Genomic DNA, 72,089 nt, shown 5'->3' with positions numbered 1-72,089 from the left:
GAATCATATCTCCCCTATCTCTCCTTTCCTCTATGGTATACATATTCAGGGCTTCCAGTCTCTCCTCATACGTCTTCTGGCGCAAGCCTCCTATCATTTTCGTTGCCCTCCTCTGGACCGCTTCAAGTCTTCTTACGTCCTTCGCCAGATACGGTCTCCAAAACTGAACACAATACTCCAAGTGGGGCATTAGCAATGACCTGTACAGGGACATCAACACCTTCTTCCTTCTACTGGCTATGCCTCTCTTTATACAGCCCAGCATCCTTCTAGCAGCAGCCACTGACTTGTCACACTGTTTTTTCACCTTTAGATATTTGGACACTTTCACTCCAAGTTCCCTCTTCCCATCCGTGCATATCAGCTTCTCTCCTCCTAGCATATATAGTTCCTTCCGATTATTAATCCCCAAGTGCATTTTTTTGCATTGAATTTTAGTTGCCAGGCATTAGACTATTCCTCTAACTTTTGCAGATCCTTTTTCATATTTTCCACTCCTTCTTCGGTGTCTACTCTGTTACAAATCTTGGTATCATCTGCAAAAAGGCACACTTTTCCTTCTAACCTTTCAGCAATGTCACTCACAAACATATTGAACAGGATTGTCCTCAGCACCGAACCCTGAGGGACTCTACTACTCAACTTTCCTTCCTCTGAGCGACTTCCATTAACCACCACCCTTTGGCACTTGTTCGACAGCCAATTTTTAACCCAGTTCACCACTTTGGGTCCTAACTTCAGCCCTTCAAGTTTGTTTAACAGCCTCCTATGAGGAACTTTATCAAAGGCTTTGCTGAAATCTAAGTAAATTACATCTAGCATATGTCCTTGATCCAGCTCTCTGGTCACCCAATCAAAAAATTCAATCAGATTCGTTTGGCACGATTTACCTTTTGTAAAGCCATGTTGCCTCGGATCCTGTAACCCATTAGATTCAAGGAAATACACCATCCTTTTTTCAGCAACACTTCCATTATTTTCCCAACAACTGAAGTGAGGCTCACCGGCCTGTAGTTTCCTGCTTCATCCCTGTGACCACTTTTATGAATAGGGACCACATCCGCTGTCCTCCAATCCCCAGGAATCACTCCCGTCTCCAGAGATTTGTTGAACAAGTCTTTAATAGGACTCGTCAGAACCTTAGTATCCTGGGATGGATCCCGTCTGGTCCCATCGCTTTGTCCACCTTCAGTTTTTCAAGTTGCTCATAAACACCCTCCTCCTTGAACGGTGCAGAATCTACTCCATTTTCTCATGCAACTTTGCCAGACAATCTTGGTCCTTCTCCAGGATTTTCTTGTATGAACACAGAACAGAAGTATTTGTTTAGCACATTTGCTTTTTCCTCATCTCTCTCCACATATCGGTTCTCAGCATCTTTTAGTTTAGCAATTCCATTTTTCATCTTCCTCCTTTCACTAATATATCTGAAACAATTTTTGTCTCCCTTTTTTACATTTTTAGCCATTTGTTTTTCCACCTGCGCTTTTGCCAGACGTATCCCTCTCTTGGCTTCTTTCAGTTTCACCCTGTAGTCCTTTCTGCACTCCTCTTCTTGCGTTTTTTTATATTTCACGAACACCAATTCTTTAGCCTTTATTTTCTCCGCCACTAGTTTGGAAAACCATATTGGCTTCCTTTTTCTCTTGTTTTTATTGATTTTCTTCACATAAAGGTCCGTAGCCATTTTTATCGCTCCTTTCAGCTTAGACCACTGTCTTTCCACTTCTCTTATGTCCTCCCATCCTAACAGCTCTTTCTTCAGGTACTCTCCCATTGCATTAAAGTCCGTACGTTTGAAATCTAGGACTTTAAGTAACATGCGGCCGCTCTCCACTTTAGCCATTATATCAAGCCAAACCATTTGATGATCGCTACTTCCCAGGTAAGCACCCACTTGAACATTAGAGATACTCTCTCCATTTGTGAGGACCAGATCCAATATCGCTATTTCCCTTGTAGGTTCTGTCACCATTTGTCTGAGGAGAGCCTCTTGAAAGGCATCCACAATCTCTCTACTTCTTTCCGATTCCGCTGATGGAACATTCTAGTCCGCATCTGGCAGGTTGAAATCTCCAACAGCAGAACCTCCTCTTTCCTTCCAAACTTTTGCATATCCACAATCAGATCCTTATCAATTTGCTTCGATTGAGTTGGTGGTCTGTAGACTACACACACGTAGATAGAAGTTCCATCTGCTAAGTCTATTCCCTTCAGTGTTTTGAATGTTTTGATCATGTCCCCTCTCAGTCTCCTCTTTTCAAGGGAAAAGTGGCCCAGTTTCTTCAATCTCTCACTGTACGGCAACTCCTCCAACCCCTTAACAATTTTAGTCGCTCTTCTCTGTACCCTTTCGAGGAGTACCGTGTCCTTCTTCATGTACAGCAACCAGTGCTAGATGCAGTACTCCCAATGTGGGCATACAGCGGCATGATAACCTTCTCCGATCTGTTCGTAATCCCCTTCTTAATCATTCCTACCATTCTGTTTGCCCTTTTCGCCGCCAATGCACATTGCGCGGACAACTTCATCAACTTGTCAATCAGAACTCCAAAGTCTCTTTCTTGGGAGGTCTCTCCAAGTACCGCCGCAGACATCCTGTATTCATGCATGAGATTTTTGTTACTGACATGCATCACTTTACACTTATCCACGCTGAACCTCATTTGCCATGTCGATGCCCATTTCTCAAGCTTAATTATGTCACATTGCAGATCTTTGCAGTTCCCCTGTGTCTGAATAACTTTGTATAGTCCGCAAATTTAATCACTTCACTCGTCGTACTAATGTCCAAATCATTTATAAAGATGTTGAAGGACACGGGTCCAAGCACCAAGCCCTGCAGCACCCCACTGGTGATGATCTTCCAGTCCAAGTATTGTCCATTTACTCCCACACTCTGTTTCCTATGCTCCAATCAGTTTTTAATCCATGAATTTCACCCTCGATTCCATGGTTCACAATTTTCCGAAGTAGTCGTTCATGTGGAACCTTGATGAACGCCTTCTGAAAATCCAGATATACAATGTCGACAGGGTTGCTCTTGTCTATCTGCCTGTTTACTCCCTCAAAGAAGTACAGCAAGTTTGTCAAACAAGATCTGTCTTTGCTGAAACCGTGCTGGCTGGTCCTCATCAGACCATGTTCGTTAAGGTGATCAATGATGTGGTCCTTTATCAGCACATCTACCATCTTTCCTGGTACTGAGGTCAAACTCACCAGTCTGTAGTTTCCCGGATCTGCCCTCGAACCTTTTTTGAAGATTGGTTTAACATCTGCCATTTTCCAGTCTTCTGGAATCTTTCCCAATTTGATCAGCAGATTGGCTATTAGTTGAAGCAGTTAAGCTATAGTCCCTTTCAGTTTCTTGATGACCCTAGGATGGATGTCATCCGGTCCCGTGGATTTTTCATTTTTAAGCCTATCGACCTGTCTGCATACCTCTTCTAGACTGATCATCAACCCTGGAGGTTGTTGGTGGCGGGTGGTTGGGGTTTTTGTGTGATTGTGTGTGTGATCAGCATTGCAAGGGCCATTGGGGATGGAGCTGGTCTCCCATACTCAGAAAACTCCTGCACTTGCTTGCTGCAGTCAGGCTTGGGTTGGAGCAGCTCCTGATCCAAGTGGAGCTACCCTGAGGAGAAAAATCTTTTTTTAAGAAAAAAAGCACCAAAAGGGCCATTGGGGGTAGATCTGGTCTCCCATACCTGACCAACTCCTTCCCTTGTGGTTGCTGCAGTCAGGCTGGGTTGGGGCAGGTCCCGATTCAAGTGGAGCTGCCCTGCAGAAGACAATCTTTTTGAAAAAGGAGCACCGCAAGGGCCATTGGGGGTGGAGCTGGTCTCCCACACCTGACTAACTCCTTCCCTTGCAGCTGCTGCAGTCAGGCTGGGTTGGGGCAGCTCCTGTCTGTATATATTTAAACCCAGCTTTTCTTCCCTGTGTTGATAACTTTCTATTTCTTCCAATTATATCAACTGTCTCTAATCATATTTTTCCTTGAAATTTTTTAAAAAAATTTTCTATATCTATTTCTTCTTTTCCTTTCACTCTTTTCATCTTACTCTAATTTTGACTGTTTCCTTTTTTTTCAACCCCTAGTATTCATTACATCTTTCTCATACTGACAAAGTCAGTGCAAGATTGTTGAGCACACTAGGCAGAACCTCAGACTTACCTCCCCTCTTAAATAGCTTTCATGCTCCTTACTTTTATGGGGAATCCTTTCGGTTATTGGTACAATCTTTGGTACTATCAATATTAGACTATTGCAATATAGTTTACCGTATTTTCATGCATATAACGCGCGCGTTATATGTGGTTTTTACAAACCGCGCATAACCTTGTGCGTTATACGCGTGAGCACGTTGTACAAAATTTTTTTTACATAGTTCCCCCCCAGACGTACGGTTCACCCCCCCCGCAGGACCGCTCGCACCCCCACCCCGAAGGACCGCTCGCACGCACCCACACCCGCACCCGCACCCCCACCCCGAAGGACCGCTCGCACGCACTCCCACCCGCACTCGCACCCCCACCCTGAAGGACCGCTCGCACCCCCACAGCCTCCCGACCCCTCCCCCCCATCATGTAGAAGCTCCTACCGGTGTCCTGCTGCTTCCTCTTGGCTGTCCCGGCCCTTCTGTGAGCCCTGCGCCTAAGCTGCTTCTTCCGGCGGTCCCTCCCTTTCTCTGACGTCAAGCCCTCTTGCCCCACCGACTCCCCGACTCCCCGACATGATCGGGGCAAGAGGGAGCTCAAGCCCTCTTGCCCCAGCCAACCACGGCACCCCCGACACGATCGGGGCAAGAGGGAGCTAAAGCCCTCTTGCCCCCCCGACTCCCCGACACGATCAGGGCAAAAGGGAGCCCAAGCCCTCTTGCCCCGCCGACTCACCAACTCCCCGACAATATCGGGCCAGGAGGGAACCCAAGTCCTCCTGGCCCTGGTGACCCCCCCCCCCCGCTAGTTGTTCGGGCCAGGAGGGAGCCCAAACCCTCCTGGCCACGACGACCCCCTAACCCCACCCTGCACTACATTACGGGCAGGAGGGATCCCAGGCCCTCCTGCCCTCGACGCAAACCCCCCTCCCCCCAACGACCGCCCCCCCCAAGAACCTCCAACCGCCCCCCCAGCCGACCCGCGACCCCCCTGGCTGACCCCCACGACACCCCCACCCCCCTTCCCCGTACCTTTGTGTAGTTGGCCGGACAGACGGGAGCCAAACCCGCCTGTCCGGCAGGCAGCCAACGACGGAATGAGGCCGGATTAGCCCATCCATCCCAAAGCTCCGCCTACTGGTGGGGCCTAAGGCGCCTGGGCCAATCAGAATAGGCCCGGGAGCCTTAGGTCCCTTCTGGGGGTGGGGCCTTGGGCACATGGTCGGGTTGGGCCCATGTGCAAAATTTTTTTTTACATATATTGCGGTTTCCCGCGCGCTATACCCGTGTGTGCATTTTACACGGGTGCGCGTTATCTACGTGAAAATACGGTACTTGGGGTTACCAAAAAAAACTTTACAAAGACTTTGATTGGTCCAGAATGCTGCTGTGCGCCTGATTTTCGGACTTAAAAAATATGATCATGTCAGCCCTTACTATGCTAAACAACACTGGCTACCATTGATCGCTCAAACTTATTCTTATACTACATTTAGGAAAGATTTAAAAACATATTTATTTGATAAATTTAGATTGATGTTTTTTAATTCTGATGGGTTCAATTACTAGTTGATCAGTTTTTAGAAGAAATCTGCTGTAGGCCTTTTTTTTATATATTATATGTTTCTCTTCATTAGACTTTTTAATATTTTAAATTGTATAATAGTCTCTGCTGCATTTGATTGCTTATGATGTATTGTTTTTTTTTAATTATTAAATTATATCCTCTTTGCTGAATTGTTCAGATTTATTCCTTGTTGTGAACTGCCCAGAACTGTTGGTAGGGCGGTATATAAGAAAATAAATTATTATTATTATTATTACATCCCACTCCCATGATTTTGATAATTTTTTTTAAAAAAATCATAACCATTGCACAACTTATGAAAAGCAGGTTAAAGTATGTGCAGAGGATTCTTTTGAGTTATTGTTTTCATTAAGATTTGTTGTTTTTCTTTTAACTGCAGCTGCTTTTGCTACCTCCACAAAGCTGCGGCTCTAGGTGGCTGCCTAGGCTTGCTTAATTGTTGGGTTGGCCCTGCATACTGTATTTTTGCATATATAGTATCTTCAGGCAATCCTCTGATCCTAGGTAGAATAAAACTTTATTCTGTGGGAGGTGATTATTTTATTAATATAAATAGAACAAAATTGGAAAGGAAGAAATACAAAAAGTAAACATGGTAACATAATTGTCTTATTTTCATCTATAAAATATTTTGTTTATTTCATTACTGTATATTATTTTTTTTTTTCTTTTGTTCTCTGTATTATATCACTCGTGTGTCAACTTCCAATTTTCTTGGTGAAGGATTTATAAAGTGCTATAAGAAAGATTTTTTTTCCTGATCTTCAAGCGATGAAAAATGTGCCCATTATCTTTTTATAGAATACTGCCCTGAAATTCTGAAAAGTGATAAAACTGTCAAGTTGTGGTGTTGTTGAAAGTAACATAAGGGTTTCATTGGGTGGTAGTGCTATTGCTAAAATGAGACTGCTGAATTTAATTCAAGAAAGGTTTTGGTAAAAAGAAGTAATTTGGCAATGCAAGATGAATTACATTGCTCTAACTAATATTAAAGAGAGTGTCTTGTTTCATGCTAAATTAGAAAAAATGGAGAACTATATGAGAGAAATGGAAAACTATGGGCTCCTTATATGAAGGTGCGTTAGGGCCTTAACACACGTAATAACGCACTCTATAATGCAGTGGGCGCTAACCACTTTTCACTTCCTCTTCAGTAGCGCACCTTCGTAAAAGGAGCCCTATATGAGAGTTAGGAATCTTTGTTTCCTAAATTTCCTGATTACGCATTTCCTTTCCCCTCTAGAGCTAGTAAGAATGCATATGAGGGAGATTTTGCAATACCCTGATGTGGCTTCTAGGGAGGAGGGAGCGGAAGGGGAAATTGATTAGCTAGTCTCTCCAGATAGCTTAGATCTACCTCAGTTTCTTGAATCATCTAAAGACACAATTACAAAACGTGCTATACTTTTGGTAATTTTTAAAACAGAGTTAGAAAAACAGACCATTTTGAAATTATATTTTACCAAAAAACAGGCTCTGTTTTGTTGTCATCGAATTCTTATATTTCCAGATGTTTCTAAACAGACCCAAATGAAGAGGAAGCAGTTCCTGGCAATTAGGCCCAAAGCCTTAGCGGTGGGTGCGACCTTCATCTTAAAATTTCCATGTAAATGCCTTAGAAGGTTTTCTGAAGGATAAACCGGTTCAAACAGTATCCTAGAATTAATTTCTTTTTTTGGTTTTAATTTCCAACTAGGGAGGATAAATGAAGAAATACATAGATGCAGATGCCATATTCTGCCTACTTAGCTGTTTTCCTTATATTAAATGTATTAAATGCTAAAGGGAAAGTACTGTTGGCCAGATAATGTGGACTAGATCACTGAATGATTCTATTTTCTTTTTAAATGTTTATGTTGATGGTTGTAACTGGATATTCCTGAATTTGTTATATAATTTGTTATTTGTAACAAATGAATAATTAAAAAAAAAAATCTTAATGAAATCTAAAATCCTGTTTTCATAAAATTATTATCCAGGACTTGCAAAAAATTAATGCATGAGTACTTATTATCTCCTATTTAGGAGGTGCCAAGTGCTCCCACATTATGGGCCATATTCTATAAACAGTGTCCTGATTATAGGCAGTGGTAGGTGTCTTACCGCTGTCTAACAGCCAATCAGGATGCACATTTTCTTAAAAAAAGACAACCTGAGGCAGGCTGCCTACACTGTAGGCATCTGTTGTGGTTGAGGGAGATGCATAGGAAAGCTTAAGGTTGCCCAACGCTAAGCATGGGTATGATTTTGCCTGGAACTGGCCTTAGGTAAGCTTAAACAGCCCTAGGCATCTCCCTATGGCCACAATAAGTGCCTGAAATGGAGGCCATTGTTATGCTGGCCTACATTTCAATTAGACATGGCTGCTAAACTGATAGCGGCAAGTAAATCTCCCTGCTGTGATCAGCTGAGCAGTTGTGGCAGGGAACCCCCAAGCCCCACCACAAGTGGGTTGGCAGGATAGATGCCCACTCTCTCTTGCAGACACCACCAACCCCACCCTCACTGTCTGTGCCAGGAGGGATGCCTAATTCCTCCTGCCACAAACCACAAAACAATCCCCGGCAGGAGGGATGCCCAATCCCTCCTGCTGGGACTCCCTGCCACAACATCCCTAACAGGAGGGATGCCCACTCCCTCCAGCTTGCACCCCTCCCACAACATTCCTGGCAGGAGGGATGTCTAATCCTTCCTGTGGAAAACCCCTAAACCAGAGGTGCCCAAAAGCTCGATTGCGATCAACCAGTAGATTGCAAAGGCAATGCGAGTCGAAAGCGGAGCCCATCCCGGGAATATATTTGTCTATTTTTGTATAGCTATTACTGAGGTGACATTGCATATTTTAAAAGTCATCTGCCTTGATTTCTTTGAAAAGAAATCCCGAGTATAAATGATAATAAACATTTTCTCTGCGTACAGTGTGCTTTATGTTTTTAAAAATTTTATTGTTGGTAGATCTTTTTGAATTGGTCATTTTTTAAAGTCAATCATTTTTATTGAAAAAGAACAAAACAAAAGTCAACAGAACAGAGCATCCTGGTATGACAAAGGCAGCAGCAGTAACAACAAGGAAGGCAGAAGCAGCTAAACATATACTGTGATAGTATGTAAGTAAGCCATGGCAGAAACAAACATAGTCTCAATACAAAAGGAATGAGAAAATAAGGAGCACTGTACAGTTAATCAGCAAGTACAATCACAATATTGCATCAATGGAGACCAAATACGATAGAAAGCCAATTGGGATCCTCTGCATTCAGCCAAACGAAGCTCATATTTATAGGTCAAAAGAACCATGTTCCACCAACGAGATGTAGACACTGGATTTTGCTGTTTCCAATGAAGCAACACAGTCTTGATGGCCAGTCCAAGAAGAATGTCAAAAAGAACTGAGTGTTGATGAGAAAGTGGTGGTTCCAGAATGGCAGAGCGCAGTATGACCAGGCAATACGTCAGAGAAACTGGAAAGGGGAGAATATGGCTCACAATATCTCCTACCTCCGCCTAAAAGCCTGAGACGAAGGAGCAGTCAAAGAGTAAGTGTTGGAAGGTGCCAATAGACACCATGCATCTCCAGCATCCAGTGGATGAAGTCGGTGAAACTCATTGTTGTTTAACAGGAGTCCAGAGTGATTTATGAAGAACAAAGAACAAGGATTGTCTAATTGAGGCCGAATGCAGGGGTCGATTACAATAGCACTATAGCTGAGACCATTGATGCGCAGAAATGGTACAGTGAAGATCATACATCCACAACCTTTGAATAGGAAGGAAACATTCCTGACCTGAATCCAGTAGGATATCATAAATCTTAGACATTATGTGGGGTTTGATGCTCCAAGAGGCCAACAGTGGTGCCAAATAAGGAGAACCCCGGTGGAGATTCTCTAGAGCAGGGCCAAAGGCAGCATGATTACTGTGACAGAGTTGGAGATAACGATAGACCTGATGAGAGGGCATCTCGTACGCTGATTGTAACTGAGCAAATGTCATCAGAGTGTGATCTAACATTACATCCCAGAGATGCCAAATACCACAAGCAATCCATTTAGGCCAATACACCATATGGGAACCAACAGTGGTATTGGGATTACCCCAAATAGGAGAATGGATACTAGTATATATGGGACGTTTTAAAGTCCGCCCAAGACCGATTAGCGCCTGCTGAGTAGAAGAAAGCACCGCCCAGTCTCTGAAGCAAGGAGCTGTACTGGAAAAGCAGACTTTATCCAAAGGATATGGTGTCACCAAGACTCGATATAGCATACCCCAATAGGGCATAGTACTACTCGCCTGGGGCAAAAACCATTTACTGGCACCTCACAGTATGGCTGCTGTGGCATAATGAGAGTACTGAGGGAAATTAACCCCACCCTGTTGCCATGGTTTCTTGAGGGTAGACAATGCTATGCGGGAAGGCTTCCCATTCCAAAGAAATTTGGTCAAAATTCTATCAATTTGTTTGAACAGGGTATGAGGAAGGGGTAATGGCAACATTTGCAAAACATATAGAATTTGGGGGGTCAGCATCATACGAATGGTCTCTAATCTGCCCCACCACGTTAAATGCAATGGGGACCACTGAGAACAGAATGTTTGGAGCTTAGTAAGCAGTAACTTGATATTCAGGACCACCGTATCTTGCCAAGTGTTACAGAAGTGAATCCCCAAATATTTAATAACAGTGGAGCACCAAGTAGGACCATACGGAGCAACCATAGCTTGAGTGCAGTAGACATTCAAAGGTAGGACCTCAGTCTTATCCCAATTAATGGTATAACCAGATAGCCGACCAAAAGTTGAGAGAAGAGTAAGGATAGCCGGAAGACTATCCACTGGCCTGGAGATATAGAGGAGCACATCATCTGCAAAAGCTGATACACGCACCTCAATTGGGCCCACCCGTATACCCTAAATGTCAGGAGAAGAGTCTAATCGTCTTAGCAAGGGTTCCAGGGCCATATTGAACAGGAGGGGCGACAAGGGACAACCCTGTCTGGTTCCTCGAGACAGGGAAAAGTAAGGGGACAAATGACCATCCACATTCAATCTGGCCCTAGGATTAGCATATAAAAGGGGAACCATATCAATAAAGGCATCCCCCAATTGGAACCACCGCAAAGTATAGAATAAATATTTCCATTCCACATAGTCAAAGGCCTTCTCTGCATCCAATGACATCACACAAGTTGGGATGGAAATAGTTTGGGTGGCCTGTAACACATGACAAAAGACTCTGGAATTATCTGCTATCAATCGCCCCTTCACAAACCCAGATTGAGTAGGATGAATGAGCAATGGGAGAGCTTTAGCGAGTCTCTCTGCAAGAAGTTTTGCAAAAATTTTACAATCATAGTTTAGTAGAGAGATGAGTCTGTAATTTTTAGGTAATAGGGGATCCCGACCGGGTTTGGGAAAGACCATAATATCTGCTTCGGCAAAGGTGCCCCCACTGGTCCCTCTATCCAGAAAGTCAGCATAGAGCCAAAGTAGTTGGGGAAGCAAGAGCTTCTGAAAAGTTTTGTAAAAGCCCAAGGAGAACCCATCTCCCCCTGGAGCCTTGCCAGACTTCAGTCCATCTATGGCCGCACCATTTTCCATCTCGGTGAGGGGTTCTATTAAGATCCGCAAGGAGGCTGGGGTGGATGTGTAGGGGGGTCATGTCCTTGAAGAAATCTTCAATGTTTGCTACGGAAGGATTAAACTCCCGAAGTATATAAGTGTTCATAAAGGATCGAAAATGGTCAGCAATGGCAGTGGGGTTAGTAATGATAGATCCGGATGGTTTAAGAGCTTTGATATGACTAGCTCTTTTTTTCTGCTTGAGGTAGTTGGCCAGCATTGTGCCCGCTTTGTTACGATGTTCGTAATATAAAGTCTCCTCGTGCAGCAATAAGATACCAGCTCTCTCAGACAGAATAGAATTTATATGGAATTTAAGTTTGCGAAGCTGCATTAAATCTGAGGCAGTGGGTGAAACATAGATACCGGACTTCCAAGATTTAATCTGATTATCCAACTCAGTAAGTAGCCGTTTACGCTCTTTATTAAGATGAGCAGAGTATGCTATGATTTTGCCTCTCAAGTATGCCTTATAAGCACCCAAAGAGTTTGATAGGCCATACCCAGGGTGTCATTATGGATAAGGTATTCTGTGGTCCATTCCTCAATGTGGGCCAGAAATTTAGTGTCAGCTAAGAGAGCAGCATTCAAGCGCCAAGTAGAGGCAGGGGACGATGAGGCAGAGAGGCTGAAAGAAACTGAAATAGCTGAATGATCTGTGAGAGGACAGGGAAGAATAGAGGAAGATTGTACACACTGTAGGAGGGATTGAGACAGAAGAAAATAGTCCAAGCGCATGGCAGACGCGTGGGGCGCGGACCAAAAGGTCTTTAGGGTGAAAAAGACGCCAAATCCTCAGCCAGGCCATAGGACTGGATTAATATGTATCAGAATTGGAAGCGTGTTCGGGGAAACGATAGGAGGATTGGGGATCTAGGTCCAGATGTGCATACTAGGACCAGATTCCAATCACTACCCACTATAAAATAGTCAGTGGAGTTAGAAGCCAGCTCCTTAACTAAGGCTCGAAAAAACCCTGGGTCAGCAATATTGTGGCCATAGAGCATAAAGAAGGTATAGCGTTGGGAAGCGATGTCCAGTGTGACCGTAACCCAGCGACCCTGAGAGTCATGGGAGGAGTGCACAATGATGTATTGAAGGTGTTTAGCAAGTAAGATAGCCACGCTGCCCTTTGAGAAACAGCGGGAGAGAAAAAACAATGAGAGGACCCAGTCCCGCTTTAATTTAGCAGACTCAAGCGTATTCAATTGGTTTCTTGCAAAAAGACCACTTGAGCGGAATGATGTTTACAAAACAGCAGCATTTTCTTCCTTTTGATGGGGTGATTTAAGCTTCTGATATTCAAAAGATAACACAATTGCACAAGATCATCAGCAACCGGTAAAAGGTATAATGACACAAAGAGAAACTATACAGCACATACATACACATCTCACTGCCTTGCAATTCCAAAACAAGAAAATATCTGCCTAGCTCTGAACAAAGAGAGAAAAACCCAAACATACACACATACATACATCCCCCCACCCACCCTACAGCCATCCAAACTCCCTCCCACCCACAAGACAGAAGCCTTGTAACCATCCTGCCCAAAAGGCAACACAAAGGCCTACGGAGGAGGAGAGACGCCACAACATGGAGGCTCAGAGCCAACTCCCTCCCCCAACAGCCCCACAGAAATCAATGTTGGGAAAATACAGGAAATACAACTTGTATAGCAAATCACTCACACCCCGAATAGAGGCATGTCAACAGTAGCAGCCAAAGCCGCTCAGCACAATGTGCAACGTATAGAAAGAAAAGGAAACAGAACAAAGTCAGAGATGCATTTAGGTGTCCATATGTTGCAGCTCTTCGTGCTCCTTCAGGAAGCGATCCACTTCGTCAGGGTCAGTATAAGTTTTTGTTCTGTTTTGATAGGTGATTTTGAAACGTGACGGCGATAAAAGACCAAACTGGGCCTCAAGAGCACATAGACGAGGGCGCAAGGCCAGGAACTTATGTCGCTTTTCCGCTGTGGCTTTCGTATAATCAGCCGAAATGTAGATGGTTTGACCTTGCCCAATCAATCTTATGAAGTTTCTCATTTTGTCCAAAATCAGGACCACATGAGGGAAGAGCAAACAATTTCATCATCACCGGTCTCGCACGCTGAGAGCCAGACGGTGCTTTAGATCGGCAACCCTGTGGGCCCTCCTCCACCTCCAGGGCCTGGTCGAATTTGAGAGAGAGCACTTTGGGAAACCAATCTTCAAAGAATTTGCAGGCATCAGGTCCCTCGACCCCCTCATTCAAGCCGCTGATTACGTAAGTTATGCCGACGCCGCGGTTACCAAGATCATCCAGCTAGGACTCCAGCGCGTGCAGGGCTCTCCGATCCATTTTTTGGTTCGTGGCAATCTCATCTACGAATTGAGTCTTCCGTTCCAAAACAATCATCTTGGCATCCATCGCCGACAGCTTTTCCGTAAGATTCATAATCTCATGTTTAATGTCTTTAATATCATCTTTGCTCTCTGACATCATATTAGAGATCTGCTGCAGTTGATCCGAGATCGTGAGCTCAGGATCAACACGTGGTCTATCCGCATCACTCTTTGTAGGCGTCAGGGGATCCTGTTTTGGCCACTTAGCACCAGAAGTACCAGCAAAGGCAGCCTCAATTTTACCCTGCTTAGGAAGAGGCATCGTTGCAGTAAAAAATAGCGTGAGTATTTCCAGGGATAGTGAGCGATAAGTGGGAATTAGCGGAGCCATTGGCGGGAGCTCATGACTCAAGCCTCCATATTAAACGGGCTCTCTAGCACCCCCCCTGAATTGGTCATTTTAAAAGTAGCTCATAAGCCAAAAAAGTGTGGACACCCCTGCCCTAAATAATCCCTGGCAGGAGGGATGCCCACTCCCTCCTGCTGTCACCCCACCTCTGAACACCTACACCCCAAAGCATACCCAGAGGCCCCCCATACCTTTAACAGGAAGGCCAGCTGGAGGGTTGCCTACTCCCTCCAGCCGCCAGGCCTGCCTCTTCAAAATGGTGGGCCTTCCCCTTCCCAGTGCATTCTGGGATGCACTGGGGAGAAGCCTAAGTCCTTGATTGGTCCAGGTACCTATGGCCCCACCCATATGAGAGGCTTTAGGCACTTGGGCCAACCAAAGTCTTAGGCCTCCTTTCCAGTACATTCTGGGATGCACTGGGAGTGGCTTAAGACTCCAATTGGCCAGATCCCTAAGGGCCCTCCCATGGGAGTAGATTTAGGTATATAGCTAATCAAAGTCTTAGGCCACTCCCAGTATATTCCAGAATACACTGGGAAGGAGGCCTAAGACTCCAGTTGGCCCAGGTGCCTAAAGTCCCCCCTATGGGAGGGGCCTTAGGTACTTGGGCCAATCAGGGACTTATGCCCCTTCACGGTGCATCCCAGGATACACTGGGAAGGGGAAAGCCCACCATTCTGAAGAGGCAAGCTAGCAGATGGAGGGAGTAGACATCCCCTGGACCGACCTTCCTGTTAAAGGTATGGGGGGGGGCCAGTGTAATTAATAATAATAATAACTTTATTTTTTTCTATACCGCTACAATCTTGTGACTTCTAGGCGATTTACAGTGAAGAGAGCTGGACAATCAGCGAATCACAGAATACAAATAGAGAAGATGTCACTGAACAGTCAGTGATTACAGAGTACAATTAGTGAGAAACATAATATCAACATGTTACAATGAAGAGGGCTGGACAACAGCAAATTCCAGAATACAAATGGCGAAGATGTCACTGAACAGTCAGTGAATACAGAACACAATTAGTGAGAATACACAATATCAACATGTTGTTAATAGTTTTAAAAGGAGTATCTGACTAGGAGATAAATCTATTGAACAGAGCTGTCTTAATTTTGAAATGCGCCGTAGGTCGACCTGGCTCTATTGATGTAATTGCCTAGCCAGGTCTGCTGTTTGCTAGCTTGAAACTTAAAGGTTTTGTCCAGAAAGGACCTTTATTTGCAATCAGTGATCTTTGGATAGGCAAAAAGATTGCGATTTCTGGTTGTCCTCATGGGGATGTGTAGCTCAGTAAGCTTTGGGGGAGGGGGAATTGGCGGCGGGTTGGCTTGGGGGAAGGGAGTGGGTGGGACAAAGACTGGAAGGCAGTAAGGGGGACATAGGAAGGAGGAACATAGGAACTCGGGACATAGGAAGGAGGGAGGAAGGGGGCACTTACTTGGGAAAAAAGAAGGAGGAGGGAATAGGAAGGGACAATTGTTGTAAAGAAAAAAAGAAATTGCAACCAGAGACTCATAAAATCACCAGACAACAAAGGTAGCTACGAAAAACTATTATATTTTCAATTTAGTGATCAAAATGTGTCAGTTTTGAGAATTTATATCTGCTGTCTATATTTTGCACTATATTTTTTTCTATATTTGTTACTGAGGTGATATTGTATATTTTAAAGTCATCTGCCTTGACATCTTTGAAAAAAACTCAAATATAAATGATAATTAACATTTTCTCTGCATACAGTGTACTTTGTGTTTTTTAAATTTTGTGGTTGCCATTATGTATTAATAAGATTATATTCAAGTTTCAAGTTTTATTAGTTTTTGATAAATCGCTTATTAAATATCTAAGCGATGTACAATTCAAGTAAAATAGAAATACAAATACACTGACTTTAAATAAAAACGTACTGAGGTAACATACATGAACTGTGAGGATTAGGGGGGAGAGTTACAATAAGTTTGTAGAAGAAGAAATACATTAAAGGGAAGATAACTCAAGGAAGGGGAAGAAAAAAAAAAATTTGTATGATGTCAAGCCCATGGAAAAAAAAAATTAAAAAAATCTAAGTATGGGGGTCATATATTAAAAGCATCCTTGAAAAGATAAGTTTTTAGAGCTCTTTTAAAAGAGAAGAGGTCCTTTATGTCTCTAATATACTGGGGCATAGAGTTCCACAACATAGGGGCAATGACTGAAAACATGTCTTGTCTTCTAGTTCCAATTATTTTCAGAGATGGAACTATTAATAGATTGTTTGAGGCTGATCGGAGGGTCCGTGAAACGTTGTATGGAACAAGCATTCTAGTAATGAACTGGGGTTCATTTTAGGTCATAGATTTAAAAACTAGCAATAATATTTTGAATGAAATTCGATGTGTAATAGGAAGCCAATGGGAGTCTATCAGCAGAGGGGTGAAGTGGTCAAATTTTTTTGCATTGTAAATTGTGTGTTTGTATGAAAAATGGATGGAAGAAATTGCATTACAATTAAACTAAACTAAACTAAATCTTAAGTTTATATACCGCATCATCTCCACGGAAGTAGAGCTCGGCACGGTTTATAAGAACTTAAAAATGAGAAAGGGTAGGAAAAGGTTTACATAAGTTTATAGATCGAGTGGTAAAGTAAGGGAAAAAAGAAATTACATGTTAGAGAAGAGCCAGGTTTTTAGTTGCTTGCGGAATAAGTGGAGGGAGCTCAGGTTCCGCAGCGGGATAGTAAGGTCATTCCAGAGACCTGTGATTTTGAATAGAAGTGATTTTCCCAGTTTACCTGCGTGGAGAATACCATGTAGGGAGGGGAAGGATAGTTTTCATTTATGGGCGGTCCTGGTGGAATCAGGGCACGAGGAGTTGAAGGAAAGTGGGATTAGGGAAGGAAGGATGCCGTGAATAATCTTAAAAGCCAGGCAAGAGCATTTGAATTGGATTCAGGAAATCACTGGGAGCCAGTGAAGATTGGTCAGGAGTGGGGAGACGTGGTCAGATTTACGTTTTGCAAAGATCAGCTTGGCTGCCGTGTTCTGAATAAGCTGTTGTCTTTGGAGGCTTTTTTTGTTAAGCATAGGTAAATGGCATTACAATAGTCAAGTTTGGAGAGGATGATGGATTGGACAAGGACGGCAAAATGTTTTTGGCGGAAGCAAGGTCTTGCTTTCCTTAGCATGTGGAGGCTGAAAAAGCATGATTTTGTTAAGGAGTTGAGGTGGTCGTTGAGAGAGAGAGAGGAATCGATAATGATGCCAAGGACCTTGCTTGAGAACTCAAGGTGTAAGGCAGTGCCTGAGGGTAGTGCGAAGAGGGTGGGCAGGTGTTCTAACTTTGGGCCGAGCCAGAGTAATTTTGTTTTTGATTCATTTAGTTTCATCTGTACCGAGAGGGACCAGGAGTGGAGTCTCATTATGCAGGATGTTATGTTATCGTGGAGGTTGGTGAGGTTCGGGTCTGTTTCAAGAAGGACAAGGATATCATCGGAGTATGTGTAGATAGTTTCAAGGGGGAAAAGCTGGAAGAGCTTCAGTGAGGACATACAGATATTAAAAAGGATAGGGGATAGGGGTGATCCCTGAGGGACACCGCAAGAAGGAGACCAAGGAGTGGACATGGTGCCTTTAGAGTTGACAGTGTAGGAGCGAGAGCGAAGGAAGTTAGAGAACCAATTAAGAACAGTGGAATCAATTCCTACCTCGGAAAGTTGATAAAGTAGTATGTCGTGGTGGACGACATCAAAAGTAGCAGAGAGGTCAAATTGTAACAGAGCAGCGAATTTGTTTTGAAAATGTAGTTGTTGCACCTTTGATATTAGGGAGACAAGGAGGGACTCGGTGCTGAAGCTGGATCTAAAGCCATGTTGATACGGGGAGAGAATGGAGAATCTCTCTAGATAAGAAGATAGCTGGGCAGTTTGGTTAGGAGGGGGATATTTGCTATGGGGCGGTAGTTCGATGGTGAGGAAGGGTCGAGGTCAGCTTTTTTCAAAAGAGGGGATAAGGCAATGTGTCCCATTTCTGTAGAGAACAGGCCAGATAGTAGGGCAGTGTTTACAAGATTGGTGAGGGAGAAGATGGCCTGCGCAGGAATGTTATCGTAAAGGTAGGATGGGAAAGGATCTAGGATACATTTGCAGGATTTCAATTTGAGACAAAGTTTAGAGATCTGGGATTCAGAGGCTATTTCAAAGGCAGTCCAGGATCTATCAGCAGGGATAGGGTTGGAGTCTTTGGGAGGTAGAGAATTGTAGGAGATAGTTGCGGGGAAAGAGCTTCTTATGGTAATGATCTTATCGTTGAAAAATTTGGCTAGGTCGTTAGTTTTATTTTTATGGGGGTGGAGTCAGGGGTGGAGGTTGGGTAGTTCTAGGGTTGAATTTCGGTGAGTTTGGGGAGGAGTTTGGGCAGGTGCACTCGATTGGTATTTGTTAGGCTTAGGGGATACTTGGCTTGAAAAGGTTGAGAAACACTGTTCTATCACACACAAGTCCCGTTCCTCTTTCATGCATAAAAGGGTAGCAAATTATTTAAATTGGTCTGGGGCCCGTTGACATCCTTTGTTAATTCAACATAATTGTCTGTTTATTTTATACATATCAAGGATGGGGTGGGTGGGTGGGAGGGGAGGGATATTTATTATCTGCATTGTTATTGATGGAATTTAAGTGCTTATTTTGTTATTAATGTACATATAATTTGTGGCACTTTGTATTAGTTTTGAAAATGAATAAAGATTTAAAAAAAAAAAATTCTTCACCCCTTAAACTGTACTGTTCCCTTGGGTTTTTGCAGCCCAAATATATGACCTTGTATTTCTTAGCATTAAATCTTAGCTACCAAATTTGAGACCATTCATCAAGGTTCTCTAGGTCCTTCCTAATGTTTTTCACACCATCAGGAGTATCTACTCTATTGCAGATTTTGGTATCATCTGCAAAGAAGCAAATCTTATCTGACAGCCCTTCAGCAATATTGCTTACAAAAATGTTAAAAAGAACAGGCCCAAGAACTGAACCTTGAGGCATACCACTGGTAACATCCCTTCCCTCTGAGCGATCTCCATTGATCACTACCCTCTGCCACCTTCCACTCATCCAGTTCCTGACCCATTCCATCACTTTGGGGCCCATATTGAGGGCACTCAGTTTATTTATTAGAGCCTGTATGGAACACTGTCAAAGGCTTTGCTAAAATCTAAATATATCACATGTAGTACTCTACCTCTATCCAATTCTCTGTTTACACAGATGCATTGGGAGAGGGAAGGCCCATCATTCTGAGCATGTGGCCCTATAGGCAAGAGGTAGTTGGCTTCCCTCCTACTGATTTGTCATTTGAAGGCACAGGGGTGTAGTGGGTTGCCAGAGTGTCCAGGAATGTTAGGGGATGTGTGTGTGTGTGTGGAGGGGATGTCAGAGTGCTTCAGAAGAAAAGATAGCTGATATGGTAAATTGGGGGATAAAGTGTTTTTTATAGATATGTAAGTAATAGGAAGAAGTGTCAAAATGGCGTAGTGAGGCTCAAGGGTGAAAGGGACAAATATGCAGAAACCAATAAAGATAAGGCGGAACTGCTTTACAATTATTTCTGTTCTGTGATCACGGATGAAAGACTAGGTGTAGGACCTCAAAAACAACACAAATGGAAATTGATGTATAGTGGACCGGTAAAGATTCTTGGAAGACTGTTTTGTGAGGAATTAGCTAAATTAAAAGTTGACAAAGCAATGAGGCCTGATGGGATTCATCCAAGGGTGCTTAAGGAACTCGGAGAGATTCTGGTGGCTCCATTGTGTCATCTTTTTAATGCTTCCTTAGAGTCTGGTATAGTCCCAAAGGCCTGGATAAGGAGGATATGGTCCTTCTGTACAAGGGTCTAAGTAAGGAGGGGGGTTGGGAATTACAGGCCTGTTAGTCTGATCTTGGTACTGAGTAAATTAATGGAAACACTTCTTAAGCAGAGGATAGTGAGATTTCTATAACTGAATGGACTGCAGGACCTGAGGCAGTTTGGTTTTATGAGAGGCAGGCCTTGTCAGACATATCTGATTGATTGATTTATTTGTCTGGGTGACCAAACAGTTGGATATGAGAGGGATGTTATATGTAGTGTACTTGGACTTTAGCAATGCATTTGACACAATGCTGCATAGGCGATAAATAAACTGAATACATGTGATATAGGCACTAAAGTGACAAACTGGACTAAAAGCTGGTTAAGTGGAAGGAGACAAAGGGTAGTGGTAAATGGAGTTTGCTCACAGAATAAGTATGTTAGTGGAGTGCCTCAAGGATCTGTTCTTGGACCAGCTCTATTGCGGAAGGACTGCCTGGAAAAGTTTGTCACTTTGCAGATTATATCAAGTTCTGTAACAGGGTAGATACCCCGGAAGTTGAGGATAATATGAGGTGGGATCTGGCAAAACCTGAAGAATGGTCTGGTAATTGGCAACTAAGATTTAATGCTAAAAAATGCAGGGTCATGCATTTGGGCTGCAAAAATCCAGGAGACCAGACTCTATCCCCCACATCATCAAAGTAATTGAGTCCTATACGCAGGTCTCTGGCAACAAATTAAATACGACTAAATCTGAATTAATGCCTCTGAACTGAAATGAAAATAAACAAAATATCAATTCATTTGGTTTTGTGTAGAATGCAAACAAACTGAAGTATTTAGATTTTTTCATAGGACCAACTTTGGAGGATACGGAAAAACTAAGGGCTCCTTTTACAAAGATGTGCTAGTGCTAGGGCCTTAACACGTGTAAGTAAAATTCCCGAGTGCGCTAGATTTTCGGTAATTTTGTGCATGTGCTAAAAACCCTAGTGCACCTTCTTAAAAGGAGCCCTAAATGAGGATTACATGCTATCCATAATAAAGGACTTAATACATAAATGGTCACCATTAAAAAATTATCTTGTAGGGGCGCTTGACCACAATTAAAATGATGATTCAACCCAAAATCTACTATATATTAGGTATGTTACCCTTTATATTATACAAGAATGTATACCATGATATTGAAAACATGTTGAGCAAATTCTTGTGGAAAAATTGCCAACCACGGATAGCATTACACAAACTCAAAACTGATAAGTTGAATGGTGGAGTCAACTTTCCAGACTTTTAAAAAATATCATAAAGCCTTCATACTGCATCAGGGCTCATTATAGCTTCTTAATAAAACTACATCTGACCCCCCCCCCCCCCCTTCTTGGCTGTCATTGGAAAAAATCTTACATGGTACCAATAATCTTACTATTAACCTGTCAACATCCTCCTCTCTGAAAAATATAATTGTATTTTCCGTTCAACGTATAAGGTACTCTTATATTTTGATAGCATTGTGAAAATCAAATGGAAGGACACTACATTGATTTCATTATGGAACAATAACACTTTTAAAATCAATAATATCACCTTGAATTGGCCTATTTGGCAAAAGTGTGATACCTGGACACTGCAAGATCTTCTGTGTAATACTTGATGGTTGACTTTTGAAGAAATACTTAATCTACCAGCCAATCAATATATTAATTGGCTTCAATTGAAACTTTGTGTTTGTGCTTCAATTCCAGAACTTCTAAAATTGAAATCCATACCTTATCTCCTTCAAAATATTATTACTATAGCTCCACTTAAAGTTGTTGCCTCTAAATGGTACACTTTATTGAGACAAACTTCACCTGTGTCTATATCACTAATGAGTGCATGGCATCTGGATCTACACATTTCCACTGATGATGAGCTTTGGCAGAAAGTGTGGACCAGAGTATACAAGTATAAGTTCCAGTCCTTCAATCAATATACTTTCTGTTACATCGATCCCACTGGACTCCACATAAACTCACAAAATTTTCTAAAGAGGGCTTCAATCTATGCTGGTCCTGTGGAAAATTTGAAGGTACACTGCCGCACATGTTATATCAATGCTCACATCTTAAATTGTATTTGAATAAAGTCTGGAACACCATATCCACCATTCTAAATATTAATGAACCCTTACATCTTAAAATCATTATTCTTGGACAACATGGTCTCACATACTCTATGTCCGAGTCCAATGCCCATTTACTTAACATCCTATTATTTTTGGCTCTTAAAAATATTTTGCACTGCTGGAAGGACTTATCTAAGGTAGAATACATCATATGGTGGAACACACTATGCATAATCAACAAATTTGAAAGTGTAATAACTGAAAAATATCATTCTATTAGCTCATTTCTCGGAGTATGGAGACCTGTTCAACTTTATTGTGATTTAGACCGTTGACATAAATTACTTCAATGTAATATTCATAAAATATATATTAAGTCACTTCTTATCATTTAATTAAGTCATTTGTGATGCTCATTGTGATGCTCATTGGGAACTCTCTTCCATGTTTGTATGTATACTTTCAGCTGAAATTATATCTACTAGCCCTGCTGGAATTGTTTGACATGAGACACTGGTTGTATTGTCTTATAGTATTGATTATAAGACAATACAACCAGTGTTTCATGTAAATAAATCCAGCAGGGCCAGTACAAATAATTTCAGCTGAAACTATACATGCAAAACATTTATTATATTTATATATTTATAATAATTATCTGTATAATTTGTATATTTATTTTGAAAAATAAAAATTATTCTTTTTTTTTAAATCTTTATTTATTTCATATCTTAAAATCAAATACAGTAAATAATGTTTAACAATTGAACATTTAAAAACACTTGAATTCTTACATTTGATCGTATCATTCTAAAATATTGTAAACTCCCCCTCCCCCAAGTTACTTAAAAAAAAATAATAATAATAATCCAGGAGAATGGTATAGTATAGAAGGCAAAGTACTTCTGTGCATGGAAGAAGAGCGGGACTTGGGACAAGGTGGTGGTTTCAAATCCCTAGTATGGTCAGGTACCCCAGCACATATTCCTATTTTATTTTTGTGACAATTTGCCATCTAGATGCATATTAATGATGTTACATAAGAACATAAGAAGTTGCCTCCGCTGAGGCAGACCCTAGGTCCATCCTGCTCAGCGGTCCGCTCCCGCGTTGGCCCATAAGGCCCATTGCCTGAGCAATGGTCTATACCTATCTATACCCCTCAATCCCTTTTTCTTCTAGGAATCTATCCAAACCTTCTTTGAAACCATTTAATGTTTTCTTGTCTACAACAGCCTCTGGAAGCACGTTCCATGTATCCACCACCCTCTGAGTGAAAAAGAACTTCCTAGCATTTGTTCTAAACTTGTCCCCTTTCAATTTCTCCGAGTGCCCCCTTGTACTTGTGGCGCCCCTTAATTTGAAAAATCTGCCCCTGTCTACTTTTTCTATGCCCTTCAGGATCTTGAAGGTTTCTATCATGTCTCCTCTAAGTCTTCGTTTCTCCAGGGAGAAAAGTCCCAACTGCTTCAATCTTTCAGTATATGGGAGATTTTCCATTCCCTTTATCAGTCTAGTTGCTCTTCTTTGTACTCCCTCAAGTACCGCCATGTCCTTCTTGAGGTACGGTGACCAGTACTGGACGCAGTACTCCAGATGCGGCCGCACCATTGCACGATACAGCGGCATGATGACTTCTTTCGTCCTGGTTGTAATACCCTTCTTAATGATACCCAACATTCTGTTTGCTTTCCTTGAGGCCGTGGCGCATTGCGCCGATGCCTTCAGTGTTGCATCTACCATCACTCCCAGGTCTCTCTCCAGGTTGCTGACCCCTAGTGGTGTTCCCCCCATTTTGTATGTGAACATCGCGTTCTTTTTCCCCACGTGCATGACCTTGCATTTCCCACGTTGAAGCTCATCTGGCATTTTTTCGGCCCACTTTTCCAGCTGTGTTAGATCCTTTTGAAGATCTTCGCAGTCTTCCCTGGTTTGAGCCCTGCTGTATAGTTTGGTGTCATCTGCAAATTTAATGACCTCACACTTGGTTCCCGCCTCTAGGTCGTTTATGTAGATATTGAACAGGAGCGGTCCCAGCACTGAACCCTGCGGAACTCCGCTTCTGACCCCTTTCCAGTCTGAGTAGTGGCCCTTTACGCCAACCCTCTGTTTCCTGTTTGCCAACCAGATTTTGATCCATCGGTGGACCTCCCCTTGTACCCCGTGGTTCCATATCTTTTTAAGCAGTCTCTCGTGTGGCACCTTGTCGAAGGCTTTTTGGAAGTCAAGGTAAATGATGTCTATAGATTCCCCTTTATCCATCTGGCTGCTCACCCCCTCAAAGAAGTACAATAAGTTAGTGAGGCATGACCTACCCTTACAGAAGCCGTGTTGACTCGGTTTTAGCTGCCCATTTTTTTCGATGTGCTCACAGATGCTGTCTTTAATCAGTGCCTCCATCATCTTTCCCAGGACTGAGGTCAGGCTCACCGGCCTGTAGTTTCCCGGGTCTCCTCTTGCGCCCTTCTTGAAGATGGGCATGACATTTGCTATTTTCCAATCCTCCGGGATCTCTCCGGTTTTTAAGGATAGGTTGCATATCTGTCTAAATGGCTCTGCTATTTCGTTTTTTAGCTCCTTGAGTACCCTTGGATGAATGCTGTCCGGACCTGGCGATTTGTCGCTCTTTAGTCTGTCAATCTGCTTGAGTACATCCTCTTGGCTTACTTCTAAATCGACCAGCTTATCGTCTTGGTCTCCTATAACGATCTCCTCGGGTTCCGGAATGTTGGTTATATTTTCCATTGTGAAGACTGACGTGAAGAACTCATTTAACCTGTCAGCTATCTCTTTCTTTCCTTTTACTACTCCATTTCTGTCACCATCGTCCAATGGTCCCACTTCTTCTCTCGTCGGTTGCTTCCCCTTGACGTATTTGAAGTTTGTTGCTTCCTCTGCCAGTCTCGCTTCGTATTCTCTTTTTGCTTTTCTAACCATTCTGTGACACTCCTTCTGGTGTTCTTTGTGCACTTTTTGGTTCTCCTCTGTTTGGTCTTTTTTCCATTTTCTGAACGATGCCTTCTTGTCGCTTATTGCCTTCTTCACTTCATTTGTTATCCACACTGGATTTTTCGTTCTATTTTTTTTGCACCCTTTTCTGAACTTGGGGATGCATAGGTTTTGCGCTTCGTGCACAGTCTTCTTGAGTAAGGTCCAGGCTTTTTCTACGGATTCCGTCTTCCCTATGTTGCCTTTGAGTTTCTTTTCCACTAATTTCCTCATGGCATCATCATTTCCTTTTTTGAAGTTGAGTGCCGTCGTTGTGGTTCTTTTCCCCTTTGATGGTCCAATTTCAAGCCTGCACTGGATCGTGTTGTGATCGCTGTTACCTAGCGGGGGTAATACCACCACCTCCTTTGCTGGCCCTCCTAGTCCGTTGAAGATTAGGTCAAGAGTGGCATCGCCCCGTGTTGGTTCCGTGACCAGTTGCTCCATGAAACAGTCCCTCGTGACCTCTATGAATTTGGTCTCTCTTGCGCAGTTTGAGTGTCCAATACTCCAGTCTATCCCAGGATAGTTGAAGTCCCCCATCACCACCACATTTCCGCTTCTGCATACCTGTCTCAGTTCAGCTTCCAGCTCCTGGTCGATTTCTTCCGGTTGTCCAGGTGGGCGGTAGTACAGACCCAATTTAATGTCTGCCCCTGCTCCTCCCTGTAGTTTCACCCATAGTGATTCCAAGCCATCCGCCCGTACTGTTGTTTCCATCCTGGCTGATGGTATGGAGTCTTTTATGTACAGCGCTATTCTTCCACCCTTTTTATGTGTCCTGTCTCTCCTGTACAGTTTGTACCCTGGTATGGCCACATCCCATTGATTTTCCTCTGTCCACCACGTTTCTGTGACTCCAATTATGTCTAGGTCCTTATTGCTGGCAGTGATTTCCAGTTCTTCCATTTTGGCCCTCAGGCTCCTAGCATTTGTGTATAGGCAGTTTAAGACCAAGTTTTTTGTCCTCTCATTTTGTTTCCCTTGTGCTTTGGTACTCTTGCAGTTTTCTTCATGGTTTACCAGCCCCTGAGCTTTGTCCTCCTCCTGCTGTGTGTGTGTGACGTCCTCTGCCTGCTTCCCCTGCACCTCCTGCTCTCCTAATTCCCACTCAGTCCTGGGCTCTGTTTCGCAATGTCTTTGTCCCTCTGGCTCCTGTCGTTCTGTATTGGTGCCTCTTACCAGGTCCATTACAATGATGTCAAGATTGTGTGTCAAACATAGCCGTTTCTAGATCATTTATAAATACATTGAATAGCAGTGGTGCAAGCACCGACCTCTGCGGAACACCACTCGTAACCTTCCTCCAGTCTGAGTAATAATAATAATAATAACTTTATTTTTGTATACCACAATATCACAAAACAGTTCAGAGCGGTTTACAGGAGAAGAGACTGTACATATACAGCGAAGATACAGAGAGTTAGTTAACAAGTATATAATGGAACCAGTAGCAATTACAAAATAATCCAGTAACAATTACAAGGGAGTGCAGAAAGGGGATAGGAAAAACCGGGGGAGATGAGGTATATAGGTGAGAAGGGAGAGGAAAGGGAAGGAAGGAGGCGGGGTTGAGTTTAGTAGTTTGGTCGGGAGGGAAGGAGTTGGAGAAATTTATCAAAGAGGTATGATTTGAGAAATTTCCTGAAGGATAGGTAGGATGGGGCAAGAGAGATGAGGGTGGTCAAGCAGTCATTCCATTTACCAGCTTGGAAAGAGAGGGTTTTGTTCAGGAATCTTTTGTAGACACATCCCTTTGGAGAGGGATAGGCAAACAGGTGGGCATTGCGTGTACGGTGGGAGCCTGGGAACACAAAGTGGTGTGACAGGTATATTGGGGATGAGCTAGTTAAGGTTTTGAAGCAGAGGCAGGCGGATTTGAAGATGACCCTTGCTTCAAATGGTAGCCAATGAAGTTTTCTGTAGAAAGGGCTAACATGGTCTGACTTTTTGAGGCCAAAGATGAGGCGGACGGCAGTGTTCTGAATGAGTCTTAGACGTTTAATGGTTTTCTTGTAGGAACCCAAGTATATGATGTTACAGTAGTCCAGGGTGCTTAAGATTAGGGATTGGACCATAAATCTGAAGGTGGGGAAATCAAAGTAGTGTTTGATAGAACGGAGTTTCCAAAGGGTGGAAAAGCATTTTTTGACCTGGGCATTGGTATGGTCTTCAAAGGTGAGGCAGCGGTCCAGGATGACTCTAAGAATTTTAATGATGGAGTAGTGGCCCTTCACTCCTACCCTCTGCTTTCTGCCTGCCAACCAATTCCTGATCCATCTGTGTACGTCTCCTTCCACCCCATGGTTCTTTAGTTTCTGAAGTAGGCGTTCATGGGGTACCTTGTCAAAGGCTTTTTGGAAGTCTAAGTATACAATGTCTATGGGGTCCCCTTTGTCCATCCGTTTGTTAATTCCTCCAAAGAAGTGCAATAAGTTCGTCAGGCACAATCTTCCCTTGCAGAAGCCATGTTGGCTTGTTTTCATAAGTTTATGCCTCTCTAGATGCTCCTCGATGTTATCTTTTATCAGCGCTTCCGCCATTTTCCCCGGAACCAAGGTCAGACTTATCGGTCTGTAGTTCCCTGGGTCACCTCTCGATCTCTTTTTAAAGATAGAAAAGTGGTGAATGTAACGCTGATCTTCATGAAAGGTTCAAGGGGAGATCCAGGAAACTACAGACCAGTGAGTCTGACCTCAGTACCAGGAAAGATGGTAGAGGCGCTGATAAAGGACCACATCATTGATCACCATGACGGACACAGTCTGATGAAGACCAGCCAGCATGGCTTCAACAAGGGAAGATCTTGCTTCACAAACTTGCTGCACTTCTTTGAGGGAGTAAACAGGCAGATAGAAAAGGGCAACTCGGTCAACATTGTATATCTGGATTTTCAGAAGATGCTCAACAAGGTCCTTCATTAACAACTACTTCGAACAATTGTGAGCCATGGAATCGAGGGTGAAATACTCACGTGGATTAAAAACTGGCTGGCGGATAAGAAACATAGAATGGGAGTAAATGGACAATACTCGGACTGGAAAAGCGTCATGAGTGGAGTGCCACAGGGTTTGGTGCTTGGATCCATGCTCTTCAACATATTTATAAATGACCTGGAAATTGGTACGATGAGTGAGGTGATTAAATTTGCAGATGATACAAAGTTATTCAGAGTAGTGAAAACCCAGGAGGATTGTGAAGACCTGCAACATGACATAAGCACACTCGAGAAATGGGCTGCGACAAGGCAAATGAGGTTTAACGTGGTTAAGTGTAAGGTGATGCATGTCGGTAACAAAAATCTTATACATGAATACAGGATGTTCAGTGCAAAACTTGGAGAGACCCCTCAGGAAAGAGACTTGAGAGTACTGGTCGACAAATCAATGAAGCCATCTGCACAATGTGCGGTAGCAGCGAAAAGGACGAACAGAATGCTAGGAATGATTAAGAAGAGGATCACAAACAGATCGGAGAAGGTTTATCATGCCACGGTACCAGGCCATGGTACGCCCTCACCTGGAATACTGCGTCCATCACTGGTTGCCGTACATGAAGAAGGACACAGTAATACTCTAAAGGGTCCAGCGAAGAGCGACTAAGATGGTTATGGGGTTGGAGGAGCTGCCGTACAGTGAAAGATTAGAGAAACTGGGCCTCTTCTCCCTTGAAAAGAGGAGACTGAGAGGGGACATGATTGAAACATTCAAGATAATGAAGGGAATAGACCTAATAGATAAAGACAGGTTGTTCGCCCTCTCCAAGGTAGAGAGAACGAGAGGGCACTCTCTAAAGTTAAAAGGGGATAGATTCCGTACAAATGTAAGGAAGTTCTTCTTCACCCAGAGAGTGGTAGAAAACTGGAACACTCTTCCTGAGGCTGTTATAGAGGAAAACACCCTACAGGGATTCAAGACAAAGTTAGACAAGTTCCTGCTGAACCAGAAATTACCTAGGTAAGGCTAGTCTCAGTTAGGGCACTGTCTTTGACTGAAGGGCCGCCATGTGAGCAGACTGCTGGGCACAATGGACCACTGGTCTGACCCAGCAGCAGCAATTCTTATGTTCTAAGAGTTTCATGGGGAAAACAGCAGAGGAACTGGACAAGTGTTGAAGGTACACTGCTTGTGAATCAAGAGGATATAAGCTTGGCTTTTGAATTGACATGTAGTTTAATGCATGAGGTGTGTGAGGGGAGGAGGGATAGATCATATAACTGGCACCTAGAGAGAAAGCAGGTAATGAATGGCTGTGTAAGAGCTGGAGGGAAGGAGGCATGCTTGTTATAAATCTGAGTGATTCCCAGGCCCTTCTGTATTGTAAGTACATTCTTCTCTGGTGGGGAGTGTGTGGTGCAGTTGTTAAAGCTACAGTCTCAGCACCCTGAGGTTGTGGGTTCAAATCCCTTAATGTTCCTTGTGACCCTGGGCAAGTCACTTAATTCCCTTATTGCACCAAGTACCCTAGATAAGAGTTTGAGCCCACCAGGACCGAATAGAAATATGATAAAGTAGCCAAATGTAAAAAACACTTATAGGATATAAGTCTTATATAAATAATTTAAAAGATATAAAAGTGAAATAGTGGTGCTTCTGGGGGAAGAAGAGCCTGGACAGCAGCCTGCAGTCCCCATATGTAAAATTGGGCTGCCTCCTGCATGCCATTTCACTGCATACAATTTTAATTTTAAAAAACAGCATAAAATTATTGTTCTAATGACATCATAATGCTAAAATGCAATAACATCATAGACATTGTCAGGATGTCTATGCAATGCCTAAAAGCACGCACATAAGAACACTTGATTCTATAAAGGATACCTAACTATATAGACATGCTTAGATTTTCTGGGCATTGCTGAGCAAGATTCTCTATTTGTGTCTATGCATAATAGAATCACGCTGAGCATTGTGCTTCTGGATGTCTAAACGATGCCTAATTTTTAGGTGTCCTTTATATAATATGCCTCTTCTTGCACATTAGTTGCACAGTTCCTAAAGTTGGTACAATTTTATGAAGGGAATTCAAACTTATAACCATTAAACTGTATGTGATAGATATTTCAAAGGGGAACATAGATATATATATATATATATTTTAAGTCTGATTTTTATGCAGGAACACTTTAAGGTTCACTTTAAGGTTCAGTTTAGATAATAAATTTATGCTATTGTGCATTGGTTATTTTTATATAAAGGTGCATTCTGATCATCTCATCAAAGTGCTAATATATGTTCTGTATATAAAATGAATCTTCCTTTAAGAAATATGTCTTTGCTTTAAAACAAATTACAATGTACTGTTCCAAACTTTGTAAAGGACCTTGAATGTAGTTTTATGCAGTGTGTCATTTCCAGCATTAATATCCCTAACCTCTAAAATGTGTTTGTTTAAGATAAAAGTCTTAAATCATATCTGACTGCTGATCTTTATTCCTCTTGAAAATAGTCTTTTAACTACTAGACACCAAACAGAGAAAATTGTGACCCATGCTGTATTAATATATTATGAATTTATTTATTAATACTTACATCATATTTCTGGATCAATCAAGGTGGTATGCACAGCTACATAGTAACAATAGTGTTTTACTAATGATTAGCATGCTTTTAGAAGCAGGACCCTATAGGAGTACAATGGCACTGTGGCAAATAGCATAAAGTAATTATTAGTAAAATACCTCCTATATATTGGAATCTGGCTACACCTACTAGAATCAAGGAGAAAGTCCCTGTAAGCCCAAGTAAAAACTCTGGGACCAGGTTTAAGAAACATCCTGATCAGTGTGAAATTCCTGTTCACAACTTTAGGAAGGAACCCGCCCCTTTAAGAGATTGTCTAACCTTGCTAGGAGGGGGCGTGGCTTGTTGCCAAGGCTCCCATTTACTGAGCTTTCCTGTTCAGATAGAGGGGAGAGACAGCTGGGACAAGGAGCTGAGCAGAAGCTGGGAAGGAGGCCAGTCCTGCCAGCTGAACCATGGCTAGCACAAGGAAGTTTCCCTGAGGACTGGAAAATGGAGGAACTGGAAGCCAGCCAGACCAAACCAGTTGCAGAAGCCCAGCCTGAGGACTATGACAGGGAGTGCCAGGAGGCCTATGTCTTGCCTAACTGGGAAGAACCCTTAGTGGATTGTCAGTAGGCTGTTAAGCCAAGCAGATCTTTTTTTCCTTCATGGGAGTTTGAGTTTATGTTTTTGGAGCAGCTTGTGCACTGCTCTGACTTGTGCTGGGGGTTGAAGAAGGAAAACCGGAGCCTGTCTCTTGGGAGGGCGGCAACACCTGTGGTGTACGGGCTCATCTCCTCCCAGTCTGTTGGGGATTTGGCTCTACCCAACAGGGCCACAGCCAGAGACGGAGAGAGCGTTTACAGTGAACCTAGTGTGGGGTGCATGTAGTGTTCTGTTAGGCCATGAGTAAGGCAAGAAGTAAAAGTTAAGGACTTTTGTGTTGATGGACTGGACTGACTCTAAAAGCATGGCTTGTGCCATTGTGAGACTTATTTGCTTCCTTTGAGGAATGAATGGAATTCCTGGAAGCCTATCCTGTTTACTCGTGCCAATTCTGAAATAATGTTTGGAGTTTTGTTTTCCATTAAAGTGTTTTGTTTGGATCAACCAGGAAATCTCAGTGTGCAATTCTTGGGAGGCACTGAGAACTGTGTTCCACTGCCTTTATTTAAACTTTGGGACTGGGATTCAGCAAAGCAACTAGGCCTAGCCAGGATCCTGTCCCACAATATGCAATTACCAAAAGCACAAAAGACCAAAAAATCAGTCTCATAAAATAACCCCCCCCCTTAATTCTCATTAATATACTGCAGTCCATCCAAATAATAATATTCACAATGATTCAAACATTATTGATAACAAACACCCCACAAACTCCTTTATGATGATGTGCTAGAGGTTTTTAGTAATTCTATGAGCGTTAGAGCAGCATTTACTGTGCCGACTTGCACTATAAACCACTAGGAAAGCTTGATTAAAAGGGTCCAAAGCTAATACTGAAGCTACAGATTCACTTTAAGTGACTTTATATAGAAGAAAATATTCTTCAGCATTGTACTAAGATTTAAGATAATTTGAGATGGTGGCAGTAGCAAAACACAGGTCTCTTATTTTTTGCTATGTTTTGTGTCATACAACGCCAAAGCAAAGGGGCAAAGAAGCTAGCCAATCTAAGCAGCCTATATTTGTACCCACATCAGGTTCAATTGATAGATTAATGATCTGTAGGGATGGAAGCTCAACAAATCTGGTGTTGAAGTGCTCTCCCATTTGGAAAGACAAAGCTCCCTTGGTGCTGAGCAATCTCTAAGCCCAGATCGGTGGACCCCTCCTCCTCAGTCATGGTCAGTACATTCACAGATCAGGAATCATCAGAGTCCTGAGCAAGAATGCTCACAGGACATAGGCAGAGGAGGAAGTCTTCTGAGTCGAGAGCCACTACTGGTACAGAATTATACTGAAGAACTGTGCCAAGATGAGAGTAATGGTGAACAACCTGAGACAGGCTTATGTTTCTCAGCTCTGAAGCAGCTGGGGAGAAACACAGACCACTGAGTGTTGGAGGTTTCTCTGCTTCTTTTTTTTTTTTCCAGAGATTCTTTTGAGTAATGTCACTAGACACAATATAGCATGCTATTTCAGATTTGACCAAGTTTATTCTTCAAAATTGAACTTTTCAAATGGCTGATTTAGGGAAGACAATGAGACAACATAAGACAAATCAAATTACAAGCTGAAGAGGAAAAATTAACCACTATATAGTAGACTTTACAACAGGTCCAAACTACATGGACATCTATTATGAAAGACATTCTTGGTGCGGATATAAAAGAGAAATAAAAATTTATATTAGGAGTATAAATATAAAATTTCTGAATTTTCCCAGAGATAAAGGGGGTCTTTTACTAAGGCGCGCTAGCTGATTTAGCAGGTGCTAAATGTTAACGTGTCCATAGAATATAATGGGTGTGTTGGCATTTAGCGCACTCTAATATTTAGCGCACACTAAATCAGTTAGCGCACCTTAGTAAAAGACCCCCCAAATGACCTATCTGTGAAAATGGTGAAATAATGGGTTGGTTTTTTTTAAAGAAGTTCTTCAGTTGATTCGAGAGGAGATACTGCAGTTCCATAGAGCTTATTATATTTCATAAAAGAGAAGGAGAGTTCAGGTAAAGCTAGATGACATTATTGCAGATTTTTTGAAGTCTACTCAAGAAGCAGATGTTCATTCTGGACAGTAACGGTGGAATTCTATGTATGGTGCCAAATGTTGGCACTATTTCTACACTAACTCCCCTCCCCCCATTACAAAGCTACACTAGCTGTCCTGAAGCCCATAGGGATTTACAGGTCTTCGGGGCTTTTGCCATGTGATAGCCACTAGCACGGCTTTCAGCAGGAGAAAATGTACTAAAGGATGCAATGCACCAAAACAGGGCATAAATGGCATCTGTACAAAATTCATACTTATGTGCCAATTTATAGAATAGTTCCTATTGTTGAATGAATCTGCAAATGGCCATTGGAGTGGCATGGGGATCAGAGATATTACTAGTACAGCAAGATAGATAGTGAGATCAAATGAAACACTTCAAAATTACAAAGTATATCTCACAATATCACACAATATAATCAAAATGTTGGCTATATTGTGTGATGTGAGATATACTCTATATTTTGGGGGAGTCAGGAATATTCCCTTATAGTGTATGTAGTGTTATAGAATAGTACAGATCTGTACCCGACTTTTGAGGCAGGATTTACACATTGTTACAGTTGGTATAACTCCTCGCTCTTAAAGTTAAGCATGAATCCAGGTCTATGGCCAGATTCTATATAGGATGCCTACATTAGGCACCACTAGGCACCCTAATTAAGGATGCCTAACTTTGGAATGTGAGAAACTTTAAAAAAAAAAAATTGGATTAATTGGCATGGTAGTTGATCACACTAGTTTCATCCAATAAATAATAATTAAAAATAATTAAATCATCAATTAAGAGTTCAGTGCCAAACTCTTAAGATGCCTAAGTTGCGGCACCCTCCAATGCTTAATGATACCTACCTGAAAAGTAGGCATGGTTAGGGATGTAGATCTTTATGAGGGGCTGCTAAAAAGTTCTCAGCCCAACCAAGAAGAGAATGATGTGGAGCCATGAAACTTACAAATTATTCCACACTTTTCTTGGCACTTTTTGTTACAATGATTTGAAATAAAACAAAATAGCAAGAAAAGTGTGGAATAATTTGAAAGTTTATTGGCTCCACATCATTCTCTTCTTTGTTGGGCTGTGAACTTTTCAGTGGCCCCTCATATTAATAGTGAAGAAAAGTGCTTAGAAACAGACACTGATTTCAGTTTTCTGCTCTCCTGGAACTCTGTTTTTTGTTTTTTACCTTCTTATAGTATCTGGAGTGTAGTAGTTCTGCTGATTCTTCCCTCTGCATTAAGAAAGAAGCCTCTTGTACTACAGTTAACAGTTTGTACCTTGGAAACTTGTGGGAATAAGTTAGTTGAAGAAAGAACACAATTCAGTCTAGCATTCTCAAGATATGTAGTATGTTTTCAGAAAATAATTTAGTTGATAAATTTTGGGGTGTCTTTATAAAACAATAAAATAAAAATTAACATGAGATGATAGTGAAAAAAGGCCCATCTCTGGACCTCTTCCATCAGGTTGCATCAAATCCTTGGTGAGGTCCAGTGGGCCTAATACATTCATCCTCAGCCCCTACATAGGACTATGCATTGAAATGCCTTCTCTTATGGAGATTGACCCAGCCTAAATATATAAAGCTGCTGTTGCTGGAATGAACTTCCAACAGAAAAGAATTCAAGTGACATCACGCAGCTTCATTTATTCCTGTCATACAGCACTGTTCACAGGTTGTTGTTTATTGCCTCTTTTTCTCCCAATCACTAGTTTCAATAGTGGTAGTTCTAATTTATGGTGTGTCAGTAAATGTGATTGCCAAAGTATATCACCTTGAAATTTTCTTCTCATAGTAATATTGCAATGAAATTTCTATGGCAGGAGAGATGCTCTTGTGTTTCTTATTGATTGCTATTGCACTCTTCAGTCTGATTAGTTGATGAATTACTCTGCTTGTCTGACTGAATTGCTCTTTCTAGAGTGACACATTGTTCATTTTTTTGGTGGATATTATATTTTATTGTAATCAACTTTGAATAAAAGTGTAAGCATTGTATTTCCACAGACAAGTTGGGATGAAAATTGCTGAAGTCATGGGGAAAATAGTGAACTGTACTGCAATTTTATACTTCCATGTTTTAAAGGTCAATTTGTCACAGTGGCTCTGTCATGTAAGATAAGCTCCCAATGGGCCCCTTTTACAAAGACACAGTAGCGAGTACCGATGCAAGAAATGTGATGCAGCTTATAGGAATTGAATGGGCTGCACCACATTTGACTTGCAGGAATCGCTTCTGTGGTTTTGTAAAAGAAGTCCAATATTTGGGTGTTTACACCTACCATACTCAGATTTCAGTAATAAATTATCAGCTTCATTTAATAGTGCATGATTCTCAAACTCCTTGGCCAAATAAAGTACATCAGCTCTTATGACATGGTCACCATATCAACAGCTAGAGATACTATGGGGCTCATAATCAAAACAAAAAAAACCATCTAAAAAGTGGCCTAAATCGGTACTTGGACGATCAAAAAGCCAGATCATCCAACTACCGAAAATCAAAGCTGGTTTTAGACGTATCTAAAACCAGTTTAGGCCTTTCCCCTGCCTCTAAACGCATAGAGCAAGAAGAGGCATTTTTAGAAGAGGTGAAAGGGCGGGAGGTGGGCCGACCTAGACTTAGTTGTACAACAGGTATAACCAAGGTTTAACAGGTTGCCTAGTTGGCACTTACACATTTTGACTTAGACCAAGTCAAAACAGGTAAAAGTGCCGAAAAGGGAACACTCAGCTGATCGTGGCTACCGTGATCAGCTCAGTGGCCTGGCAACTTGCCCACCCCCCACAGCAATGATTGTGGCAGGAGAGATGGCTCATCTTCCCTGCCGCGATGACGATCCCCCACTCACCGAAATGCGACACTTCGGGGTGAGGATCATGGCAGAAGAGATGAGGCATCTCCCCTGCCATGATCCTCCCCCTGAAGTGCCGTGGTTCAGGAGGGTGGGGGATCGCCATCACTGCAGGAGAGATGCCCAATCTCTCCTGCTGCGATTCACCCCCCCATCAAACTTATCCGGCCAGGAGGGAGCCCAACCCCTCCTTCCCTGACACAGCTCCCCCCACTAAAATACAGGCAGGAGGGAGCCCAATCCCTCCTGCCCCGATGCAGCCCCCCCCCCGAACCAATATGGGCAGGAGGGAGCCTAACATCTCCTGCCCATGACAAACACCCCCACGACTGCTACCCCGAACCCCCGATTGCCCCCAAACCCTGTGATACCCCCCCACCCAGCGACCCAGTGACACCCTACCCCCACCCCCCTTACCTAAAATCCATTGGCCGGACGGATGGGTCCCAAGCCCGTCAGCCCGGCAGGCCTGCCATCTGCTGAATGGTGGGCTTTAGTGCCTGATTGGGCCAGGCGCCTAAGGCCTCACCGAAAGGAGGGGCCTTAGGTACCTGGGCCAACCGGAATTGGCCCAGTTTCCTTAGGCCCCTTCTGTGGGTGGGGCCTTAGGCACATAGGATGGGTTAGCCCCATGTGCCCAGTTGCCTTAGGCCCCTCCTGTGGGTGGGGCCTTAGGCACATGGGATGGGTTGGCCCCATGTGCCTACGGCCCCAGCTATAGGAGGAGCCTAAGGAAACAGGGCCAATTCCAGTTGGCCCAGGCACCTAAGGCCTCTTCTGTGGGCAGGGCCTTAGGTGCCTGGCCCAATCAGGCCCTAAGGCCTGCCATTCGGCGGATGATGGACCTGACGGATGGACAGGCTTGGGACCCGTCCGTCCATCCAATGGACTTTAGGTAAGGGGGTGTCGGGGGTGAGGTGTCACCGGGTAGGGGAAGTGTCGCTAGGTTCATGGGGCGATCGGGAGTTTGTGGGGGGCAGTCATTGGGAGGGTTCGTCATGGGCAGGAGGGGTTAGGCTCCCTCCTGCCCAGATCGGTTCAGGGGGTGGGGGTTGCAGGGGCAGGAGGGTTTGGGCTCCCTCCTTCCCAGATCCGATCCGGAAGTTTGGGGGTCACTGGGGCAGGAGGGGTTAGGCTCTCTCCTGCCCGGATCCAATTAGAGGGGCTGCATCATGGCAGGAGGGGTTAGGCTCCCTCATGCCTGTAATTTAGTGTGGGTGGGGGCTGCATCAGGGCAGGAGGGGTTGGGCTCTCTCCTGCCCGTATCCGATCAGGGGATGGGAGGCTGCATCAGGGCAGGAGGGGTTGGCCTCCTTCCTGCCCATATTTTAGTGGGGGTGGGGGGTTTGCTTGGCTATCTTTCCTGCCATGATAGCGATTCCCTGAACTGCTGTGATTGGCGGCAGTTTGGCCGATCGCCATCACGGCAGGGGAGATGAGATATCTCTCCTGCCGCAATCATTGCTGGGGGAGGGGATGGATTCTGTAACCGGTGTTCTTTTTTTGACAGATACCGGTTAAAGAATCCAGCTTGTAGGCAAAGGACTGGAACTCCTTCGCCTATAAGGTCTGGTTTTGGGCTTTTGGGACTTAGGCTGTTTTTTTGATTGGTAATGTGTTTTAAGTGTAGACATATTGATGGTCTGGACGTTTAAACAGCTGAACATAGAGGTAGGCCATTTTTTAAAAAAAACTCATTTTGGACTTTTTTTTTTTTTTTTTGAGAATGGACATTTTCCCTGCTTCTACTTTCAGTGTTTAGGGCCTAGGCCCAAAAGGGACTTAGACGTTTTTTTTTTATTATGCCCCTCCATGTGTGCTGCCATATTACTGTGTGCTAATGCTGTTAAAATTAAGCACCATTGCATATAATGAAATATGTGGTAAAAACAGCCTGCAAGAACAGTTAAAATATACTACTGCAGCATCACATTTTAGTAACTAGCTGCAAACTGGGCAAAAGAAGTACTAAAAGAGCAAAAAGTAAAAAAAAAGGTTTGCTTATAAGTTCTATATCATATAACCTTTTTAAATATTTTGAAATCTGTCTTTATTAAAATCAAATTGAAAGAGAAGAAAAGAAAGATTGTAATATTACAATCTTTGTGGGGAAAGTTTAGAAGTAGAATGAAATCTTGTTATGCATTCCAACATAATGAAATTAAGTGAAGTTTGACCAGTTCATTTCATTTTTCTACTTTATCTGTGTGCTTGGACTTCTTCCACTTGAAATTTGTGTTTGCTGACTGCTAAATAGGTGCATATTAATTTTATAAAAGCATTCCTGTATTTGATTCTGAAGTGCTTGTGAATTGTTTAAAACTGGTGTTACTAAGGGCTCCTTTTACGAAGCTGCGTTAGGTCATTAACTTGTGGAATAGCACACGCTACATTACTGCGCGCGCTAGATGCTAACCCCAGCATTGAGTTGATGTTAGTTCTAGCCGCGTAGCGTGCGGTAATATCCTGCGTGTGCTAAAAACACTAGCGCACCTTAGTAAAAGGAGCCCTAAAACTTTTGAGACCATTTTCTTTTTTTTTTTTTAAAGCCAAAATCATTGATTCATTTCCTCAGTAGCCCTTTGGGTCAGCTACTGGGTTATAAAAACAGTCATTATATGGTATTCCCCCAAAGCCTAACTGACCATAATAGAGGTTGATTCATCTTGGCATAAATCGTTTCCCATTCCTGGAACTTTATATATCCTAGACAGTATGATAGCCAGCAGGGATCATCTAAAGCCTTCTCCTCTCTCAGGTTTTCTGTACTTTAAATCTTTTCCTCACACATGAGACAGACAGTTCACCAACTTTTTCCATACAGTTTATTTTAAAATAATCAGATTTAATTTTATTGACATTTAAAATTGATATTTCCTGGGGCCTATGCAATAAAGTAATATAGTAAATGACAGCAGAAAAAGACTTGAATGGTCCATCTAGTCTACCCACTAGGTACATGCATTACAAATTTATGATTAAGCTCAATTATCTTTGTTCATTGATATTTCTAGGTCATAGATTGTAGAAGTCTGCCCAGTACTGTGCTTAGATTCCAACTAAACCGCTTCGAACTTCACGGTATAGCGGTATATAAGAAATAAATTATTATTATTATTACTAGAGTTGCTATCAAAGCTCACTCCAGCCTATCTAAACCATCTCAAATTACTGGAGTTCCCGTCAAAGACCTCTCCAGCTCATCGTAAGTCAAATAGCCATATATGGGACAAAAAACATGCAAGTCTGCCCAGTACTGGCCTTAGTTAGGGCATTCCATCCTTTCCATGAATGTACCCCACAACCTCAATTTATGACCTCTAGTTTTACCATTTTCCCTTCTCTGGAAAATATTTGGTTCTCTATTAATACTTTTTCTATCAATACTCTATTGATATTTGGTTCTCTATTAAAACTTTGGTTCTATTGATATTTGGTTCTCTATTAATACTTTTGCTATCAAAGCTCACTCCAGCCTATCTAAACCATCTCAAATTACTGGAGTTCCCATCAAAGACCTCTCCAGCTCATCGTAAGTCAAATAGCCATATTCGGGACAAAAAACATGCAAGTCTGCCCAGTACTGGCCTTAGTTCTTCAATTTATGCCCTTCATTTTCTGATTAGAGATCCTCTGTGTTTGTCCCATGCTTTTGTTAAGTTCTGTCACAGTTTCCTTTACTACTACCTCACTCTGGAGGGCATTCCATCCTCTCCATGAAAGCACCCCATAACCTCAATTTATGACCTCTAGTTTTACCATTTCCCCTTCTCTGGAAAATATTTGGTTCTCTATTAATACTTTTTAAGTATTTAAACATCTGTCATATCTCCCTTGTCCCTCCTGCCTCTGGGTATACATATTCAGGTCTACCAGTTTCTTCATGTATGTCTTTTGGCTCAAAACCCCTACCATTTTTGTTGCCCTTTGCTGGATCGCTTCAAATCTTCTTATATCTTTTGTCAGGTAGCATCTCCAAAATTGAACACAATACTCCAATTAGGGCCTCACCAATGACCTGTACAGGGGCATCAACACTTCCTTTATTCTACTGGTTATGCCTCTCTCTATACAGCCTAGTATCCTTCTGGCTACAGCCACCACCTTGTCACACTGTTTCTACTTGTGACTCAGAAGCTTCCTATAGCCAAATTTGATTCACATGTTTTCTATTTGTGTCCATACAAGCATTTATAAAAAGACAGAACAGCTATTATAGAATCTTGACAAAGGCAAGATTGCCAAAACACTGCCAGTGTTGAGTCTACTTGTTTGATACAGTGCTGTTCTCCAATAAAGTACTCTTTGGAATAACCCATTACTGAGTGTTTAACATTCTTTGCCTCATGATTTCCCCTTTTCTGAATTCGCCTTCGCTGTTGTTCAGATCTATACCTGGCTCTCTTTTTTAGCACACTGTTTCTTCACCTTCAGATCCTCAGACGCTATCACCCCAAGGTCCCTCTCCCATTCAGTGCCTATTAGCGTCTCACTTCCCAGCACATAGGCTCCCTCGGATTTCTACTCCCCAAGTGCATCACTTTGCATTTCTTTGCATTGAATTTTAGTTGCTAGACATTAAACCATTTTTCTAACTTTTTCAGATCCTTTTTCATGTTATCCACTCCCTCTGGGGAGTCCGCTCTGTTACAAATCTTGGTATCATCCACAAAAAGGCAAACCTTACTTTCTAACCCTTCGGCAATGTCACTCACAAACATATTGGACAGAATTGGCCCCAGCATCAACAGCTGAAGCACTCCACTACTCATCCTTCCTTCCTCCAAATGAATTATTTTAACCACCACCCTCTGATGTCTCTCCGTCAACCAATTTCTAATCCAGTTCACCACTTTGGGTCCTAAATTCAGCCCATCATGTTTATTCAGGAGCTGCCTATGAGGAACTGTGTCAAAGCTTTTTCTAAAATCTAAGTAAATTATATCTAACACACATCCTCTATCTAATTGTCTGGTTGTGCAGTCAAAGAATTCAATTAGATTTGTTTGGCATGATATACCTTTTGTAAACCCATGTTGGCTCAAATTTTGTAACCCATCAGATTTTTGGAAATTCACTATCCTTTTCTTCAGCAATGGTTTTATTAGTTTTCCAATAACAGAAGAGAGGCTTACCAGCCTGTAGTTTCCCACTTCATTTCTGCAACCTATTTTGTGACCACATCTACTCTTCTCTAATTCCAAAGTACCTCTCCTATCTCCAAGGGTAACAGATCTTTAAGAGGGCCTGCCAGAACCTCTACAAGCTCCCTCAGTATCCTGGGATGGATTCTGTCCGGTCCCATTTATTTGTCCATCTTCTTATTTTTCATGTTGTTCTTAGACACTTTCTTCTCCTGTGAATGGTGCAGTATCCATTCCCTTCTCAAGTGTAACTTTGACAGCCAGTCACAATCCTTCTCCAGGGTTTTCTTCTGTGAACACAGAAGTACTTGTTTAGCACGTTTGCTTTTCCTCCTGACTCTCTTCATAGCATTTCATAGCTTCTTTCAGTTTTACAATTACATTTTTTGTTTTCCTCCATTCACTAATGTACCAGAAAAAATGTTATCTTCCTTTTTTACATTTTTAGCCATTTGCTCTTCCACTTGCGCTTTCACCAGGCATATTTATCTCTTGGCTACTTTCAGTTTCAGCTGGTAGTGCTTTTTATACCCTTCTTCTTGAATTTTTTATTTTTTTTTGTAATGTTCCAAACACGCCAACTCTTTTCTGCTTTTATTTTCTCTGCCAGTAGTTTGGAGAACCATTTTGGTTTCCTTTTTCTCTTGTTTTTGTTTATTTTCCTCACATAAAAGTTGGTGGCCATTTTTATTGCTCCTTTATAGCTTGGACCATTGTTTTTCCATTTATCTTATGTCCTCCCAGCCTATCAGCTCTTTCTTCAGATACTTCCCCATTTTTTCTAAAGTTTGCTTGTTTAAATCTAGGACTTTAAGTTTTTCTGTGGCCACCTTCCACTTTAGCTGTTATATCAAACCAAACCGTTTGATGATCGCTACTTCCTAGGATGGGCACTAGGTCTCTAACACGAGTCGGCACCAACAAACAAACATGCAGTACAGCTTAAAAGAGATTAGGAAAGGGGATGGAATTTGATATACCACCTTTCTGTGGTTACAATCATATTATATACAGGAGATACTTTGCATTCACTAGGCATAACAAACATTAACTATGCAAGAGTATGTGTGCATGATAACAAAGTAGCCCCCTCCTGTACTAATGCATAGCATGGGTTTTAGCACCGGCAGCAACGGTAACTGCTCTGACACTCATAGGAATTCTATGAGCATTGGAGCAGTTACCACAGCTGCAGACGCTAATACCCGTGCTACACATTAGTAAAGGAGAGGGTAGATGAAGTAATATGAGGGAGTGTATGGGAGGTGAGAGGATTTTCAAGCTAAGTTCATTGTTTAGATTTTTGCTTTAATATTGTACAATTTTCAGTGACTGGCTAATAGTATTTATCCTGTCTTATTTGCCGTAACTGCATCCGAGTATTTCTCTGCTCTAAAATCATATTAAAAAAACAAACAAACAACAAAAGAAGCTTTCTTTCTTTCTCCCTCTAATACAGAAACCTCCTCAGGCTAGCTATCATTCTACATTACAGGCTGTCTTAATATAAGGTTCATAGTTTATAAAAATTCACTGGTAAAGCTGCTGCCTCTGCACCCAGAAGATGTGAGATCAAATCCCAGTGCTGCCCCTTGTGATCCTGGGCAAGTCACTGAATCCTCCAGTGCCTACCGCTTTGAATGCCAAAAACACAAAAAGGTGGTATACAAGTCTGCATTCTTATTCCCTCCCTTCCCTAAGTCTACTCCTCTTATGTAGGCAACCCACTTTTGAACTATTTTTGCTGACTCCTATCAATCAGGACACCTGCTAAAACTCACATTAACCAATCTCGCTGGCTTTCATTCAGTGTAATAATTATGGCTTATTCGTCCTATGGACAACTATTTGGTCTTATAAGGCCTCCCCCATCTGTTTCCAAATCTCTTCTATGAGGGAACAGATCAATAAATGCAGACAGGAAATGGCTACAATTAAAGCATCTTCCAAAATTGCACTACCTGTAGCAAACTTACTGCCACTACCACAGAAGAAGAAACAGGAATAAATGGATAAATGTAGTCTCTAGAAGATTACAACCAGTGGCACTGAGGCATCCTCTCTGCCAAATATTAACCCTATATATTTATGCTGTTTTTGGAGCATTCTGATGCACAGGAAATGAACTCTGAGGTGAGTTTACAAACAAAAAAGGTAAATCCCAATAAAAGATGCCTACAAAGCATAAACAAAACAGTAAACTGAAAAAAAATAAAATAAACCCTCCACCCCCACCCCCTAAAAAAAACCCTGTTATTATTAGGTGACTCCAATATCACAGGCATTAATTTAGGGACTCAATTCATAGGGCCAAACAAAGTTACAGTAAATGCCTTCCAGGATCCTCAGCCAGCAGAGATACAAACCACATACTGAATATGATCAAAGAAGCAAGTCAGGATTCTAAAACTGACATTGTAATCTACTTAGGAACAAACAATGTGGCCAACAGTGGTGTGCTTGAAGCACAGAGAGCATTCCAGAAGCTGAGGGAGGGACTGGAGACATTGGTGCAGATTGAAGCCAACCTGTGGTAAGTGTGAGGAAGGGCTTCATAATACATAGAAGTTCAATAAGTGGCTCAAAGCCTGATGTCAACAGGAAGGTTTTATACACTGGAGGATGAGGAAATATATGGAAAAGAGATGGCTTATATCTTTCTATAGTGGATAGAAGGTAACCTCTAGAAAAACTCAGACAATATGGGGCTCATAATTGAAAGAAAAGTGCATCTAAAATCACACCCAGGTTGGCACTTGAATGAGATGACCTAAAAGACAGGTCGTCCAAGTGCTGATAATCGAAACAGGTTTTTAGACATATCCAAAGCCTCTTAATCCCACTGTGTACCCAAAGCTGAAAGGGGTGTTTTTGAAGGAGTGGTTGGGGTGAGATGTGGGCCAACCTAGACTTAGTCGTACTGCAGGGATAATCAAAAGTTTGATGAGACTACCTAGACCGGGGGTTGGCAACCCGCGGCTCCAGAGCCGCATGCGGCTCTTTTTCACCTTGCCGCGGCTCCGGTAGTGTGTCACGTGGGCCGGACCAATCAGCAAGCAAGGCTTTCATCTGTGTACATGCTGAGCTCACTGCTCAGCATGGCTATTTCCCGTCGCGACGCCGGACTTGTAAGCTGCATGCCTGCATCGCCAGAATTTAGGTAGGCTGTTTTCATCCCCGTGGGAGTCTCTCTCGTGCACTATGGCTCTAAGTCAGGGGTGCCCAACTCAGCAGCAGCGATCGACACAAGCTTCTGACGTCGGGGCCTACCCTCTGCGAGTCCCGCTTGTTTCAACTTCTTTTTCCACAAAGGCGAGACTCGTAGAGGGAAGGCCTCGATGTCGGCAGCTTGTCTTGATCACCGCTGCTGACGAGTTGCTGAAGAGAGCCGCGGAGCAGGGGGGTGTTGCCAGGTGCAGGTAGAAGGGAGAGGGCCAGATGCAGGACTCATGGGTGAGGGAGGAGAAGAGAGAGAGAAAGAGAGAGGGGAAGGAAACAAAAGGAAATATTTCATACTGGGCTGGGCCGGAGTGGAGGGAGGGTGGAAAGATTCTAGCTACAGGTGCAGTAACAAAGGAAAAGGGGGGGGAAAGCTGAAAATGGAGATAGTGACACAAAGAAGAGAAAGGGTAAGCAGGACCTACTGAATAAGTATAGATATACAGAGGGGACATGAAGAGGAGGTGAAATAGAGACATATAAGTAATGCTGAAAAAGTGGGGGGGGGATAAAGACATTGAAAGGGCAAATGGTGAACATGGGGTAAAGACAAGGACAGAGACAAATGAAGATTCTGAAAAAGTGGTGAGATAGGGATATAGTGAGATGGACACAAAGAAGGGTGATGCTGGAAAATAGGTGGAATGGTAATTCTGACAAACACAGAAGGGAAATGCTGGATCAAGGAGAGATGGGGCTCAGGCTGGATGGAATGAGGAGAAATGCCTTGTTGACCCGGAACTTCCTCTCCTACGTCAGAATTGACGTCAGGGAGCGGAATGCTGGTCAGCGCGACGCTTCTGCAGGGAAAGCTTGGGACGGCGGTGGCTTGGGGGCTATTCCCCGATGGTGGTGGCAGCAAACCGAGTGGCTTGGGGAGGGCATGGAGAAAGAAAGAAAGGGGACAGACAGAGACAGAAAGAAGGGGGAACAGGGAGACAGAAAGAAAAAGTTGGGGGAGAGAATGAGGTCTGGAGGAGAGGAAACATACAGGAGGCTGAAAGAAAGGAAGAAAGATTGGATGCACAGTCAGAAGAAAGTGCAACCAGAGACTCATAAAATCACCAAACAGCAAAGGTAGGAAAAATGATTTTATTTTCAATTTAGTGATCCTGTATATAGCATTAAGATAAGAAACAATATATGCAGTGTTAGATTTGTTTTATAATGGTTTTGCGGCTCCAAGTTTTTTTTTCTTTTCGAAAACGGGTCCAAGTGGCTCTTTATGTCTTAAAGGTTGCAGACCCCTGACCTAGACGGAACTTGAGGTGCCTGGGCCAACCGGAATCGGCCCAGTTGTCTTAGGCCCCTCCTGTGGGCGGGGCCTTAGGCACATGGACCCAACCACCCACAGGAGGGGCCTAAGACAACTGGGCCGATTCCAGTTGGCCCAGGCACCTCAAGCCCCACCTGTGGGCAGGGATTGAGCTGCCTGGGCCAATCAGGCCCTAAGGCCAGCCATTCTCAAGATGGTTGGCCTGTCAGACGGACAGGCTTGGCACCCGTCCATATGACCAACAAGTTTTAAGGTACGGGGAAGGGGGTGGGGGTAGAGGGTCATGGGGTCACGGGTCAGCGGGGGGGGCCATTCAGGGGTTCATGGGGGGCGGTCGTGGGGGGGTTGTGTCGAGGGCAGGAGGACCTAGGTTACCTCCTGCCCGTATTTTAGTGGGGGGGTGGAGGTTAGAGGGTGTTGCCAGGCCAGGAGGGCTTGGGCTCCCTCCTGTCCCCATTGGACTCAGGGGGGTTGAGGATCACAGGGCAAGAGGGCTTGGGCTCCCTCTTGCCCCGATGTAATCGGGAGGGGGGGGGGGGGGTCGCGGTTCGATGGGACAAGAGGGCTTGGGCTCCCTCTTGCCCTGATGTTGTCAAGGGGGTGGTTCGCGGTTCGACAGGGCAGGAGGGCTTGGCCTCCCTCCTGCCTGAATCAATTTAGGGGGGGATTCTGTAACTGGTGCTGTTTTTGACAGACACTGGTTACAGAATCCACCTTTTAGGTGAAGGACTGGCTCCTCCTTCGCCTAAAGGCTCTTGTTTTGGACGTTTGGGGCTTAGGCTTTTTTAGGTTGATTATATGGTGTAAGTTTAGACGTAGTGGTGGTCTGGGAGTTTAAACAGCTGAATGTAGAGGCAGGCCATTATTAAAAAAAAACCTTCTTTTGGACTTTTTTTTGATAATAGACATTTTCCCTGCTTCTACTTTCAACGTTTAAGGCCTTAGGCGAAAAGAAGACTTAGACTTTTTTTTGATTATGCCCCTCAATATATTCAAGAGATGTGTAGTTCCAATGACTCAGTATCAAAACGATAAATGAAACTAACTAGATACATATACTAAAGTAGAAAAAGAAAAATAATTGTCTTAGTAAATTAGTGCCAAGCAGTCAAATGAGGATAGCACAAACAGTTAAATTACAAATTAGACCTTAAAATCCCAAGGATGTAAAACTCAGGAAGTCAAAGACTTCACTAAAGAGTATATATAACTATTATAGATCTACTCCAGAAACAAACTAGAGGGTAAAAACTCCCATCTTATAGGAGAAAAACACACACTAGCAAGAAAAAAACCAGGCATAAACTATTGTGCTCAAAATTTTCCTACAGTGACCACTTAGCACCAATATATATAATTCAAAAAGAGGAGGAAGAGAATCAATAAGGAAAGAGATCCTTGAACACTAACCCGCTCACATTGTTATTCGACTGAATTCACAAACATACAACTTAGCTTAACGTTGCAGTACTGTGCAGTGTCCATAAAACAGATCAGCCGACGTTTGTAATCCACAGGAAAGCTTCTTGGTCTTGGTCTCTTCCACGTAACTCTCAACAAGAGAATATGCAAATCCTTGTTTCGCCTACTATGGTGCGTCAGGAGACACCCACCTCTCATCAACTGCACAACATGCTGGAGAGAGATGCGGCTCTAAAAAGCCAGCAATGCTAATGTCAGAAAGGCGCAAAATTCAAAGTGCTGGTTCTTAAAGAAACCTACACAGAGCTTCACACTAAAATAAGAAAAAATGAAAAGAAAAAAAAAGCACCACAAGATCCCTGCTTCCAAGCCATGACCCCTTTATGCATGAGCTTGAGCCATGTAATTCAGGTTGGTATTTTACTTTCAAGTCTCACACGATTTATACATTGAGTAACCATTTAAATATTGCCAGCAAGCTTTGATCCCAATCAAATTTGTGTTTGGTTTTCTCTGAGGGGAGAGTAATCCCATCCACTAATACCCTTCTTCCTCAGGTGGAGGCAACAGGCATCAAGTATTCAAGAATTGATGAAGTCTGCTTAAGGAAGATTCCTTCCAGGTTGGCTTCAGATTCAGGGATGTCTTCAAGGAGGTGCTACAGTCCAATAAAGAACTGCATACCTCATTTAGGAATATACACAGAATCCAAAATTAGAAAGAGCTGCCAGGTATCTTCAGGCAATACCTGGTCAAATCTTTGAGACAAATACCATTTGCTGACAGTGTACATTTTGCAGGGTCTTGTTTGAATTCAAAAGAGACTAGGGAAAGAATTAGTAGCACAGAGAGACTGAATGGATTAGAAAATAAATTTCCTAATCTTGACTAGGTGTAGGACATTTTGTCCAGCAAACGTGATTTTAACACAAGTCACTGATGATAATTACATATAATTTTCTTAGTATATGCTATATATAAAGCATTACATCTACTGTAAAAAGAACAGTAGGAAAAATCATGACACAGAAAGGAGGAAAGCATATCATAGTTATCAAATGTTATTGGAATTAGCTAACAGTATACTGGCTAATGAAAAATTTAATGTGTTACTAATTAATGCATTTGAAATCTTAACCTGTTTTCCCTTTTAGGCATAAATTTCTTTTCAATCACTCAAATTTTAGCTATTAATATGCAATTATTGTTTTTTTTATTTTCATACAGAAAACACATAAATATTTACGAGTTAATGTTTTGTGTGAACTGTTCCTGAACTTTGCTTTTTGAACTTTAAAATATTTGAATAGTAGAAGATTGTGAAGCATCTTAGCATTTCATTATGTAAATGTGCCTGTGTAGATGCTTGTCATGCAAGAATTGTAATGGCAAGAGGGATATTGACTTAATTTACATGGAAAATGTGATCATGAAAGGTGAGGAACAAACAATCCATTACACTGAATGAATAATTGATTTTGTTTATTTACAATTGTAGTTAGAAGTGATATGACTTTAAACTAAATTCAAGAACATTTTAAAATGGGAATATATTTAAGTAAGCTTGTTTGCTTACACATCCATTATATTTATTTTATTAGATTTATGTATCACACTTTCAAAAGATTCATGGTGATTTCATAATAGGCATAAACATACTAAACTCTCCACTTCCCAAAACACTGCTCCTTTCTACCCTGTATGAATCTCCTTTACCCCTTTCAACTATAAAAGGGGAAGGGGTAAAACGCAGACCTCACGGACCTTGCGGATCTAAAACCGCACGTCCTTAAAAATCCGAGGTCTGTGTCCGTGCCGCTTGTAGTTTCTGTCTCTTACAGACCTCTATGACATTTTAGCTCTGACGGATCCGTCTCAGCATAGGGAGGGAAAAGTATTAGGATCCGTCAGCGCTAAAATCTCATAGAGGTCTGTCAGAGCCAGAGACTAGTGCAGAGCAGAAGCCTTCTTATGTATAGGTTTAAGTCTGCCGGATCTTATTATAGTTTACAGTAAGGGTACACTATAGTGAATCAGGCTTCCTAGATCGCAAATTGGAGGTCTCTTTCAGGAGATCCAGAAAACCCGGCGCTTAACAGGGCTGTTTAACCGTTTTGCGATCTGCTTATCCTTTAAGCCCAACATAGAATTTGGCTCTGACAGACCTCTATGAGGTTTTAGCGCTGATGGATCCTAATACTTTTCCCTCCCTATGCTGAGATGGATCCGTCAGAGCTAAAATGTCATAGAGGTCTGTAAGAGACAGAAACTACAAGCGGCACGGACACGGACCTCAGATTTTTAAGGACGTGCGGTTTTAGATCCGCGAGGTCCTTCAGGTCTGTGAGGTCCATGTTTTATCCCTTCCCCTATAAAGGTTTATAGTAGATTACCAAACACAGGTTTCATTCTGGTCCAATAGAGCATCAAATCTTCCTCATTTTCACCTATGGAAGGCTGGCAAAGCAAGGAAGTATCCAAGGTAGAAGAGCTGGAATAAACCCTCAGGAACTCCAACATATAATCATCAAGCCAAACTCCCCATATCCATCGTAGGAGGCAGCTTCAGGCAGAGAACATCAGACAAGGCCACTGATGAGAGCCTGCAGACCCAACAGAACACAGCAGTTATATTCCAAATGCTGTACGACGGTTACTGGCTGCATGGCAGATTGAGGTTTTATTTGAGAATCAGCGATCTCCCTGCCGATAACAATAATCAACACAGCACCAATCTCTCCGACTCCAGACCAATGAGCCCACCACCGAAGCAGGAAGATCACAAGTTCCGCCTCAGCAGGAAGGGCAGGGCTCGACACTGTGCTGCCAAACAAAACCACCATCAGGTTTTTTAAAAGGGTGGGGGGGGAGGGCTTAGGCCCTCTTTTACCAAGGTGCGCTAACCGATTTGCACATAGTAAACGCTAACGGATGCATGTTAGTCTATGGACACATTAGCGTTTAGCGCGCGCTAATCTGTTAGCGCACCTTAGTAAAAGAGGGGGTTATTGTGTGCCTTTTAATAGAGACAATGAAAAATGTGGTTATTTTACAGCTGTGCTAAATGTGGCCTTGTGTGTGGAAAATGCATGCACTAGTGATAGCACTGGCTACTTTTTAGCACAGCTTAGTAAAAGGGCCCCATAATATGTGAAGAGACAGGTTTTAGAATTGCAATTCAGATGATAATTTAAAAAGAATTTTATGGATAAAGGTAGCCATCTATAATAATAAAATGCTAGCCGCTCATGTGCACTCTCGCTGCGTGTTCCCTGAGATCTGATCTGTCGCGCTGTGCTGGCGAGAGTGCTCATGCGCGTACTACGTCACCAGCCGACGATCGCCTCCACAATCCCGCTCCCAGCCAGCTGACGATTGCCTCCACAAGCCGGGACTGGGGCACAAAGAGTGCCTCCTGCCCCCCCCTCTCCGGGAAGAACTGAGAAATGGAGCAGGGCTGTCCTCCGCGACAGACCAGAGGAGTCCGAGTCCTTTGCCGCCTCTCCCCCTTCCCTTCCCGCGGACCCAACTACGAACCTGGTGATTCAAGCAACGTGTGTAGCAGTCTTCACACGCTGCTTCGGGCCCTTCTACTGCCCTGATTTGCTCTGCCACCTCTCTCTCTCTCTCTCTCTCTCTCTATATATATATATATATATATAATGCTGTCTACTGTGGCTAAATATTGACCCACATTTTTTTTATGTTCAAACTAATCAACTATGCAATTATGAAAGCTTGAGATGAAAATGTTAAGCATGAAAATAGTTTGTATTGTGAAAAAAGATGTTGTTCTGCAGTCTTCTAAGCACATTTATTCTTTCCATATTTCTCTCAAATAAAAAATAATAGGTTGCTTGGAGACAAAGGAGATGAATAGTAATAACCAAATCTATAGTGAAAAGGAAGAAGGCAGAGAGCAAACAACAAAAACAGAGGCAAGAACACCCATTCTCATAAATTCTTGCAAAAACATTGCTCATCTCCTGTTATAGACACTGTATCAAGAAGGCAGATACTAAATATTTTATGAACATAAAATTTCTGTGGAATGTGGTTAATGTTCAACAATGTCTTTTTGGTTTGGTAAAAAAAAAATCATATTAGTCAAATCCCCCCTCCAATTCAAAATGACAGAATATGAGGTGCTTTTACTAAGATGCGCTAGCTGTTTTAAGCGCTCGTTAAACGCTAATATGTACATTATAGTCTATGGACACGTTAGCATTTAGCGCACGCTAAAACAGCTAGCGTGCCTTAGTAAAAGGACCCCTATGTTAGCCATTTATAATAGCAATAGCTGAATATAACTTGAATAATCAAAATTCTGGAATGTTAGAAAATAGAAAATGCTAACTACAAAGGGCATAATTAGCATCAAGCATATATACAGTACATTACACATGAAACTATTGGCTTTGTTCAACTTCTGTATACTATGGGGCTCATAATGGAAAAAAAAATATGTCTAAAAACTCGCCCAAGTTGGCACTTGGATGAGATGACCTAAAACAGTGTTTTTCAACCGCTGTTCCGCGGCACACTAGTGTGCTGCGAGATGTTGCCTGGTGTGCCACAGGGCCGCCATCAGGGCAGTACTACCAGTCCTGCATTCAGGGGCCCGGAGCTGACAGGGGGCCCGAGTCAGGGACGCCAGTAGCTCGCCAAGGCAAAGTGAGTCGATCACCCAGGACTCACTTTGTCTTGGCGATCTAATCTATCGAGCCGATAAGTCTTCTTCTCCCTGACGTCAATTCTGCAGTCGGAGAGGAAGTTCGGGCCAGCCAATCGCTGCCTGGCTGGGCGGAACTTCCTCTCCGATTGCAGAATTGACGTCAAGGAGAGCATGCGTCAGCGTCGGCTTTGGGGCCTGTTATCCATTGGTGGGTCCTGTTCCCCGATGGCAGCGGCAGTGGCAGTGGCTTGGGGAACGGCAGGGAGAAAGAAAGAAAGGGGGCAGGCAGGGAAACAGAAGGAAAGAAGAGAAACAGAAAAAAAGAAAGAAAGGTCAGGGAGAGAGGAAGAAAAAGTTGGGGGAGGGAATGAGGTGTGGAGGAGAGAAAGCATACAGGCTGATAGAAGGGAAGAAAGATTGGATTCACAGTCAGAAGAAGAAAGTGCAACCAGAAATCACCAGACAAGGTAGGAAAAATGATTTTATTTTCAATTTAGCAAAGTGGAGGCAGTATTACCACAGTTTTCAAAGGAATTTGCCCAAATAACTTAATAGTTAACTGGGTAAATTCCCAGAGATGAAAACTTCCCTTCACTTACTATGCACAGTTCTGAATTTATATCTGCTGTCTATATTTTACAATATGGTCACCTTTTACTAAACCGCAATAGTGGTTTTTAGCGCAGGGAGCCTATGAGCGTCAAGAGCAGCGCTGGGCATTCAGCGCAGCTCCCTGCGCTAAAAACTGCTATTGTGGTTTAATAAAAAGGATGGAGGGTATATTTGTCTATTTTTGTATGCTATAAAAACCAAATACAGAGAGAGACTGAGAGCTGTTGACGAAGAGCTACGTGTGTGTCTTTCTTTGATTCCAGCCAGAATATCAGCTTTGTGTTCAGCCAAACAGGCCCAGGTTTCACACTGAATAAAGTATTTTATAATTTTTCACTATTCTGTTTACTTAATATTTCATAATAAAGTAATTATAAAATACTTTCTTTGTGTTTATTTGATTCCTATTCAAGAGAATTACTTTATATATAGTCAATATAGGCACAGAGTTAAATTTTTTAACATTTTCTAATGGTGGTGTGCCTCGTGATTTTTTTCATGAAACAAGTGTGCCTTTGCCCAAAAAAGGTTGAAAAACACTGACCTAAAAGACAGGTTGTCCAAGTGCTGATAATTGAAATGGGTTTTTAGGTGTCTAAATCCTGCTGTGTGCCCAGAGCTGAAAGAGGTACATAAGAACATAAGAGCTGCCATCTCCGGATCAGACCTTAGGTCCATCAAGTCCGGCAATCCGCACACACAGAGGCCTCGCCAGGTGTACCCTGGCATAATTTTAGTCACCCGTATCACTCTATGCCTTGTTTTTGAAAGAGTGGTTAGGGAGGGATGTGGGCCGACCTAGACTTAGTTGTGCTGCAGGGATAATTGAAAGTTTGATGAGACTGACTAGACAGAATTTATACGTTGTGACTTAGGCGATCTAAATCAGGTCTAAATGCCCAGAAGGTATCTAAAGTGACCAGATAACCACTGCAGGGACAAAGTACACACTCCCCCAGTGATCACTGACCCCCTCACTCTGCCCAAAAGAAATCAGATTTAAAAACGTACATACCTGTTTCCGAAACATCAGCACCTGCTATAGGAAAACCTAGTAGAGCCTGGGGGAGGGGTGCTAGTGAACCATAGAGAGGAGGACCCAAGTCCAAGCCACTCTAACTATTACATTCATGGTGGAATATGTAAGTCCTCCCCAAACCCCCAAAACCCTACTGTACTGCTATATAGGTTCCACCTGCATCCATAAGGGCTATTGAGATTATAGACAGATAGGTCTAGTGGGATTTGTGGGTGTTTTGGGGGCCTCATTATAATCTATAAGGGAGTTCTGGTGAGATGTTTATGCGGCACCCTTTTTGTGAAGTTCACAGCAGTGCTCTGTAAGGTGCCCCATTGCTCTGTTGCCATGTCTTGGTGGCCAATCCATCACAATGTTGGCCCCTCCCACATCTAAAAGATCTTGTTCTGGGCGTTTGGGACTTGAACAATTTTTTGGATGAGAATATGGTATAAAGATAGATGTACTGGCAATCTGGAATGGACGATCAAATGCCTGGATGTACAGATAAATGATTAAAAAAAAATATATATTTGGACATATTTTTCGAGAATGGACATTTTGATGCTGCTGACTTTGGGCAATTAGCACCATATGTGTAAATTGAACTTAGACGTTTCTTTTGATTATGCCCCTCCATGATCGTAAGGCTTCTTATCTTTGACGATTGCAATACGTATAGCTAATATTCTTTTAGGCTGATGTATATTGAAGACACACACACACACGAAGTTTCTACTACAGTCCAGAGTGATAAATGCTTCCAAAAGTATTCAACCCGAGTCCCATAGGCAGTGGATTTCCCCAAGCCATCTCAAAAATGTATTGTAGGGGGGGAGGGAGAAGGCTTATTGAAAGGCACACTATGGACTTCTCTTTTAGGAAATTATCCAAACCTTTTTTAAACTCTGCCAATGCTAAACTAACAGATTTTACCACATTCTACATAAACAAATTCCAGAGTTTAATTACTCATTGTATGAAGAAATATTTTGTTTAAAATCTACTACTTAGTAGCTTCATTGCATGCACCCTAGTCCTTGTATTTTTGGGAAGAGTAAACAAGTAACTCGCATCTACCCTTTCCACTCAACTTAGTATTTTATAGATCTCTATCGTATCACCCCTGAGTCATCTCATCTCCAAGCTGAAGAGCTCTAACCACTTTAGCCTTTCCTCATAAGGAAGTTGTCCCATCACTTTTATCATTTTCATCACCTTTCTCTGTACCTTTTCTAATTTTGATACATCTTTTTTGAGATACAGTGATCAGAACTGCACAAAGTATTTGAGGTGTGACTGTACCATAGAGTAATACAAGGGCATTAAAATTCATCTTTGCTTTCCATTCATTTCCTGATAATTCCTAACATTATATTTGTTTTCTTAGCTGCTGCGGCACATTGAGCTGAGGGTTTCAACTTATCCTCAATGATGATACCTTGATCCATTTCCTGGGCAGTGACTCCTAACGTAGAACGCTGCATCACATAGCTATATTTCAGGTTCCTCTTTCCTACATTTATCACTTTGTACTTGTTCATATTAAACATCATCTGTCATTCTGATGCTCAGTCTTCAAGTCTCACAAGGTCTGCTTCCAAATTTTCACAATCCTCTTGCAATTTAACAACTTTGAACAACTTTGTGTCATCAGCAAATTAAATTATCTTACCAGTGGTGTACCAAGAGGGGATGGGGGGCAGTCCACCCCAGGTGCATGCCTTAGGGGGGGTGCACAGCCAGCCAGGTCGGGGTCATCCGGTGCCAGTCCACAGAGGGCCGGCAAGATCGCATTGGGGCCATCGGCGCCCCCCCCTGCAATTACACTTAAGATCGGCAACATGCCTCTTTCTACCCCCGGCATCAACAGAACTTCAGATCGGCAACACGGTGCTCAGTGCAAAGCTTCTCTCTGACTCAGCTTCCTGTTCCCGCCCAGGCAGTTCACTCAGAGGGAAGCTTTTGACTGATCACCGTGTTGCCGATCTGAAGTTCTGTTGATGCCGGGGGTTGAAGGAGGCCCGTTGCCGACCTTAAGTGTCATCGCGGGGGAGGGGGGCATTGCCGATAGTGTTGCCAAAATCAGAAAGGTGAGAGGAAGGGAGAGAGATGGGCCTGTGGTGGATGGAGAGATTGAGAGAAGGGGCAGATGATGCAAGTGGGGAGAAGAAGTAGAGAGAAGAGGGCAGATGATGGAAGTGGGGAGAAGGAGGAGAGAGAAGAGGGCAGATGATGGAAGTGGGGAGAAGGAGGAGAGAGAAGAGGGCAGGTGATGGAAGTGGGGAGAAGGATGAGAGAGAAGAGGGCAGATGATGGAAGTGGAGAGAAGGGGGAGAGAAAAGAGAGCAGATGATGGAAGTGGAGAGAAGGAGGAGAGAGAAGAGGGCAGATGATGGAAGTTGGGAGAAGGGAAAGAGAAGAGGGAAGATGATGGAACTGGGGAGAAGGGGCAGATGATGGAATTGAGGAGAGAGAAGAGGGCAGATGATGGAAGTGGGGAGTAGGGAGAGCAAATGCTGAATGGAAGTGGAGAAAGAGAACACATACTGGATGGAAGGAGGGATAAAGAAAAAGGACATATGCTGGATGGGGAAGAAGATAGAGTTAGTGAGATAGTGGAGGGGTGAAGGAAAGGGGTGGCATGCTGTGGATAGACACAGTGAAAAGAGGGAAACTGAGGAGAGCATAGTAAGAAAGAATTTAATTTAGATGGAGGCAGAAAATAAAGAAGGAAGACCAGAGAAGGAAAGGGAAGAGAGAGAGGAGAGAGAGATGCCAGAGAACGGGGAAGGAGATAGAGATATCAGATCTGAGCGGAGGAAATGAGAAGAGAGAGATGCTAAAAACCACAGGGGGGAGGGAAAGAGAGATGAAAGGAGAAAGATGCCAGACCATGAGGGAACAGGGGGAAGATGATAGATGCCAGACCAAAGTGTGGGGGCCTAGAGGAGAGATGGCAGGGGGAGACAGACAGACAGTTTCTGGAAAGGGCAGACAGTGGATGGAATGGGCAGATGCTGGATTGAAGAGACAGGGCAGACGCTGGAAGGAAAAGAGTGAAAAGAAGATAAAAGCAGAAACCAGAGACAACAAAAGGTAGAACAAAAATCATTTTATTTCTATTTTGTCATTAGAATATATTAGATTTGGAAGGAGACAGATTCAGAATGAATGCTAAGAAGTTTTTCTTTTCCCAGTGTGTGGTGGACACCTGGAATGCGCTTCCAGAGGATGTAATAGGACAGAGTACGGTACTGGAGTTCAAGAAAGGATTGGGCAATTTCCTGCTGGAAAAAGGGATAGAGGGGTAAAGATAGAGGGCTACTGCACAGGTCCTGGACCTGTTGGGCCGCTGTGTGAGCGGAATGCTGGGCACGATGGACCTCGGGTCTGACCCAGTGGAGGCATTGCTTATGTTCTTATGTTCTTATATATGCTGCTAGAGACATAACTGGAGACTGCAAAGCCCAGGCAGTGCTTCTTTAGCTAGATGGAAGGGGTAGAGAAAGAGGGCACATGATGGAAAGAGGGGATAAATAAAAGGAGGGCACATGATGGAAAGAGGGGATAAATAAAAGGAGGGCACATGATTGGGGGAAAAGGATTGAGTTAGGGAAATACTGGAGGGGTAAGGGAAAGAGGTGGTGAGCTGTAGGTAGACAGTAAAAAAGGAAATTGTTGAGAGGGTAGTAAGAATATAATCTAGATGGATGCAGAAAATAAATTGAAAAGGAAAATTAGGGGAAAAAGGGATTGCAGAAGAGAGGTGTGGGAGAGGGAAGGAGAGGAGAGAGATGCCAGACCAATGGGGGTGAAAGGAGAGATGGAAGGGGGAGGCAAACAATTTCTGGAAGGGGCATAGAAGGAGAGAAGATGCCATATAGGGGCAAAGAGATGGCAGACAGTGGATGGAAGGAAGAGATTAACAAGAAGATGAGGAAAGCAGAAACCAAAGAAGACAAAGGTAGAACAAAATATTTCTATTTATTTATTGTTTTAGGAGACATGTGTCACTGTTTCTGTGTGTTGAATTGTATGCAGAGTCCAGCTTCTTGCTGGTTCAATTTAACTTTTGTCTATGTATTTCTATTTTATCACCCTTTTACAAAACTGTGGAGCATTTTTTAGCGCCAGCCGTGGTGATAGCAGCTCTGATGCTCAGAATTCTATGAGTGTCAGAGCTCTTACCACTGTGGCTAAAATCCACACTACAGGGGGGAGGGCTAAGTTTGTGATGACATATTCCATACTAGGCGAAGGTGTTTTCTGTGTTCTGTGTGTTCGAAAGACATGGTTTTCTGTTAGGATTGACGGTGTAGGATTGATCTGTACTAGTCTTGCTTGTTTAGTTTTACAATGGGTGTATTGATGTTGTACTGCTCACTGCAGTATGTAAGATGCTGCCTTTTCCTAGGTACTCATGTGTGACATGTGGCTTGTTACGAAAAATCATGTTTTTCGTACAGATGTGGGGGTGTCAAAAAATGATTGGCCCCGGGTGTCACATATGCTAGGTACGCCACTGTATCTTACTAGTTCCTATAATTTGTAGAGTTTGCTACTGAATGCTCAGAGAAAATTTGTGAGCCTGTTTGCCATTATTGTCCACCCAGGTCTTTATCTGCAACTTCTCTGTAGTCAAAACCCCATGGAAGTGGCCTAAGGGATCTGGCCAATCGGAGTCTTAGGCTACTCCCAATCTATCCCAGAATACACTGGGAGAGAGGCCTAAGATTCTGGTTGGCCCAGTAGCCTAAGGCCCCTCCTATGGGAGGGGCCTTAAGCGCCTGGGCAAATCAGGGGCATAGGCCCCTCACTGGTGCATCCCAGGATGCACCGGGAAGGGGAAGGCCCACTATTCTATGGAGGTGTGCCTGCCAGTCAGAGGGAGTAAGCATCTCTCTGGCCAGCCTATGAAAAATAGGTACTGGTGGGGTCTGGGTGGACTTGGGGTGGTTGGGGTGGGGCATTTTTTTTTTTTTTGGGGGGTAGGGTGTTCTGGCAGGAGGAACTGTGCATCCCTCCTGCCAGTGATCTTTGAGAGATGGGTGGGTTTCCAGAAGGAGGGACTGAGCATCCCTTCTGCAGGTGATCTTCAGGGTGGGTGGATTTCCGGCAAGAGGGAGTGGACATTCCTCATGCCAGGAGATATCTTGGGGGTGGGAGGGTGGTGGAAGATGGAATTGAGCACTCCTGCTGCCACAAACATTTTTTTTGGGGGGGCGGGACTTTAGGGGTTCTGGCAGGAGGGAGTGGGCATCCCTCCTGCTGTTTGACTTTGCAGTATAGAAACATAGAAACATAGAATATGACGGCAGAAAAGGGCCTACGACCCAACAAGTCTGCCCACTCAAATAACCCTCCCCTCTAAGTTCCTTTTTGAAGTGAGCCTACGTGTTGATCCCATTTGATCTTAAAATCAGTCACGTTACTGGCCTCAACTACCTGAAGTGGAAGATTATTCCAATGGTCGACCACTCTTTCGGTGAAGAAGTACTTCCTAGTGTCACCTAGGAATCTCCCGCCCCTGATTTTCAGCGGATGCCCCCTTGTCGTGTAGGGCCTGTAAGGAAGAAGATATCTTCTTCCACCTCAAAGCGGCAGTAACGTATTTGAACGTCTCTATCATGTCACCCCTCTGATAGAGACGTTCAAATTAGAGAGCTGCACGGGAATGGGGATGACGGGGATCCTGCGGGACCCGCGGGGATCCCGCAGGTTCCCCCTTTGGGTCACGGGGATCCCATGGGGACGCCCCTTAGGGTCGCGGGGATCCCGTGGGGACGCCTCCTAGGGTCGCGGGGATCCCGTGGGGACGCCTCCGAGGGTCGCGGGGTTCCTGCGCGGTTGGATCGCAGTGCACTCAAGCCGCGAGGGTAGTCTCCTCCTCCTTATCTGCCCTGTCGCAGCACACAGCCGAAAGGAAGTCTTCCCGATGTCAGCGCTGACATCGGAGGGAGGGCTTAAGCAAAGCCCTCCCTTCCTCCGACGTCAGCGCTGACATCAGGAAGACTTCCGGTCGGCTGTGTGTGGCAGGGCAGGTAGGAAGAAGGCAATGGCGTACGAAAGAGGGGGGAGGGGGCGGTCCGCCCCAGAGAATGTGCACAGCCGGTCAGGTCCCCCGATCGACCGACAACAGGCCCGGCCGACAAATCTCCCTGCCCTGTAGCCGCGAATCTAAATTACCTCTTACAGCAGCTTCACTACTTCAGCTGCTGTAAGAAGGTAATTTAGATTCGCGGCTACAGGACAGAGAGATTTGTCCGACCGGGCCTGTTCTGTTGTCGGTCGGGTGCGAAAGCGCCACAAAGGGAGGGAGGAAAGGTGGAGTGGAGAAGAAAAGACGCTTAAGGGGGGAGAAGGCCGCTGAAAGTACTGGGGAAGACAAAGGGGTGGAGAAGAACGCTGAAAAGACATGGGGTAAATGGGAGGAGGGGGGGAAGGATGCTGAAAGCACATGGGGAAGACAGAGGGGGGGAGAAGGACCCTGAAAGCACTGGGGAAGACAAAGGGGTGGAGAATGCCACTGAAAGGACATGGGGAAAATAGGGGGGGGGGAGAAGGCCACTGAAAGGACATGGGGAAGACAGAGGGGGGGAGAAGGATGCTGAAAGGACATGGGGAAGGCAGAGGGGGGAGAAGGATGCTGCCTGACAGGACATGGGGAAGATGGTGGGGGAGAAGGACACTAAAAGGAAATGGGGAAAAGGGAATGGGGAGAAGACGCTGGCAGGGAAGAAGACAGAGGTGCCAGACTATGGGGGGAGCGGAGGGAAAAAGATGGGTGCCAGATCAATTTGGGAGGGGGGAGAAAGGGAGAGGCACAGTAACAGAGCAAATGGAAGACACAGAGAGAAGAGAGGCAGTGGATGGAAGGAATTGAATGAGAGCATGAAGAAAGCAGAAACCAGGCAACAAAGGTAGGAAAAAATTATTATTTTTTTTTTTTTTGCTTAAGGATAAAGTAGTATATTAGTTGTGTTGATAAAAATTTATAAACATTAGAGGCTCTGGTAGAAACCCGTTTACAAAGTATGTATTCTTCCCAATTAATATTTCCAAATTAATAAAGTCTTTTTGCTTATTTTTAAATGGGTTTCTACCAGAGCCTTTAATTCAGTAGCATAATTAAATGAAATAACTATTTCTGTAGTTTATAGGGATGGGTGGGGATGTAGGGGATTCCTCGCGGGGACGTAGGGGATTCCTCGTGGGGACGGAGGGGATTCCTCGCGGGGACGGGTGGGGACGGAGGGATTCCTCGCGGGGACGGGTGGGGACGGGTGGGAGTCCTCACGGGGACTGGTGGGGACGGGTGGGACTTTGGGGGAGACGGGTGGGGATGGGTGGGATTTCTGTCCCCGCGCAACTCTCTAGTTCAAATATGTTACTGGCCGCATTGAGGTGGAAGAAGATATCTTCTTCCTTACAGGCCCTACGGCGACAAGGGGGCATCCGCTGAAAATCAGGGGTGGGAGACAGGTTCCCTGCTGCGGCCGCTGACCTGATCACTGCAGGGAGATTCCCTTGTGTCGATCAGCTCAGAGGCAACACAATTCTCTAACTGATGCCTGTGATATAGACACCAGTTAGAGAATTGGGGTGGTTAGGCGTCTGTCTATCAGGGCAGACACGATTCTATATAGGACATCTGTGTGCGATTCTCAAAAGCCGCCTAGGCGACTGCTGAGATCGGGTGTCCTATATAGAATCAGACCCTTTATGCTTTCCTCAGGGTTTCTTAAAAGAACAACACAAAGGGCAAGATTCTAGTATTTGTGCTATAAGTTAGGCAGTGGTAGGCACCCTACTACCACCTAACTTAATTGTTTTATTTGGCATTGATTGGTGCTGTAATAGCATCATTTAAAACCAATTAAAGTTATTTAAAAAAATGTAGGCACCACAGGTGCCTCCAAAAAAGGACACTATAATTGTGTCTATAGAGCTGCCTAACAGTGCCTAAGGTCAAAGTAGGAGTGGTTTACACTGAAAATTACCTTAGGCACCTCTGTAGATGTGATTCTTGTCAAACATAGAGGAAACACAGACTAAGCAAACTGACAGCAGGGTTTTGAAGGTTTACATTACCAGTGCCGACCATATAGGATGCTAGAGTGATAAAGCAGCTGTGATCTACTACTTCCAGGACTTGAAAATGAGTGACAGATTGTCAATCTGGGTTGTGCCAGAAAATAGGCCTTGAATTTTCCTTTCTAGCAGATCTGCAATTTCTATGATGTAGAAAAAATAACAAAGAGAATGAACATCTTCTATTTTTTATTACATTATTTGTCTAACATTCAAAGTTGTTTACAATGTAAACAAAAAACATTGGCACAATCTTAAACAAGGGGGGTGCTGAAAAATTCTCAGCCCAACCAAGATGAGAATGACATAAATTTGATTCAATCAATGATCTAAAAGAATGTCAAAACAGAAAATTTTGTTTTTGCAGTTTAGCACTTAACAAAATGGGGAGTAGAGTGGAGAAGTGGCTTAGTGGACAGAACCCCTGCCTCATTACCCTGAAGTTGTGGGTTCAATCCCCATGTCACTCCCTATGAACTTGGACAAGTTACTTACCACTCTATTGCCCAAGTTAGATTGTGAGTCTTTTAGGACAGACAGGAAGAAATACTTAAGAGTATCTGAATGAAAACCACTTCAAATAGAAGCAGCATATGAGCACCTTTTTTTTAGCTACAGTGGCAAAATAATGCTCAGAATTTAGGAAGTTGATTGGTTTGGGCTGTGAACTTTTCAGCACCTCGTATACACACACACACACACACACACACACACACATCAATCCCTGAAATAACAATATCACATCCAAAATATTCATGTTGCTTTGCCACTGAACCATCAAACAATTAAGAATTTATAGAAAAAGAAGCACATTTAGGGGCTTGTCTACTAAAATGCATTAAGTTGTGGGATTAATGAGCTATAATGCAGGAATTTAACATAGAAACATGATAGCAGATAAAGGCTAAATGGCCCATCCAGTCTGTCCATCCACAGTAATCATTCCTTCTTCCTCTCTAAGAGATCCCACATGCCTATACCAGACTTTCTTGAAGTCAGACACAGTCTCTGTCTCCACCACCTCAGCTGGGAGACTGTTCCATGCATATACCACCCTTTCTGTTAAAAAAAAAAAAAGTATTTCCTTAGATTACTCCTGAGCCTATCACCTCTTAACTTCATCATGTGACAAGCTCAGAACTAATTGCAGGTTATGCATTATCATTCATATTAAATGCACAGAATCTGTTCCCGATTAATGCAGGAGATGGTAAACGGTTTATGTTGACTCTGTTAACCAGTAAACATGTGGTAAATATTAAATACCTATTCTCTGCCCATTCCATACCCCTTGAGAGAAAAAAATCAACATGATTTATTGCGTGAAAACAGGCAAACTACAACTAAACCCCTTAACATAATTATGCAGTAGCCAGTTTCTAGATGTTAACTACATGTTAAGTGCTTAATGTGCTGTAGTAAAAGGGCCTCTTAAATCTTTCTCCTGCAAGCAAACAGGTTTAAAATGTGCATGAGCTCAATAGTTTGACATTGATGCTGCTGAAACTAAAAGCATCCAAGCCCTTGACCATAAGCATTACAAAGTGCATACTTGTCACAGCTTGAAATAGTGTACTGCAGGACATGCTGAGACAACCCACAGTACATTTCGAATGTGTGATGCAAATAGTGAGCTAAATATTTTTACAAATTTTAACATGGGGCATTTCTGCAGGTGGAGATTGGGTACATATATGCAAATCGATTAGCATGTCTGTATTGCTGTGTGCTATCTGATTAGTGCAGGTTTGGCATGTGAGTCCCTAGAGGCTATAAAATAGGTAGCATTAGGGGCCTCAAGCACTAATGAGAATATTGGTGCAAGGTCATTAATAGGAAAATAGGAAATTTGACTACTTAACCTACACTTAACCCACTACCCTGCTTTACACACCAGGTTTATAATCAACCAACAAGAAGATAGAGAAAATCAGATCAAGGTAATCTCAAGCAATGGAAGACATCAACGCACCACAAAAAAACCAAAAAGATAAGGGAAGTAAAACCTATCAGAACAACTACACCCACCAAACCTATCGCATCTACTTTCGTTCCCTGTGCATATCTCAACACCAGATCTGTCAGGAACAAAGCATTCTTAATTAAGGATTGGATCATCAACAAGCAAATAGCCTGTCTCTTTCTAACAGAAACATGGCTTCTGTCTGTAGCTGACCCAATAATAAATGATCTCATACCAGATAATTTTAAAATACACACGCTAAATCGCGAAGGAAGAAGGGGGGGGAGGATTAGCAATTGTCGCCAAAGAAGGATTTGTGGTTGAACTGGACTCCAAAATGACCGATCAATTAGAAATATTAGCTTGCAAAATTAGCAATAAGGAACTAGAAGACTCCCTTTCTTGTATACTTTTTTATGTTCCGCCGAAAAGCTGTCCAAAAGCTAGGGAGGACTTCTGCGAATTCGTCCTACACAACTCAATCACTTCATCACATAACCTAATCGCAGGAGACATAAACTTACATCTAGATGAAATAGACAATCCAGAAGCGAAAGACTTTAAAAACTTTCTTTCGCTACTCAATTACAATTTCACTTCACCCACTCAAACGCATGAAAAAGATCATCACCCAGACATTGTAGCGATATCCATAAAAGAAAACACAGACCCTCCCATCTCTCTCTCAAACGGTACCTGGTGTCATGATATCTGGTCCGACCATTTCACATATTATTTCAATCTAATTTGGACCCAGCTAAAAACTAAGACACGCCCACGGACAAAAAGAGATCACCTCACAAGGGGCTATATCAATCCAGAGGAATACTGGTCACAATATGACCTATAAGCGAAGATAGTAGAAGAAGAAGAAGAAGTTGACTTCCATGTTCACTGGATGAAAACTAGCACATCCATCTTAGATAAAATTGCCCCAATACGAAAGAGCAAAAGCTGTTCAAACAAATACAACAAATGGTTTGACGTCGAACTCCTAACAATGAAACAATCAGTAAGACGATTAGAGAGAATCTGGAAAAAAACGGGAAAAGCGTCAGACCGAAACATCTGGAGATCCAACATAAAACTCTACAAACAACAGATAAAAGAAAAACATAAAACATTTTACTCGTCCAAAATCAACTCATCTAATACTGGCTCAAGAGGATCCAATACAAAAGAACTGTTCAACATGGTTACATGCCACACTCAACCCATGCATAATGCCAAACTACCCTCAGCAAATGAACTAGCACAACACTTCGACTCAAAAATCAAAAACCTAAGAAACAACTACTCGACAATTCCTGCATATGAACATCAATCAATTAATATACCAAGAAATGAAATACCACAACTCAGATTGGAGCAACTACATCAAATTATATAACAAATACTCTAATTCATACTGTGTCTTGAACTCATGCCCCCCAGAGATTATGAAAGCAGCTCCATTAGGCTTTAAATTATCCTTATTGAATTATCTAACCAATAACCTATATAATGGAAATTTCCTCACCAACAATGGTCATATTATAATAACCCCAATTCCAAAAAATTATAAAGAACCAGCAACATCAATAACCAACTATAGACCTGTAGCATCTATTCCATTTATGGTAAAAATCATGGAAGGACTGGTACACACCCAACTTATGGAATACCTTGACCAATTCTCCCTCCTGCACGAAACTCAATTTGGTTTTAGGCCTCTATTTAGCACTGAAATGGTAATTGCGGCCATTCTGGACAATTTGCGCTACTTGTTCAGTAAGGGCCTCAACGCCCTAATCATGCAATTTGACATGAGTTCCGCCTTTGACTTGGTAGACCATGGAAAACTGTTACAATGCCTAGATGCATTCGGAATCAGAGGAGAAGTACTGAACTGGTTTTGAGGATTCCTTATATCACGCACATACCAAGTCCGTTTTAATCACGATCTCTTAAATACATGGAGCAATCCATCTGGCGTGCCACAAGGATCACCGCTATCCCCTTTGCTCTTCAATGTTTACATGTCCTCGCTGGGTGCACAACTATCCCAGCTGGGGATAAAACTATTTAGCTACTCTGATGACTTCACGATAATCATCCCATTCACCAACTCTGTCTCGGAAGTCATCCCCAAAGCAACAGAAGTATTAAATCGGATGGAGCAATGGATGACCGAATTCAGACTAAAACGACTCAGAAAAAAACTAAATTTTTCATAGCAGAGCCATACCCACTCGACACTAAAGCACCAATGTGCATCAACAACCTCAGCTATCCAATTCAACCCACTATGAAGATATTGGGTGTAACATTGGACCAAAACCTGACCATGAAAGACCAGGTAGACTCCTTGATCAGAAAAATCTTTTATACCCTCTGGAAACTTCGGTTCATCAGAGCTTACTTCAATGCCTCATCATTTCGAATTCTAGTACAATCCCTTATTCTGAGTCAACTCGATTATTGTAACATCGCCTACTTGGCACTTCCCCAGAAATACATGCGGCGATTGCAACTAGTTCAAAATACAGCAGTTAGACTACTTTGTGGATTGAAGAAGTTTGATCATGTGACACCTTCCTATCTACTTTTACACTGGCTACCAATGGAGGCACGTGTGAAATTCAAATTTGGTTGTTTTTGTTTCAAGGTACTTTATGGCTTAGCCCCTAAATACATAACAGACCTTTTCTCTTTCTCAACCAACAGACACAAATTAAGCTCACACCTGAACTTCGTTTCTCCACCGGTTAGAGGTTGTAAATTTAAAAGTCATCATCAACATCTTCTCGCACATCAAGCAGCATTATGGGGTAAAGACCTTGAACAATTGCTTGTGCCAACTACCTATGGAGAATTCAGGAAACGTCTGAAAACACATCTATTCCTGAAATACTTAGGAGACCAACCCATTCAATCTTAATCCTTAACAACCGAGCGCAAGAATCACCTGTCACTAAATCTGTACTTTGTTTGTTCATTCAATCTGTAACTGTTTATTCATTCAATCTGTAACATTTCTAAGCATTGTAAACCGCATACAACTTCATGGTCCTGCGGTATATAAACTGTTATTATTATTATTATTATTTTACCCCTGTAGTAAAAATGGCCATAGCCCATGAGAAAAACCTATGTAAGGGCACACTAAGACCACTTTTTTACCGTAATTTGGTAAAAGGGCCCTGAAATGTAGGCGCAGCCTAAAAGTAATTATAGCCAGATCCCTATACGTTGATATCAAATAAGTCTGCCCTTTAAAAGAAGGGGGTCAAAAGCCAATATAAGCACATCATTTTAGCTACTGCCCATAAGTATTATGAAAAGTTAATATTTTGAAAATAACTAGAGACAAACAAAAAAGGACCCGTGAGGACTGGCCCACTCAACATGCACTTGCCCTGATTATCCTATTTCTCAAGCTTTTGTATTCACAGTAAAGAGTGCCATTATTGTTTTTACTACCTGATAGTGAAAATTAATCAAATAACTTTCTGAATAAAATGGATGCAACTATGATCACTTGGCAAAAAAGGGTAACACACATGTCATTCTCATGTCTTCAAGATGAGCTAGTGGAATTTAAGGAGCCTCAGGAAGTGAAGCAGTCTCAAGAATCTAGAGTCATTTATTCCTATACAGTTGTTAGAATCTTTACAATAAAAAAGAGTTATGCTGCATCTGGAGTACAATGACTGACAATATGAGTTATGGTGTCAGAAGTACAGTAAACCAGTAACCAAAGAAAACTGATGAGAAATGTCAATAAAACACTGGTTGGATATGAGTGCAAATGAGAAAGTTACAACAAGAAAAGAAAATGGATTGAAGCCTTCAACAAGGCAGTAAATCAGAAGCATGAGGATGCTGGAACAACCATCAGAAATGAAACTGCAAAATATTTTAGAAGAGACATGAGAAAAGTTTAAATGAAAGCAGCTAGTAGAAATAACCTAACTGATGGGATTTGATTATTTATTTTATTTTAAATTTCCAAGACATGTGGAAGAACACTACAATTTATACAAAATGCTGCAGCCAGGTCAATTTTGGGTGTAGCTAGGATGACATCAAATTTGTAGAAATTGCACTGGTTACCAGTTTTATTTTGAGCACAACACAAGTTTATTTCTGTGCTCCATCAAATTGTTTACCATCAAACACAGTGGTATTTTCAACAACTCATTGTGAACTATAAACCAGGTAGATCTATACTATCTGAAAATAAAAACTTAATCTCAAGGAAGGAAGTTACTATGCAAACACCATTCTGAATAGTTGGTGTCAAGATGTGGAATGCTTTGGTGGGTCCATTGCAACAATGTATTGATCAATTTCAATTCAAGAAACAGCTAAAAACCCAATTGTTTGTCACCGCTTTGAAGAAAAGATAGTTCTTTCCTATTGATTTTAAGATTTTAGTTTGACATAATTATTATGTTGTTTTAACTCATGTGAACCATTTAGTCCTTAAGAAGTATAGAAAAAATTTAAATAAATAAATGTATATATACCGCTTACAAGTCTAAGAATTTACAGTCAACATACAAAGTATTTAAAACTATACATCTTGTATCTAATAAAAGTTTCTGCTGCCCACACTATTGACCATATTCCTACTTATTCACAAAATCTCATAGATAAAACACTAACTGCCTCTTTTACAAATCTGCGCAACAACGGCCCCAAAGCCCTTTAAATCTCTATGGGCTTCGGGGCCATTAGCACAGCATAGCCGCTAGTGCAGCTTTGTAAAAGAGGCCGTATATCTTCTGCTTTATAAGAAATACCACCAATCTCATTGAACTGTCAATCATATTTGCTCTTTTCTCATAAACACATCAACAAAAAGCTGTGTCTTTAAAAACCTATTACTTATCAGTTATATAGTGTTCAAAAGGCATACACAGCACTATACATGTTGACATTTATAGACAGTCCCTGCTTGGAAGAGCTTACAATCTAACTTGGACAGACAGACATATAGGGTTGGGGATGCAGAACCCAAGGTGAGAGGAGTTAGGAATCAAAAGCACTCTTAAAGAGGTGGGCTTTTAACTGGGCCTTGAACACTGCCTGAGACGGAGCCCGCTGTAGGGATTCAGGCAGCTTGTTCCAAGCATATGGTGCAGTAAGGCAGAAAGGAACACAGTCTGGAGTTGGCAGTTAAAGAGAAGGACACAGATAGGAGGGACTTACCAACTGAGCGGAGCTCACAGGGGGGATCATAGGGGGAGATAAGTGAAGAGAAATAGTGAGGGGAAGCTGAGCAAGTGCATTTGTAGGTCAGTAGGAGGAGTTTGAATTATATTTGGAAACGAATGGGAAGCCAATGAAGTGACTTTAGGAGAGGAGTAATGTGAGTATAGTGGCTTATATTCCAGGAAATAAGTCATGCATCTGAATTCTGGACAGACTGGAGGGGAGCAAGATTGCTAAGCGGAAGGCCTGAGAATAGTAAGTTGCAGTAATCTAAGCACGAGGTGATGAGGGCATGGATAAGTGTTTTGGTAGTATGCTCAGAGAGGAAGGGTTGGATTTTAGTAATATTAAAGAGGAAGAAACGACAGGTTTTAGTGATATGTTGTATCTGGGTGGTGAAGGAGAAAGAGGAATCAAAGATGACCCCATGATTATGATCAGACAAAACAGAAAGGATGAGAGTGTTGTCCACAGAAATAGAGAATGAGGAAAGCAGAGACGTGGGTTTAGGTGAAAAATGATCAGCTGTTTTAGCCATATTCAGTTTTAGATAGTAGTGAGACATCCAGGTGGCAATGTCAGACAGGCAGGCTGAGACTGGTCTGGGTTTCAGTAGAGATATTTGGTGGAGAGATACTGTAGATCTGGAAATTGTTAGCATAGAGGTGATATTGGAAGCCTTGGAAGGAGATCAGTGCGCCAAGTGAGCAAGTGTAGAATGATAAAAAGTGTGGTCCCAGGACAGAGCCTCTTAAAAGTATCTCTAATACTACATAAACAGAACAGACTTGGCATTGTGTTCCAAAATTTCACACCAGCAACTTAAAACATAGAATTTCTAACTTTTGAAAAGTACTATATTCCTCGCCTTCTCAGTAGATAATCACATGGCATTTTTTATCTTAACACCTTTCTTGGGCGATACAACTCTACCATTTCTTGGAGACATACACGTGCTCTATCATATAATGCTCGCTGGATTATCGATAGTACTTTGTATTGCACCCTTTGTTGTATAGGAAGCCAATGGAGCTGCTTCAAAACTACAGAACCAGAGTGGAATTGTTTTCTTTTTTTTGTTGTTGCTGCTTCAAAACTGGCATAATATGATTACTTGTAAAGATACACTAAGATGGTATTAGACATTTTTTATCACTACTAAGGAGGCTTATTTTGATGGGAAGATTCAAAATGCTAATTTAGTTTCTTGAGATCTTTTGCCTATGTTCCTCTCCTATTATACCCATTCCAATATCTCCAAAGCTTATTCCTTCCCCAAACCCCAAGAGCAGATTCCTTCCTAGACCCCCTCCCTCCGCAAGAGTAGCCCACCTTTGGGCTCCCTTAGACCTATCTTAAAGTTCTTGGCGGTCTAAGAGGTAGAGTATATAGGAACACACACCAATAGCTCCTGCCCATCCTTGCTTCAGGTGTAAATTGGTAGAAATGATATCTAGTGGTAATCTCAGGCCCATAAAAATTCCTTGATTCTGCAGCATATTCCCCCTGTTGTTATATGGCTATAGTCCTTGTGTTCCTTTCCAGTTTCCTTAGTTCTTTCACCATAGCAACATAGAAACATAAAACATGAAGGCAGAATAAAACTGCCTATGCCCATTCATTTATTTATTTTTTTTAAGCCTTTATTCATTTTTAAAACTTTCAATAAGTGTAACATAAGATACAATCATTTTTACTTTCACATCCTATATAATAAAAGGCTAACTCGCGCATGCGCACTCCTATTTGCGTGTTCCGTGCGCTGTAGGTCTGTGGTCTCAGGAGTGCGCATGCGTGAGTCCCCAGCCTTCTTCCCAGCACCTACCTTGGCTGTTAGCAGCGGTGCCTCATATCCTGTGGGGACCTCATGTGTGCTGTGTCCGTCTGTGGCCGCGGCTTGAAGCGTATGTGCCAGTTAGGTGCATCGGGCGACAGGAGCGGCGCTGGCGGCGGATGGCGGGAGGAGGGCTCATGGTCCTGCCGCCGCTGCCGCTCCTGTTCACAGCGGCCTGCACGTCGCCGACTCCCCCCCCCTTCCCGCAACAACCGCTACTGCTCCTGTTCAAAGCGGCCTGCTGAGGTTCGCGGCCGGCTGTAACGAACCTCGCAGGCCGCTCTCCACATGGTAGCACGTTCCCTCTGACGCGATCACGTCAGAGGGAACATGCTACCGAGTTGGAGAGTGGCCTGCGAGGTTCGTTACAGCCAGCCGCGAACCTCAGCAGGCCGCTTTGAACAGGAGGATCAGCCACCACGGGGATCGTGAGAAGAGCCGCCGAAAAAAAACCTTCAGCCGCAGCAGAGAACCTTCAGCACACAAGAAGGGAAGGGGAGGGGCCGAACGGAGCAGGGCAGCTCACGGTAAGAGAAGGGAATGGGGGTGGGGGAAAATGCTTCTATTGCTTCAGCAGGGACCTGGAGGGGAAGGGAAATATCACTGCTGCTTCTACAAAGGAAAGTGGTGGGGGAGGAAGAGAAGGGAATGGGGTGGGGGGAAGAGAAGGGAATGGGGGTGGGGGGGAAATGCTGCTACTACTTCACAGGGATCTGGAGGGGAAGGGAAATATCACTGCTGCTTCTGCAAATGAAAGTGGGGGGGGAGAGAAGGGAATGGGGGTGGGAGAAAATACTGCTACTGCTTCAGCAGGGACCTGGAAGGGAAGGGAAATACCGCTGCTGCTTCTGCAAAGGAAAGTGGTGGGGGGGGGAAGAGAAGGGAATGGGGGGTGGGTGGGGGAAAATGCTGCTACTACTACTTCACAGGGATCTGGAGGGGAAGGGAAATATAACTGCTGCTTCTGCAAAGGAAAGTGGGGGGGGGAGGGGAGAGAAGGGAATGGGGGGTGGGAGAGACAGAAAGAAAGACAGACAGACAAAGGGTGCCAGGGAGAGAGAGAGAAAAATTGCAGGAGGGAGAGAGACAGAAAGAAAGGAAGAAAGAGACAGGAGCAGGGAGAGAGACATAAATAAAGACAAACAGCCATATATTCTAGCACCCGTTAATGTAACGGGCTTAAACACTAGTCACTTAATATACCTATGCCCATTTAAACCAACTGGTAATCTGTACAACCTCTACTCTTTCAGAGATCTTCTGTTTATCCTAGATTTTGTTAAATTCAGGTTGTTCTTTATTATCTTCACTAGGACTGATATATGTATTCCTCATCCTTTCTGAAAAGAAATATTCCTTTAATTATACCCTTTCATCATCATCTTTATTTCAGAGCATCCTTCCTCTTGAAATAACCTTCCATATTCTGTACTTATACATTGGAGATATCTCAATCATATCTCCTCTATCCTGTCTTTCCTCTTGCATTTATAAGTTTAGATTTTTTTTTGTCTGCCCCTATGTGC

This window comes from Geotrypetes seraphini, chromosome 6, assembly GCF_902459505.1.
Source record: "Geotrypetes seraphini chromosome 6, aGeoSer1.1, whole genome shotgun sequence".
Taxonomy (NCBI): domain Eukaryota; kingdom Metazoa; phylum Chordata; class Amphibia; order Gymnophiona; family Dermophiidae; genus Geotrypetes; species Geotrypetes seraphini.
The sequence above is the reverse complement of the archived record's forward strand: the minus strand, read 5'-3'. Positions refer to the sequence as shown.